Below are 72,089 nucleotides of genomic sequence, written 5' to 3'. Positions count from 1 at the left end.
TAAACTTACAATTGACTCTTCATTCACATAGCTATATTGTGTTCTCTAAGGTAATCAAATACTTCTGAGGTTTTCTTCAATTCATGTTGTCTAACTAATGCTATTTTTGTAACTGATTTTTTTGCCCAATGTGCTGAATAATTTCCTGTAATTAAGCATTTTAGAGTTAGGTTGTGGCTTTCAATTTGCTTTTTTTTATTTCTTCTTAATCAGAAATGATAGTAATTTCACTTAAGCACTCTTGAAAAAAAATATTATATATTGACAAAAATACCCTCTTTGGGAAAATGAATTTAAATATATCTAAATGGTTTTGAATGTTCATAGCCATTCTACTTGTTAAACTCTACAAGTTCTGAGTGGAATTTTTATTCTATAATTGAATAATCTTGTAACAAAGAAAGTAGTTATCTGACTTATGATTGCACTTATGAAGCAAACCACACAAATAAATATAAGTGGGAAATGATTTTCAGGTAAATTATAATCTCCTTGATGGTGTTTTCTTATTTTTCTTAAATCTCAGAGTAATGACACAGACAGGTTATTAACAAATTATTGTATACCAATTAAAGGTGATTATCACAACTACTCATGCTAATAAACATTAAAGGTGAGATAAATCAAAGAGTCAAAAGAAAGGTTAAATGCCTTTTGAAATACAAAATACATTTATCTGCATAGCTTTGTAAATGTTCTTTCCTTTCTTCTCTGACAAAACAATAAACTATCAAATTAAAATAAATCCCTCAAAAATGGCATTCAAGACCCTACTCTTTTTAAGTTATCTGAACCCAACTGTATAAACTCAGTTTGGGAGGTAACAGGTACATATTTGTTAATGGAAATGGCTACACACACACATGAACCTTGATAATATCTTACAAATATATGTTCCAGACATGGTCTTAAGTATTCTATATGTTTTTCCTCATTTAATTCACATTGTAAATTTCTAAATTAGGTATATTAACATATTTTGATTTTCATATAAAGAAACTGAGACACTGAGGGTAATTTAACATAGGTCACACAACTAAAAATAAATTTTAAAAAGAGGTTGTAATCCACCTAATCTGGGTCTCTTTTCAAGCTCTAAATTACTTTCAATGCTCCTTGGAGGCCAAAGGAATCTCCATGAGGTATGTTTTGTGCCCCTTTTTCTTCACCATAGCTCATTTATAAGAAAGATGATATGAAATAGATGTGAGCTAGAATTTTACTAATTAAATGAATAACTGTTCATTAAACCAAAATGTTATACATGAATAATACGTTCATTCAATGCATAAGTGAAAATGCTAGTACATTTGTTTCTGTGGCAGAGTACTCTTATTCTATTTTGTTTCAATTCATTTCTTAGTGTCACAGTGGACTTTGTTAAAGAAACCTTTAATTTGTTCTTTAAGGGAAAATGAATATTCCCAAGTAAAATAGTAAAATTTAAACTATAATAGTTAGTAGTAGTAAAAACAGCAATGATGATAACTTGCTAACCCTATAGTTGGTAAGATCTTAATCAGTATAGCAGATGATGGTAGTGTCCAATAAATCTCTTTGTTTTTACCACTTTGAAGCACATAGCCCAAAATTCTTCCACAAGGACACATTTCTTTCCCTACCGTCTTTTTCTACCATTGAAACATGTTTTTCCTTCTGTTCTCGAGGCCAGGGAATTGGGGAACCAATGCTATCTGAGACTAGACCTCATCCAATTGATGGAAACTGGTATACAAACTCCAACTCTCTCAGTGTGCAGACAGGATAGACCTTAGATGCATGTCTTACACAAGCATTCCTTCACCACAGGAATACTTAGCTCAATAATGAACTCAACATTGCCCCCTTCAATCCCATTTGTCTTATTTCTCACTCCCTTATACTCTACCTTTCTCCATCCAAGTTAATTGTTTGCACTTGAATCTTTGTCTCAGAAACAGCTTTTGAAGAAATCTCTATTACCATGTTTAGGTTAGTCTGAAAAGCTATGCAAATATTCACCTTAGATTTGGATTATGAGATTCACCCATTCCTATCTGTTTCTAACGGCCTGGGTAGATCGATAAATATATAAAATGAAACATATAAAAAATGAAACATATTTAATATACTAAATGACTCATTCAAAAACTTAATTTTCACAACACATTAAAATAAATTATTTTAATTTATTTCTATTAAAAGGAAATTTGGAAGTAGTCATTGCCTCTATTAAAAACTTGTCAACTTGCTTATATTATTGTTTCAAGCTTTTCTTGTGAGGAACTTAGTAACATCTGTATGTGTTCAGTGATATCTCATTCATGTCTATGGTTTATTGTTTTGTGACTTATAGCATTTTTAAGTTTTTATTTGCTAAAAAGGGTAAATATATGCCTTATTGGTAATCAGAGAAAGCCAAGGTACCCAATATTCTCCCTCTTAATTAATAACAATATCAATGGACAAGCCAGGAACTGAGGTTGCCTAGAAAGTTTAGTAAAAACAAGATTCAATGATTGCTTCACTATAGATATATGATTGCTCAGGTAATCAAAACGTTTCCATGATACTGGCATTAAATAGTAAGTGTTCAGATTCCTTAAATTGCACTCACTTCAATGACAAGATAAAAATATGTCAAGCATTCAGAAGAAATATATAATATATATTTATACATACACACGTGTATATTTTTAACATGCATTTTTGTTAGAATTTATTTTTTAAAGAAATTTTGCTTTTATTATTTTAAAATTGCTCAGAAGACCCTCTCCCCCTACTCCACATACATTTTTTCCTATTGACATCTTACATTAATATAGTATATTTGTTACAATTGATGAACCTCTATGAGGTTCTCTCTATGGTATCTCATAGAGAGGTATCTCTCTATGGTGATATTACTGATTTAGATGTATAGTTTACATTAAGATGAACTGTTTGTCTTATACACTTCTGTGGGTTCAAATAAATATATTATGTCACGTATCTACCATTATAGTATAACACAGAATACAATTACTGCCCTAAATATGTTCTGTGCTCCATCCATCCATTTTTAATCATTTTTAACAGTGGAAATTATAATTTAAGTTCTCTATGTCCAAGGAGTTTTGTTAGAGTGATCATAAATAGAGAACAGGTCAGGTGATCTAACAATGGTAAAGAAAAATTTACTGTTGCAAGGTCCTGTAACATCAAATCAACCTAGGGGTTTTCTAAAATAAAAGAAAATGAAACTGTGGCAATCTGCTCCATTTCAGGAAATAATTTCCAGAAGGAAGGAATATGTCGAACTTTCCAAAATAAATATAAATTTGGCTATCAGTAGAAGAGAAAAGCCCTCCTTTTCACTAAAAGAGTGAAATTACACCACGTTGAAGCATTACAAAGTATGTCTACACTATGAGATTTTATGACCAGATGCTCAAATACTTGTTGAGTCAGGAAAGGTTAGACAGGATATTTATTGCAGGTTTTCATAAGCTTTAACAAGACAATTTTCACCATCAATGCCCAATAGATGGGTGGTATGTGTAGCAATTCCCAAAGAAGATTTCCCTACTGGTCTTTGTTGCTTAACCATTTTTCTTTGGATTAGTGTTTCAGAGGACACACTTAGAAAACACTGCATTAGGGAATATTTAGTTCTGCTATGCATTTCAATAACTCCTACTCTTCTCCACACATAATACAACACAAGGACTATCATAAAATAAATATTTACCCTGTGACAGACGAGATGGATTATACAGATAATCTATTGAATCCTTACATAGAATTCAAAAATAAGTATAGTCATTTATTTTATAAGCCAGAATATAGAGGCTAAAAGTATTGCTTAATTTGTCCAACACACACACACACACACACACACACACACACACCTGCCTCTTTTTTTTATTGTGGTAAAATCAGTATAATATTAATTTACCATTCTAACCATTTTAAGTGTACTTTATACTGGTGTCAATACATTTACAATGTTGTACAAACATCATCACTATTTCCAGAATGTTTTCATCATTGCAAACAGAAACTCTGTCATTATTGAACAAGAGTCTCAATCCTTCCTTCCCACCAGCCCTAGTAATCTCTGTTTTACTTTGTCTCTATGAACTTGCAAATTCTAGATAATTCGTATAATTGAAAACATGCAATATTTGTCCTTTTGTGTCTAGTTTATGACACTCAGCATGAAGTTTTCAAAATTCATTCGTGTATCAGAATTTCACTTCTATCTCTGACCAAATAATATTCCATTATATGTATATACACAATGTGGAAAGCCCAAGGTGCTTTGCCCTATTTATTGCTTTCTGATTGGGTAATGTGTATAATAGAAATGAAGACACTATATGAACATTAGATAAAATAGAGAAAAGAGGATATCTATATTAATCCAAAGGATAAAAATGCATAATCTAAAATAGATGAATTTTTACAGCTATATATTAATTTAATTCTTCTTATAAAATTGCTTGTAAGTAAATACCTTGCAATTATAACATTTCATATTTTCCCTATTGGACCATCATGACTTTCATATTAAAAATTAAAATTAATAAGTAATAGTACAAAAGAGAGGTTGAAATCTAAATCATAAAATCTATAAGAAAATGGAATATATCTGACACACTATCATGTCACTGTTCATAGCAGAACTAGGCACACAACTGACTCAAAAAATATCTTGAATGGATAAGTGAATAAACAAATGCTCATTCAGCATATTTTTGTGAATTTAATAGAATTACAAATGTACAAAAAAGTTATGAGAATAGTACAAGTCTTATCTACACTTTAACTAGATCAGCAATGGGGTCACCCCATTTGTTTTGCAATCTTGCTGTTTTTGCTTTTCTCCTTTGTTCTCTCTCTCCATATTCTTTCTAAATCTATCGATCATATGTTGTAGACAACATTTTGTCCTTTTATTCCAAACACTTCAATGTGTATTTGAAGAACAAAGAGGTTCTCTTTCATAACTGCAGTACAATGTCTAAATCAGAGATTTATTATAAAGTACTCTTCTATAATCCACCTTGGAAAGTCAAATTTCACTATATTTTCCCAGTCCACAATCCAAGTTAGAATTCTACATTGCATTAAGATGTTGTGTCTTCTTAATGTCTTCCAATCTGGCACATTTTCTCAGCATATCTTTGTTTTCCATGACCTTTATATTTTGAAGAATATAAACCAAATGGCTTACCATATGCCTTTCAAATCTGACTGGCTTCATGTTTCATTACATTCAGAATGTATATTTTTGTCCATCATTCTATAGTCCATTATTATCACTACTGCCTACTTATGCACTCAAGTTCTTATATTCTCTTTTCTTCTCATTCTCCTGACAAAATCTCCATCTTAGGCCTTTTTGGCTATTCATGGCTTTATTTGTGCAGCTGAATGTGGCTTGGGAAAAATATTCACAAACTGTATTAAAATAGAGAAACAGATTTTCTAGACCTGCACCATCCAATATAATAGCCAGAGCTGCATATGGGACCTGATCACAAGAAATATGCCTGGATGGGCGAAGGAGCTATATTTTAAATTCTTATTTAATTTCAATTGCTTTAGATTTGAATTTTAAAATTGATTCTCAATTCAGTTACTTGAAATCTTTTAAGTATGCTTCAGAACTCAACTACATAAATCTACTTTTCAACAATATACTTTATTAAATATAAATTATTTTTTCTTATTAAAATTTAGCATTTGAATTGAAGTGTTCTATAAGAATAAAATATATATCAGATTTGGAAGACAATATAAAAAGCAAGGCCTGTACAATATCCCACTGATTTTTTTATACTGGTTACATGTTGAAATGAAAATATTTGGGTAAATCAGGATAAGTGAAATATACCAGAAATCTAATCACACTATTTTTTTTTTAATATTAGTTCCAGAAAATGTTAAATTGCCTATGTGGATTACATTGAATTTCCATTAGACAGCACTGCTCTAAATTCTCTAACCAAGCTTTTGGTGCACAGAAAATACTGGTGAGAATGATGATGGAAGTATGTACAGGATGCTGAGGACATGCACAAGGAAAAACTAACCTAGAGTAATGGCAAAGAAATTTCTACAATTGACAGTGACTTAAGAAACAATTAGAGACAACTAAAGATAAAAGGATTATCTGTTGCGGTCTTCATTCAGCAAATATTTTAGTTTATATTTCATAAGATACTGGCAACACACAATTGTATATTTGGCAGGGTGTGCTTTTATTATTTTTTAATAATAAATTTATTTTTTATTGGTGTTCAATTTGCCAACGTACAGAATAACACCCAGTGCTCATCCCGTCAAGTGCCCACCTCAGTACCCGTCGTCACCCATTCACCCCCACCCCCCGCCCTCCTCCCCTTCCACCACCCCTAGTTCGTTTCCCAGAGTTAGGAGTCTTTATGTTCTGTCTCCCTTTCTGATATTTCCCACACATTTCTTCTACCTTCTCTTTCCTTTCACTATTATTTATATTCCCCAAATGAATGAGAACATATAATGTTTGTCCTTCTCCGACTGACTTACTTCACTCAGCATAATACCCTCCAGTTCCATCCACGTCGAAACAAATGGTGGGTATTTGTCGTTTCTAATGGCTGAGGAATATTCCATTGTATACATAAACCACATCTTCTTTATCCATTCATCTTTCGTTGGACACCGAGGCTCCTTCCACTATTTGGCTATTGTGGACATTGCTGCTAGAAACATCGGGGTGCAGGTGTCCCGACGCTTCACTGCATCTGTATCTTTGGAGTAAATCCCCAGCAGTGCAATTGCTGGGTCGTAGGGCAGGTCTATTTTTAACTCTTTGAGGAACCTCCACACAGTTTTCCAGAGTGGCTGCACCAGTTCACATTCCCACCAACAGTGTAAGAGGGTTCCCTTTTCTCCACATCCTCTCCAACATTTGTTGTTTCCTGCCTTGTTAATGTTCCCCATTCTCACTGGTGTGAGGTGGGATCTCATTGTGGTTTTGACTTGTATTTCCCTGATGGCAAGTGATGCGGAGCATTTTCTAATGTGTGTGTTGGCCATGTCTATGTCTTCCTCTGTGAGATTTCTCTTCGTGTCTTTTGCCCGTTTCATGATTGGATTGTTTCTTTGCTGTTGAGTTTAAGAAGTTCTTTATAGATCTTGGAAACTAGCCCTTTATCTGATATGTCATTTGCAAATATCGTCTCCCATTCTGTAGGTTGTCTTTTAGTTTTGTTGACTGTATCCTTTGCTGTGCAAAAGCTTCTTATCTTGATGAAGTTCCAATAGTTCATTTTTGCTTTTGTTTCTTTTGCCTTCGTGGATGTATCTTGCAAGAAGTTACTGTGACCAAGTTCAAAAAGGGTGTTGCCTGTGTTCTCCTCTAGGATTTTGATGGACTCTTGTCTCACATTGAGATCTTTCATCCATTTTGAGTTTATCTTTGTGTCTGGTGCAAGAGAGTGGTCTAGTTTCATTCTTCTGCGTGTGGATGTCCAATTTTCCCAAGAGAGTTAATAAAGATTCAAGCAGAACTCAACGAAATCGAGACCAGAAGAACTGTGGAACAGATCAACAGAACCAGGAGTTGGTTCTTTGAAAGAATTAATTAGATAAAGCATTAGCCAGCCTTATTAAAAAGAAGAGAGAGAAGGGATCCCTGGGTGGTGCAGCGGTTTGGCGCCTGCCTTTGGCCCAGGGCGCGATCCTGGAGACCCGGGATCGAATCCCACGTCGGGATCCCGGTGCACGGAGCCTGCTTCTCCCTCTGCCTGTGTCTCTGCCTCTCTCTCTCTGTGAGACTATCATAAATAAATAAAAATTAAAAAAAATAAATTTAAAAAAAAAAGAAGAGAGAGAAGACTCAAATTAATAAAATCATGAATGAGAAAGGAGAGATCACCACCAACACCAAGGAAATACAAACGATTTAAAAAACATTATGAGCAATATACGCCAATAAATTAGGCAATCTAGAAGAAATGGACGCATTTCTGGAAAGCCACAAACTACCAAAACTGGAACAGGAAGAAATAGAAAACCCGAACAGGCCAATAACCAGGGAGGAAATTGAAGCAGTCATCAAAAACCTCCCAAGAAACAAAAGTCCAGGGCCAGATGGCTTCCCTGGGGAATTTTATCAAACGTTTAAAGAAGAAACCATACCTATTCTACTAAAGCTGTTTAGAAAGATAGAAAGAGATGGAGTACTTCCAAATTCGTTCTATGAGGCCAGCATCACCTTAATACCAAAACCAGACAAAGACCCCACCAAAAAGGAGATTTATAGACCAATATCCCTGATGAACATGGATGCAAAAATTCTCAACAAGATACTAACCAATAGGATCCAACAGTACATTAAGAAGATTATTCACCATGACCAAGTAGGATTTATCCCCAGGGTGCAAGGCTGGTTCAACACTCGTAAAACAATCAATCTGATTCATCATATCAGCAAGAGAAAAAACAAGAACCATATGATCCTCTCATTAGATGCAGAGAAAGCATTGGACAAAATACAGCATCCATTCCTGATCAAAACTCTTCAAAGCGTAGGGATAGAGGGAACATTCCTCAACATCTTAAAAGCCATCTATGAAAAGCCCACAGCAAATATCATTCTCAATGGGGAAGCACTGGGAGCCTTTCCCCTAAGATCAGGAACACGACAGCGATGTCCACTCTCACCACTGCTATTCAACATAGTACTGGAAGTCCTAGCCTCAGCAATCAGACAACAAAAAGACATTAAAGGCATTCGACTTGGCAAAGAAGAACTCAAACTCTCCCTCTTCGCCAATGACATGATACTCTACATAGAAAACCCAAAAGCCTCCACCCCAAGATTGCTAGAACTCATACAGCAATTTGGCAGCGTGGCAGGATACAAAATCAATGCCCAGAAGTCAGCAGCATTTCTATACACTAACAATGAGACTGAAGAAAGAGAAATTAAGGAGTCAATCCCATTTACAATTGCACCCAAAAGCATAAGATACCTAGGAATAAACCTAACCAAAGAGGTAAAGGATCTATACCCTAAAAACTACAGAACACTTCTGAAAGAAATTGAGGAAGACACAAAGAGATGGAAAAACATTCCATGCTCATGGATTGGCAGAATTAATATTGTGAAAATGTCAATGTTACCCAGGGCAATTTACACATTTAATGCAATCCCTATCAAAATACCATGGACTTTCTTCAGAGAGTTAAGGTGTGCTTTTAAAACACATTTGGAATCTGCTCCCTCCTCTTCCACCATTAAGACACAGGCCTAAGCCACTGCCACCTCTTCTCTATTGGATTATGTCAATGTCTTAATTTATCTCTATGCTTTGTCTCTACAATGTTTTTCCTACCATCACCATCACCAACACACATGTGCCTGCGTGTGCACATGTGTATACACACACACACACACACACTCACACAGGGTTTATTTTTAACAATGAAACTGTTGTAAGACTTCTAAAGCTAAATATAAAAAATCACCCCATACATCTCAAAACCTTCTAATGGCTTCCTATCTCCTTCAGAATAAAAAACAAATTCTTATCGTGGCCTACAAAATCATCCAAGATCTGAGTATCTGGCTATTTTAGTATATGAACTCAGATGCTAGCACTCTTCCCTACTGTCACTCACAACAAGAAGCCTTTGTCCTGTTCTTCCCTCTATCTGGATTGGTTTTCCTATAGATACCTGTTTTGCTCAGTCTTCACTTCCATCTGGTCTCTGTCATGATGTGGACCTTATTAAAAGAGCCTTTCTTGAACACTCTATTTAAATGAGCAACTCACAGTGTTCCTGGTGGCTCAGTCAACTAAACGTCTGCCTTCAGCTCAGGTCGTGATCTCAGGGTCTAGAATGAAGCCCTGCATCAGGTGCCCTGCTCAGTGGGGTGTTCCTCTTCTCTCTCTCCCTCTGCCTCTAACGTCTCTTCTGCCATACCCCCCTCAAATAAATTAAAAATACTTTAAAAATTGCAACTCATTCTTACCCCACTAGTACAAATTTCCAACTATCAATATCTCACATTTATTCCATATTTTATTGGATATGGTCCCCCACTTTTACAAGTATGCAAGGTCTTTGAGGGTAGTGACTGTTGCCTTTTATTTTCAGTGTTGTATTACCACTAATGAGAAGAGGACCTGTTATATAGTGTGCAGGCAGTAAACATTTTGAAATAAGAATTTTTCAAAAGCTGGAGAAAAGTCAGGTTTCATGATGAAAGTGCTTAAGTGATAGCAGTCAGTAGGCAAATTGGTACTGTCAACATTTTATCAATATGGTAAGATTACAAATATAATTACAGTATTTCTATTGTTTATGAGTATCAATGCTTATTTGTTTTTCAAGTTTCTTTGGTGCTCAGGTTCTCTTTATTATAAATTTCCAAAAGTTAAAATTGCATTTTGATGGTATCCTTAAAAGAATTAAAGGTCACAGAGTGAATGAAAATAAGTGAACTTTAATTTTGAAATGCAAACTGATGAAAGTGACTAAAATGTAAAGATGCTTTTGAAGCTCGGTTTAGGAACTTAAGCACCAATATTCAGACATAATGTTCATATATATATATATATATATATATATATATGTTTATATATATATTCAGATATAAATAAAAATGTTATCTATTTTAAAAATGGAATATTTTAAACATTTTATGCTAACAAAGGTTTTCCCAAAGTCTATAGTTATTTTCATGAGCAGAAGACATAATCTCTTTAAGAAACAGAAGACAAGCTGAAGATTATACCTAGCTTCAATAAAGAAAGAAGGGAATAGAATAAGTGGGCTATGAGGAGATAATGCTAGGAAAGTAAATCCAGAAAAAAGAAGCCCAATAATGTCAAACTAATATAAACCCATCATAGCATGATTTAACATTTTATTAGTGCTTTAAATATATATGTATATGTGTATACAGTTTTATGAATACTTACATGCTGAACATATTCATAAAACCACTACTCAAAAAAAAGAGCCACATTAGCATTCCACTACCTTCTCTGTGTGTTCCATTCTAACCAATTTTCCCACCTCAAAAAAGTAAACATTACGTAGACTTCTAATTGCATAGATCAGTTTGCCTACATTTATATTTCATAAAATTGGATTAGTACACACTTTATTGAGTCTTGCTTCTTTCATTTAACATTTTATTTTTGAGGTTTAATATAATGTTGCTGTATTGCAGCCTTTCAATATACCATAATTTATTTATCCATTCAACCACTGGTAAATATTTGGATAGTTTTCAGTTTTGAGCTATTGCAAATAGGGGTATTATAAACACTCTAGTACATATTTAAGTGTGTTCATGTAGTCTGTATGTGCATGTGTGTATACAGTTGATCCTTGAACAACGCAGACCTGAACTGTGTAAGTCCACTTACACGTTGAATTTTTTCCAGTAAATACAGTACAATGGTATAAATGTATTTTCTCTTTTTTATGATTTTCCTAATAATATTTTCTTTTCTCTAGATTAGTTTATTTTAAAAATAAAGTAAATAATACATAAAATGTATGTTAATTGACTATATCATTGGTAAGGCTTCTAGTCAATAGTAGGCTATTAGTAGTTCAGTTTTGGAGGAGTCAAAAGTTACACACTATTCTCAAATGCACTGGGCTCAAAGTCCCCAACCCACCTATTGTTCAATGGTTTATTGTCTATATATTGATATATATTATATATGTATATATAATATATGTAAATATACACACATACACATTTAGGCATATTACATAGGTTAAATATTTGATAAGAAAATAGATACCCTATTGATAGTTTGTCGCATAGGAGAGTCTATATAAGAATTAATGAGGCTCTGGGATCCCTGGCTGGCGCAGTGGTTTGGCGCCTGCCTTTGGCCCGGGGCGCGGTCCTGGAGACCCGGGATCGAATCCCACATCGGGCTCCCGGTGCATGAAGCCTGCTTCTCCCTCTGCCTGTGTCTCTGCCTCTCTCTCTCTCTCTCTCTCTCTCTCTCTCTCTCTCTGTGACTATCATAAATAAATAAAAATTAAAAAAAAAAGAATTAATGAGGCTCATTTAGAAGAGTGTCTGGCAAATGTGTAATAAGTGTTAGTTAATAGTGGTAGTTGTATTGTCAAATTACCAGAATAACTGTCAGTTAGTGTATAACAAAGACATTAAATATTTGAAACTCTAGGCATAAATAGGCCTACATCAGAATCTACTCATTTCCAAGATGAGTAGTGTTTAGGTACATTATTTAAAAATTGTCAATCTAATTTTCCTCATTATAAAATGTACAAAACATAGGTAATTGTGAATGCTTAAGAAGAAAATAAATATACGGGTGCCTGTGTAGCTCAGTAGGCTAATACACTCTTAATTTCAGTTCAGGTCGTTATCTCAAGGTCATGAGATCAGGTCCTATGACCCAGGCATGAGACCAGCTTAAGATACTCTCCTTTCTCTCTGTCCCTCCCCGCACACCCACTCCTGTGCTATCTAGCACTCTCTCTTTAAAAGAAGAAGTAAATATAGGCTTAGCACAGCACCAAGTATGTTCAATAACGTTTGTAGCTATTAGTATATTATGTAATTAACAGAGCTGCTACTACTATTGTCCTTTATTTACCACCATGTCTTTGTAATGCACTGTATACATTTAAACAAAGGCAATGCTTAATATCTTAGCTTTTTCCCTGGATACAGAGATGTGTTGCCCAAGAAACCACTATCTCCTAGCAACTTCATGTTCCAATTCCCTTTTAACTTGGAAGTTTTTCAGATGTAATCCTGGATCTTTCTGAACTTCAGGATCAGCTGATAATATCCAGGTAACAGAGAGTTAATATAAAATAACTAGATTAAACAACAATCTTATCTCTCTGACTTTAAGAAGCATGAAAAACAAGGTAGCTTATCACGCTAAAATTAATACTGAGTATGTCTGAAGGTAGAGACTCAAAACACTCAGCATTCCTGAGAAGTACATCCCAGGGCTTGTATGCTAATTAAAATTCTGCCTGAACTTATATTTCAAATACTATATTTAAACTGAATTTCTTTGAAATGAAGAGACATAATTCTTTGTTTAACCAAAGCTCACTGTTGTATTTTCTCAAAGAAAAATCCATAATGTGATGTTCTTTAAAATAAATCCCTAGATTTTATTAAGGTAGTAAAAATACCAATATATGTGACAGTGGATTTTCTAAGACAAAGGGATTTTTTCTCTTATACACTAATAAAAAGTGAGGTATACATATTTCTGGAAGGAATTTGTATGGGAAAAATACTTCTAGAATAGATCTTATTTATACAGCTGCCAAATCTTCCCACCAGCTTTCTGTCTGACAGAAATGCAGCTATGCCTGGATAGGTTGATTTTTAATTAAATAGTCTGTATCTTTCAGCAAGTGAAAAATGAGCTAATAGCAGCATATTCATATGAAGATATCAGAGTTTTATTTCTAAAGTCTGCTACTAATAATGGGTTTATTTGTGTTAATCATGTCCACAGAGGTTAAGAAACAGATATTAAAGTACATGTAGGCACAGATATTCTGTATTAATAATGGCTTTCAAAAATGCATAGAACATTTTAAAATGTCATATTTAAGCCATCATCTCAAGTATGGATTTCCAAGTCCTTGCATATTAGTTTTACTTTAATTGATTTAACCCTATTTATTTTTTTTTATTTAACCCTATTTAAAGACAATTATACAGAATGAAAAGATACTTCCATGTTTTAGGAGACATACATTATATGTGTCATAATCTATTCTTAATTAATCCCTTGAGAATAGATCTATTTTTAAAAGTGTAGTGCCTATCTATAAATCAGTTTTTCCAATGTTAATGAAAAAAATTTACAAAGTATATTTTCCTCTTACAATAGTAATACCCAATGACAACCATGTTTCTTTGTTTAATAATAAAACCTAAAAGTTCTTTTAATTCAGTTCATTACTACAAAAAAATCACAAAATAAAATATTTTCTATTTCATTAAGAATGATAATAAGGCTTACCAACAACTTTAACAAACAGATCTGCAAGTTAAATGAATATAACAAGCAACCACATGCAGAAGAATACAACTGGACAATTCTCTTATATTGTACACAAAGATAAATTCAAAATGGATGAAAGATCTAAGTGTAGACAAGAATCCATAAAAATCCTAGAGGAGAACACAGGCAACAACCTTTTTGAACTTGGCCACAGCAACTTCTTGCAAGATACATCCACGAAGGTAAAAGAAACAAAAGCAAAAATGAACTATTGGGACTTCATCAAGATAAGAAGCTTTTGCACAACAAAGGATACAGTCAACAAAACTAAAAGACAACCTACAGAATGGGAGAAGATATTTGCAAATGACATATCAGATAAAGGGCTAGTTTCCAAGATCTATAAAGAACTTATTAAACTCAACAGCAAAGAAACAAACAATCCAATAATGAAATGGACAAAAAGACATGAAGAGAAATCTCACAGAGGAAGACATAGACATGGCCAACACGCACATGAGAAAATGCTCCTCATCACTTGCCATCAGGGAAATTCAAATCAAAACCACAATGAGATACCACCTCACGCCAGTGAGAATGGGGAAAATTAACAAGACAGGAAACAACAAATGTTGGAGAGGATGTGGAGAAAGTGGGAACCCTCTTGCACCGTTGGTGGGAATGTGAGCTGGCTCAGCCACTCTGGAAAACTTTGTGGAGGTTCCTCAAAGAGTTAAAAATAGAGCTACCCTAGGACCCAGCAATTGCACTGCTGGGGATTTACCCCAAAGATACAGATGCAGTGAAAAGCTGAGACACCTGCCCTCCAATGTTTATGGCAGCAATGTCCACAATAGCCAAACTGTGGAAAGAGCCTTGGTGTCCATCGACAGATGACTGGATAAAGAAGATGTGTCTATATATACAATGGAATATTACTCAGCCATTAGAAAGGAGGAATATGCACCATTTGCTCCTGCATGGAGGCTATTTCTCCCTCTGCCTGTGTCTCTGCCTCTCTCTCTGTGTGTCTCTCATGAATAAATAAATAAAATCTTAAAAATAAATAAAAGATAAAATATATGTTGAAAATCTTATATTAGGAATGCATTTTGTGTATATTGAAAATATTAGATATATATGTTGTAATGAATCCTTTAGCATTAGAATAATGTTTCAGATATTTTAGAAATGTAATATCAAAAATGGATTTATGTAAGCCAAAGGTATTCATCAAATAATGCCCTAGTCATTTCCTGTTCTGAGGAAATATTCATGAGATTAGAAAGTAGATTAACTTCTTATCTATCTTGTCCTGAACTAAATTGTGTGTGGTAATTTTTATCTGTAGGATCAACAAGTGTTCTCTGGATATCCTACAAGAGCAAATATTTGTTTATTTTAATTACAGATTTAGAATGTTCTTTCCATCACAAAATCTGAAATATGTAGGTTTAAAAAAATCATATCCTTAGAATTCAAGAAATGCTTTTAAGTTGAAAGGATATGATCCATTATCACACTCAGGTGTTAATTTTTGCCTCATCTGATACAGTCTTTAGTTGAAGGCCATCTGTCTGAGCCTTTACTCCTTCCCTCACTACCATGGCAATGTGTTTGTAGCTTCCCTTCATAGCACTCTGAATCTCAGCCATTAGAAATGACAAATACCCGCCATTTGCTTCGACATGGATGGAACTGGAGGGTATTATGCTGAGTGAAGTAAGTCAATCGGAGAAGGACAAACATTATATGGTCTCATTCATTTGGGGAATATAAATAATAGTGAAAGGGAATAGAGGGGAAGGGAGAAGAAATGGGTAGGAAATATCAGAAAGGGAGACAGAACATGAGAGACTCCTAACTCTGGGAAACGAACTAGGGGTGGTGGAAGGGGAGGAGGACGGGGGGTGGGGGTGACTGGGTGACGGGCACTGAGGGGGGCACTTGACGGGATGAGCACTGGCTGTTATTCTGTATGTTGGCAAATTGAACACCAATAAAAAATAAATTTATTATTAAAAAAATCTTGGTGTTATTATGAGACATTAAGAATTCATGGATTTCTAAGAATTATTTCTTGATATTTGCCTTTCAGAATATCTTTTTTATGCTTTATTTTTTAAATTTGAATACAGTTGACACACAATGTTACATTAATTTCAAGTGTACAACATGGTGATTCAACTTTTCTATATGATGTACTATGCTCACCACAAGTGTGGTTACCATTTGTTACCATACAATGCTATTATAATATGATTAACTATATTCCATATGCTGTGTTTTTATTCCTTTAACTTATTCATTCTATAACTAGACGTCTATATCTCCCGCTCCCCTTCAACGATTTTGCCCATCCACATGCTCCCCCACTTTTGGCAACCATCAGTTTGTTCTCTGTATTTATAGCTCTGATTCTGCTTTTCCTTTGTTTGTTTATTTAGATTCCACATATGAATGAAATCATAAAGCATTTGTCTGTCTCAGTCTGACTTAGTTCACATAATACCCTGTAGGTTAATCCATTTTGTCATAAATGTCATGGTGTCATCTTTTTGTAAGGCTGCATAATATCCAATTGTGTGTATATACCATGCCTTTCTTATCCATTTGTCTATCAATGGATACTTGTGTTGCTTCCATATCTTGGCTATTGTAAATAATGCTGGAATAAATGTAAGTGTTCATGTGTCCTTTTAAATCAGTGTTTTTGCTTTCTTTGGGTAAATGCCCAGTACTGGTATTGTTGGATCATGTTATATTTCTATTTTTAATTTTCTGAAGACTGTTCGTACTTTTTTTTCACAGTGGCTATATCAATTTACATTTCCACCAGCAATGTGTAAGGATTTGTTTTTCTCCACATCCTCTCCAACATTTGTTATTTCTTGTTTTTTATTTTTTTTATTCTAACCACTTTGACAAGTGTCTACCATATTAAAAAAGTGAAGGATAAAAATCATAATCATCTCAATAGATTCAGCAAAAGCACAGGACATAATTCAACATCTGTAAATGATTAGAGACTCTTAATAAAGTGGATTTCAAAGAAACATACCTCAACATATACATAAAAAAACCAAAGATAACATAATATTCAATGGTGGAAAACTGAGATATTTTCCCCTAAGATCAGAAACAAGATTAGGATTTCCATTCTACAACCTTTTTTCAACATAGTACAACTGGAAGTTGTAGCTAGAGGAATCACACAAGGAAAATAAATGAGGTATTCATATTGATAATGAAGAAGTTAAATTGTCACTATTTGCAGATGGCATTAAAATCTACAAGCCACACCAAAAAACTATCAGGATTGATAAATAAAATCAGTAAATTTTGTAATTCAGGAAACAAAGCTAATACTCAGAAATTGGTAGCATTGTATATACTAATAAAAACATAGCAGAAAGAGAAGTTAAGAAGACAACCCATTTACAGTATCACTAAACATAATAAAATACCTAAGAATATACTTAACCAATGAGGTGAAAGACCTATAATCTGAAAAATATAAAATGTCAGTCAGAGAAGGACAAACATTATATGTTCTCATTCATTTGGGGAATGAAAGGGAATATAAGGGAAGGGAGAAGAAATGTGTGGGAAATATCAGAAAGGGAGACAGAACATAAAGACTGCTAACTCTGGGAAACGAACTAGGGGTGGTAGAAGGGGAGGAGGGCGGGGGGTGGGAGTGAATGGGTGACGGGCACTGGGGGTTATTCTGTATGTTAGTAAATTGAACACCAATAAAAAATAAATTAAAAAAAATAAAATGTTAATGAAAGAAATTGAAAACAACACAAACAAATGGAAAGGCACTCCATGTTCATGGAATGCAAGAACAAATATTGTTAAAATGTCCATACTACCCAAAGCAATCTACAGATTCAGTGTAATCCTTATCAAAATACCAACAGCAATGTTTACAGAACTAAAACAAATATTCCTAGTTTGTATGGAACCAGAAAAGACTGAATAGCCAAAGCAATCTTGAGGAAAAACATACAAACAAAAACAACAAAAAACCTTGAGGTATCACAATTCCAGATTTCAAGATATACTACAAAAATATAATAATTAAAACAGGGTGATTCTGGTACAAAAATAGATCAATAGAATAGGATAGAGAGCCCAGAAACAAACCCACATTTATATGGTTAGTTAATCCTCAACAAAACAGGAAGGAATATCCAGTGGGAAAAACATCTTCAACAAATGGTGTTGAGAAAACTGGATGGCAACATGCAAATGAAAGAAAGTGGACCACTTTCTTAAACCATGCACAAAAACAAACTCAAAATTGATTAAAGATCTATATGTGAGACCTGAATCCATAAAAATTCTAGAAGAAAGTATAGGCAGTAATTTTCTTGACGTTAGCTATAGCAACATTTTTCTGGATATGTCTCCCAAGGAAGGAAAGGAAACAAAAGTAGAAATAATCTATTAGGAATAGATTCCTAAATGGTTGTGCATGGATGGCTCAGTCGGTTAATTGTCTGCTTTCAGTGTAGTCATGATCCCGAGGTCCTGGGATCGAGTTCTGTCTGTATTAGGGTCCCTGTTCAGCAGGGAGCCTTTTTCATCCTTTCCTCTGCTGCTGCCCTTGCTTATGTTCTCTTACTCTCTCTCTTTTTAAGATTTTATTTTATTTATTCATGAGAGAGAGAGAGAGGCAGAGACACAGGCAGAGGGAGAAGCAGGCTCCATGCAGGGAGCCTGGTGTGGGACTCGATTCTGGTACTCTGGGATCCTGTCCCAAGCAGAAGGCAGACACGCAACTGCTGAATCACCCAGGCATTCCTCTTTCTCTCTCAAATGAATAAATAAATAAAAATTTTTGAAAGAAATACATCAAAATAGATAGCTTCTGCACAGCAAAGGAAACCATTAACAAAATAAAAAGGCAACCTACTGAAGGGGAGGAATTTGAAAATTATATACTCAATAAAGGGTTGCTATGTGAAATAAATAAGGAAATTGTACATATCAATACCAAAAGCACCCAAACATACAATTAAAAATGGGCAGAAGACTTATTAGACATTTTTCAAAGACATGCAGATGACCAAGAGACACATGAAAAGATGGTCAGTATCGCTAATCAGAATCTCTTCTTCTTTTATTTAATGTCTGTTTTGTCTCTAAGCAAAGGGAATATCACAGATATTATTGAACTTACAATAAAAATATTCATCAATAGTGAAAAGCAGAGCAAGATGAGGTTCTGGAATATTACGGAATTTTCTGTGTCAGAATTATTCAGATCAATATCAGTTTTATCTAATGGCCATATATTTAAAAACAAGATAACAAATACTTTTGCATGCTATGTCTATATAACTAGCAAATAAGACAAAGTAAATACACAGGGATAATTGAGTAAAAGAAAAATGAAACAAAAAAAAACCCACCAAATTTATCGGATGATAGTGAAACCCACAAATAGAATGAGGAAAGTTGATAAAAAGTGATAGGAGAAAAAATTAAGACATATATTAAAAATAGTTTTAAATTATCTAAATCCTATGTATAGAAGGTGTTCTTCAGAAGCACTTCAATTAGAGATAACACAAAAGTCATTTGTGATGCTTCCTGATCCAGAAGAGTTTCCGAGTATTTCTCAATAGGTAAAAGTATGTGAACTATGTCTGTAAGAGAAGTTACTAGAGTGTTTGAATGAGTTTTGATGGAATGAAGGAAATATTTAGTCACCATGTTCTTTGATTCTTTGCCTTTTTAAAATGCATGCAAGTTTAGAAGTAAAGGATCAGTCTGTTTCTGACGATGGGTGGTTTTGGTTTGGGTTTGGGTTTGTAGCTAAGTATAAATTCAAGAAGGGTAGAAAGTCAGATACTAGAATTCGTATCAGAGTTCTCAAAATAATAGTCCTATGACTAAAGAGTCAGAATTTTAGAAAGTCTATTACAGAGTCCTTTATTATAAATACAGAAATGACATCAGAGAAAAACACATGAGACTATATTTGCTAATGTGTCTTGCCTTTGACATGTAAGTACATACATCACAGCAGTAACAGCTATAACAAAACCACTACTAACACCCGAGTATTCTGATTCTGTCTCAAGAAGGGCTCTTCTCTTTCCACCAAGGCAGAGAGGGAGTAGAAAGAGTGTAACATGAAGTAGATTTGAACATTCTGACTTGCTATATGGTATTAAAACATTCAAAGGGTAGATCAAGGCCCAATTAAACACTCCTAAAACAAAGATCTTTACCTTCATTTTAATTACCTTGAAGAAAAAATGGAAAGAAATTGACTCTTGCAGCATCAGAAGCATATGATGCTACTTGGGAAGAAAATGGAGAAATTGTTGCATATTGGGCATAAACTCATTAGTTTTAAAAATTTAGAAAGCAGAGGGAAAGAGTGATACATTCATCCTGTATTTCCTATATAAGTTATAATGACTATTAAAGAGTAGATAAAGGGAAATTTTCTTTATAGAAATATTTTACCATTTGTTTTGCGGTCTGTTCTCCTGGTTCTCCCACTGTCTTTTCTTTTTCATGAAGGGCAACAATCACAAGTTGACAATAAAAATGAGTAGTTTTTTGTTTGCTTCTTGCTGATAAAGCTTTGGCATTGGAATAGACTCTTTTTTTTTTTTATTGACTTATTCATGAGAGACAGAGGGAGAGGGGAAGACAGAGGGAGAGGGGCTCCACCTCAGGAGCCTGGGATCACGACCTGAGCCAAAGGCAAACACTCAATGGACTGAGCCACCCAGGTGTTCCAGCATTGGAATAGACTTCATGTTATATTCATTTTCTATTTCAGACCAGGATGACAGTGCTTCCAATATAACTCTAAAAATATTTTGGATATCCTCTAGTGCATTTTAGGTGTTAGTTCATTTGACAAAGGATAAACCACAACTCTCTTCAAGATTCAGCTCTTCTGTACCTTGGGCTACCACTGTGACAATTGAGATAGAATACCCTGGAGCTTCTTAGGGGCACTATTATTTGATTGAGAGGATTTATGAGGTATATCCTTAATTTCCTTAGAGGGGCTTTTGTTTTATGGAAAGGTACTCAAAGATACTATCTTGAATTTTTTTTTTGTAAGTTTAATAAAATATTTTGTAGTTACACTCTAAGCTTCATCTTTAAGCCCTAGTTGTCTTGCCATACCCTAGATGTAATCTTTGCTCTAAGATAATTTCTTAATTTTAGTATCATCTGCCTGCTAAAGAGGCTGAGAAACTTCAAAATTGTGTTTTGACCCCTTTTTGTGTAACAGTTTTCCTTTGTTCTTTCTAAACAGTTTTTCACGTGTCCTCTTGCATTTCCCTCTAAAGAGCAAGAAGAAAAAAGGACTACAGCAAGAGCTGACACTTCTCTAGTTGTAAATCTTACCTGGACCATCCACTTTATAGTTATATTTTCCACTTTCCATTTAGATGTAGGCAACAGAGTTGTTAAACCTTCTGCAACTATCTAACAAAGATCTCCTTTTCTCCAGTTTCCAATAATATACTCTTCACCTGGAGAGTTCTTATCTACAGCATGCTCAAAGTCCAAACCTCCACAGGTGGTATGTTTGAGCTACTCTAAGCTTTCACTATACTCTCCTCAAAGCCCATTGTCCATTCTAAGACCATTCTCCCATTTTAGATTGTAGTTTTGGCAGCGCTCAACTTCCAGATACAAACATTGATACTAGACAAATATTGCTGCATTAAAATCTATCCCATACTTTTTCATATTAAAACAACAAACATTTATTCATTCACCTTCTAAGGGTCAATATTCTAGGAGTGGGGACTTAGTGGAGTGGTTCTGTTCCAGGGTCTTTTATGGAGTTGCAATCAAGCTGTCAGGGCAGACAGCAGTCTTTGCATTTAAGGACTGGTGGATCTTCTTCCAAGTTCATTAGTGTGTTTCATGGCCAGAGGTTTCATTCTCTCATTATGCAGGCTTTTCAATAGGGCTAGTAATGACACAGTTTCTCCATATTGAAAGATTAGATATAAGAGAAAGGTAGAGAAACTCCAAGATGGGAAGCCTCATTTTTTTTTTTTTAATAACCTAATCTTGGAGTGACATGCCTTTGTTTCCATTGTATTCTATTCATTAGAAGTGAGTCATCAAGTGTAGTCCATATTCAAGGGAAGGGAATGTGGAGCATAATTTGCTATTGTCTTTCTTTGGAATTTAAATATTGTTAAAGCAATTGCAAGTGGATTCCACATTGATGAGGATTTGATGGTGGTAATTGATTAGCCAATTGGTAATTTGTAGCCAATTTGTAACAAATTGGTAATTTGTTAGCCAAGCTGGAACTAAATGTTCCAGCATGCACTGGTGATGTTGAGATAATGTTGAGCCCAAATAAAATGGCAAAAGATTTATAAGGTGTAAGTAAAGTGTTAAATATTTTAATCGTCACTGATTGGCTATCTCAACTTGGTGCGTGGCAGATTTCAGGCCTGAAATTCCTCTACTGAATTTCCTTCATTTTGTTCTCCAAGTCTTGGGCCAGGTATATGTAGAGTTCAGCAGGAAAGATTGCTAGCTTTCTCTATCATTCATCTAACGTTGTCAAGGTCATAGGCAGTGGGACCCTGGCACATGTCCAGTTTATCCTCCTCACTCTCTCCTCCTCCACACCAACCTTTTCTTCTTAACTAGCGGTCCTGTTGATTTAAAGCAATTACAGACTCATTAGCTGATACACAGTAGTATATTTTCATAGTTTTCTTTACCAGCTCCCACAATCATATAAAGTCCTATTCTTATAATAGTTCCTACCATTAGGGGTTCCACTTTCTAAATACAAGGGGTTCAACTTTCTGAATAAAACCTAAAATTTAGAGCAGGTTACTATTGCAATCTAATTACTCAAAAGTATTAGAAGATAGTTTCTAGGCATATAATGCTGTGCAGTGTTACAAATGAAGAAAATGCTATTTACCCAGGGTGCCTGGGTGGCTCAGATGGTTAAGTGTCTATCTCCAGCTCAGGTCATGAACTCCAGTCCTGGGATGGAGCCAAGCTCCAGGTCGGGCTCCCTGCTCAGCGAGGAGTCTGCTTCTTCCTCTCTCTCTCTCTGCCTCTCCCCCTGCTTGTGCTCTCTCTGTCTCTCTCAAATGAATAAATCTTTTTTTTTTTTTTAAAGAAAATGCTATTAACCCTCCAGACATAGGGACTCACATGTGGTTCCTTTTTCCTACACTAGTAAAAAATAGCTATGAGTCACTTGTACAGTGTTGTCTGTTTTGGGAGCAACAATTTGAAAAAAAATGACATAAATTATATTATTTGGTCGCTTCACATGTAAGAGAAAAATCTCAAGGTGCCCATTCTTTTTTTTTTTAAGATTTTACTTATTTATTCATGAGAGACACAGAGAGAGGGGCAGAGAGAGAAACAGGCTCCATGCAGGTAGCCCAATGTGGGACTCGATCCTGAGACTCCAGGATCACACCCTGAGCCAAAGGCAAATGCTCAACCACTGAGCCACCCAGGTGTCCCAAGGTATGCACTCTTAGTTACACAAAATGAAATACTAAATGAAATCTAAATGATAAACCAAAAAGTCTCATCTCTCATCAGTACCATCCACTGTGTGTATTCAAACTCATCCAAACTGCCTCCTTTTTGTCATGTTTGTTAAACACATTGCCCTCATATATGTTATTTCTTTTGCCTGAAAAAATCTTTGATTGGCCTTTTCATGGATACTACCTTCCAATATTTACCTTTGATTGGCCTTTTTATGGATACTACCTTCCAATATTTTAAGAAAACTATCATGAGGCTTTACTACCTGGGTTGGATTCCCTTCCTTTTTTCCATTCTCTAAAGTACACTCTCACAAGTATTTATTGCTTGTCTTTTATCTATTTGTCTTCCTTATTACATTGTTTGCTAAATTGAATGAATAAATTGAGTAATTTATGTGAAATTAACTATAAGGATGAAATATTAATTAACAGTATGACCCTGGAGTTCAGGCACCATAACTTACATAGTTAGAGACCACTGTGTTCATTTACTTCCTCTCTAAGAAAGTTACCACCACTCTAACGACAGCAGCTGAGCATTGTATGAATGATTCTCTCGGATGCTTAGAACATTTCAGTCATTCAGTAAGTATAAAAAGCAGAAAGCAATTTCAATATCAACTGCAATGACAATGGACAAATAGACAATAAACCAGTAACACTGCAAATGAAATAAAGTAAAATGTTCTTTAGGACATGAAATGTGACAGTTTCCTTTATTATCTCAAATGTATTGTGAAAGCTGTTGATATTTTTGTTTTGGTAAAATAGAAAGGTAGAGAAAGACACTAAAGGTAAAGAGAACCAAGAAATGTGTTTTGCTATAAATACTTAATAATTATTATGTGCAATTCTCCTTCTAATGCCAGACATTTTGTGATGTAGAGTTAGTTGCTGAGAATGGGTCTATGAGTAAGCACATAATATGGATTTTTCCTTTACAGAGTTACACTTGTGAAAAGGTGCATCTTTATACAATAAAAGGTTCTATTTTTTTCAGACACCATAGATACTAGAACAGAAACAAGTGCAGCCTAATGAGGCAGTTGCTTACAGAGGATTTGGAGAAGCTATAGCCTAATTTTCTGTGCCTATTATTTGTCAAGGAGGTTATGAATGCAATTACTAAAAAAGTAATCATGTAGTAATTACATTTGGTATTAAGGATGGAATGAATAAGAGTTTTGTTTATTGTACTTAAAGACATGCCTTACTGGCAATTTTATACTCACTCTAAATCTACATTTACAAGTGTGTAAGAAATGATAATATTTGAGGGTACTAGAAGACCCCCAAATCCTCAGATAATTTATTATATGTTCACTGATGACTGATATTCTTTAATTATGCACAAAAAATTAATATTTCATAATTTCACGTATGGAAATAAATGCTTTCTATTAGCTTATTGTTGTTGATGAATTGGCAGCATAGCCAATGATTCTGGGTTTCAGTTTTTTATAAAAAAAAAAAAACAGATAAAGCTTAATAAAGTTACTTTCAAATGGTAGGAGAGGGGATTGTGTGGCATGCATAGAGGTGCATTAAAGGTTGAATAAATGGATCCTAGCACCAGACACAAAGTATGAGAACATCAGAATCAGTTTGGGACTGCCAGGACCCAGATGATTTTAGCTTGTTTCGCAGCGTTATTTTCCAAATCACATTAAGCACATAGAAGCTCAATTTTATCATCTTGTGAAATGGAATGAAAATATACATTTCATTAACTGATATGATGTGTTCTGAAGTCCCCATCATAAATCACATTTCATTGAATTGCTGTCATAATGAAGATGAAATTATTATCAAAGAATCAGGGTCAAAACTAAAGAAAAAATTAACAGATAAATTATATGTTTATTATTGTTTTTAAGATGAAGAAGCTTGCTCAGAAAATTGATATGTTGATAGTATATTGTATGTTTAAGGCAGAAATAGTGATTAGCAATTCTCTATGTACTATAATCTTCAAACACAGTGACTGATACATAGACTGGAGTTTGTAAGTATTGAATAAGTTGATGAAAAATAAGTGATTTACATGCAGTCAGAGGAAAACTGGGCTGCTAAGCAAATATTCAAAATCATGACTTTATGGCATCAGTGCACCCCTCCCGTGTTGTTAATTCTTCCTCCCCCAAGTTTCCACACCTCCTCCTCCTCTTCTCTCTCATTCACTTCTCTCATCTCACCCTGTCTCTGTTTCTCCTCTTTCAAAGAGAGCATATTGAGTGATGCACTATTGACATCTAAGGGTGGTACAGAATTTGGTTACCTGTGAAAATGCAAAGAGATGCCATGTAACCAGTACCAGTATGTACTTCACTGACTTTAAGCCCATTCTAGAATAGAAAAACAGTAGTATAACACAAAAGAATTTCTTTTTTCTTTAAAGGTCAGGTTCAACACCTTTAAGGTGTAATTAGAAAATAAGATAAAATAAATGTTTTTCAGTAAATATTTAATAAAATAAGAAACAGTAGATTAAGAAATTCCATTTAGCAAAATGTTTCACTTCAGCAATATTCCATATCTGTTTATAACCAGATGCTCTTTACTTAAGGAAGTATTTCTCCAACTTTCTATGTTTCTCCCTAAATTTTCAAAAATCAATTTTTTAAAAACCTAACATTTTCAAGGAATAACAAACTATTTTTAGGAGTTAACACACTTTTCTTGGGGCCTAGGGAAACTAACTATAACTGCACTATGAACTTTTATGGATTTATGCCTCTATTTCAAACAGAAGCTCAAGAATATGCTTATTTTCTACTCAGAATGTGGAACTCTGAAAAGAATGGTTAGGCTGATACAGCTCTACACTAAATCTGGAAATAAATATACACACATTTTAGTGTACCCTCTTTAACAGGATGGCAATTCTGCTTTAGCTCAAGGACTTGAAATGCATTTTATAGCACAGGCTTTTGGAGAGATAATCAATCCATTGTCAGGCAAATAAATGTTTTTAATAGTGCTAACTGATATGGCATTTGCATTTTACTTCAGATTTCTAGATTCATGTATTCGTTGCATAAATATAGAAACAATGTAATACAGTATATTCAACTAATAATATGCTCTTAGGGGAAACTTGATGCCAATCTGTCAGAAATATTTTCCAAATTTTATCACATATTTCAACTTAATAACCATCATATATATACTGAATATATATATATTCAGTAGTTAAGATGATTTTGCCTAAGCTGGGAAATTAAATTTTCTTCTATTTGCTTAATTTTGTCATTTTTCTCTTATAATTATATAATTCTAATATTCCAAAAATAATTTCCCTTTGTCTTAACTTAAGATTTTGTAATCACAATATCAAATCATAATATTAAAGTCTCTTCCAATCCCCCTCCCCCCTTAAATGTCCCCGGTATCTTTGAACTAGAATAGTTTTCTTGGACCATTTTAAGAATAAATAGCTCATAGGGCAGCCCAGGTGGCTCAGCGTTTTAGCACTGCCTTCAGCCCAGGGCGTGATCCTGGAGACCCAGAATCGAGTCCCATGTTGGGCTCCCTACATGGAGCCTGGCTCTCCCTTGCCTGTGTCTCTGCCTCTCTCTCTCTCTCTCTCTTTCTGTGTGTGTGTGTTTCTCATGAATAAATAAATAAAATCGTTAAAAAATAATAAGTAGCTCACTATAATATTGACTTGCCTGTAATAATCCAAAATTGACTATAATGGCTATAAAGAAATAATTTTCATCATTTTTTTCTGGTAACATTAAGTTCAGGTGACTATATTTTTATTTTATTCTGTTATGTCAGTTCATGTCAAAAAAAAAAAACCTACTTTGTCCATATGTAGCGTTTTTAAGAAGTTCTATTAAGTTTCTTTTAAAAATTTTAACAAAATAACCTACATACATGGTCTTAAAAGCATCTAATAGTACAGAGAAGCTGTAATAAAACAATCTTAAGCCAATATCTAAAGACAAATACTATTTTTTCTTTTACTTCTTAAAATATCAACTCTATTTTACTATGTAATACAGTTGAATCAGTTTTTGATTTATTATCAAAACATTATCTTCTCGTTCTCTCATATAAAAGATATAGCTCTAGCTCCTTTGCTATATAATACCACTTCCCTTTTTATGTCTCTCAATCCAGTGGGACAATTATTCTCAGTCTCTCTTTCCATTTGTCAAATCTGCATTTTCAGTGTACCAAACCTTCCATTCCTGTTCCAAACGTAAAGGTATTATATCTTGACTTCCCATTTTGTCAGATGCAGATAGCAGTACTTAATTTTCCCTCATCTTCTCTCTTGCACTGTTTTTTATTTCCATCCCCCAGTCTCAGTGTTGTAAATATGTTTTGTATTTCCATCATATTTTAATTCATAGTTGAGTTTTCTAAGATTGGTCTGTGGTTTTTGTTTATCTATTTCTTTGGGTTTTTGTTTTATTGTTGTTACTCTTTGTAAGTAAAAAGCCAGTAGAAAACATCTAATTGTCATAACTCTCTAATTATTTCAATAAGAAGTTAATACACAGTAACCTTACTCAGAGAGAGGTCTGGTCTTTGCCTTTGGCCACAGGGTGATAATCTCATGCTTATAGGAGTGTCTTGGTTTGCCCGGAAGCTTTGTCCACTGCAAAGTCTAACAGTGTGATATATGATGGAGGCTTTGGGATATGTAATATAAATTCCTACCTCTCAAGAACCTAAAGACTAAAGCCATTAGCCTGAACCCCAGCTAACAGCTTTAGCTTTAGGTCAGTCACACAAGCAATATGTAATGAAGTCCTAATAAACTGTAGAAACCAAAGGTTCCAGAGGCCTAGTGAGCTTCACTGTTTAGTAATACAGGTACTGTCACCATCATGGCCTGGAACAGTTTATGCTGCCCCTAACCCCACAGACAGAAGGCAGTCAGAAGCTCCGTGTTTGCACTGCCCTAACTCTGTCCTTTTTTCACCCTTCCTTTGATAGATTTTAATTGTATACATTCACTATTCTAAAAAACAGTAATAGTAAATATAGCACTTTCCTGAGTTCTATGAGTCACTCTAATAAACTATTTAAGCTGAGGGTGGTTGTAGAGAACCCCAAAATTCTAGACAGCTGGTATGAAGTAAGAAGGTACCAGGGCTCCCAAACTTTCTCTCTTTTTTTTAAAGAATTTATTTATTTATTTATTTATTTATTTATTTATTTATTTATTTATGAGAGACACAGAGAGAGAGAGGCAGAGACACAGGCAGAGGGAGAAGCAGGCTCCATCCAGTAAGCCCAATGTGGGACTCAATCCTGGGTCTCTGGGATCACGCCCTGAGCTGAAGGCAGATGCTCAAACACTGAGAAACCCAGGCATCCCCAGAGCTCCCAAGCTTTTGACTAGTGTCTGAAACAAGGGCAATCTTATAAGGACTGTTCCTTCAGACTTTGCCGTTTGACTAATACATTTCATGTACTGTAATAATGGTTCCTTCTCTAGGATTCCAGATGTTGCTATTATGCCAATGAAAGGTGATGGTTTCAGTTTTAAATGGCTTTTTTCCTCCTCCCTACACTCCACAAAATGCTCAAAATCATAAGACGTTATGGTTTATTTTTCCTGTATTGAAATCACCATTTTTATATTTGCTTTTTATGAAATTTCTAGTTTTTGTCTAGATCTTATCTACTATTTAGGTTTTGTCTGGAGCTAGTTTTATTTAGATCTTGATTTAATTTGCCCAGCATTGGACTTGAATTTAATAACTTTCTTTTCTTATTTTAACTACTCATTTTGCTAAAATACATCCTCAAAGTGGATCCTAAAAAATATTTTGTTGGGATAAACTTTGAGTCCTTGCAAATATGGAAATAGTTTTATGTTGCCCTCATCATTTTTGGATAATTTAAGTGTATATATTATAGATAGGAAACTATTATTCCATAACATTTTGAAGACTTTGATCTATTATCTTACAGTTATGTCCCATCTTTCTCTTAAACTTCTTATCTTGTTAACATTTGTGTGTTTATTTGGGAGATTTCTTTATCTTATCTTCAGCCCACTGTAGTATACTTTCTTGCTCACTGTTTGATCACCAGCATGTAGAACAATGTCTGATGTAAATAGTCCATCAATAAATATTTATTAATCTTTAAAAGACTGGATGCTCTTTTAATATATCTTCATTATTAAGTTAACTTTATTAGGCACATAAGATTTTTTTAATTAGAAAAAATTAGATTTCTTATAAAAATAATTAGTAAAATACTTGTACTTTCCTTCATTTTGCTTATTTACTTAATTCATTACAACATCTATTTGCAGTTATTCTCCTAGAACTACATCCTTCTGTTTGGCCATACTGCTTGAGAAGATTATTTTCAGAGTTTTAGGCAATTTAATTCCTCATTTTTAGTTATGGTGATTAACCACAGTCTTACAGTCAGAAGTTATATTATGTAGAGCATGGAAGTTTCTATAGTAAACTGTTCTTAGATTTTTCTTTTTTTAAAAAAGATTTATTTATTTATTTATTTATTTATTTATTTATTTATTTATTTATTCATGAGAGACACAGAGGGTGGCAGAGACACAGGCAGAGGGAGAAGGAGGTGCCTCGCAAGGAGCTTGATGTGGGACTCGATCCCGGGACTCCAGAATCATACGATTTGCTGAAGGCAGATGCTCAACCCCTGAGCCACCAAGGAGTCCCTGTTTTTAGATTTTTCTTATTATTATGTTGTTAAGTAAAATGTGTGTCTTAAACTAGAACTGAAAAATCTAAATTCTACATGTATACTCTCAAATAGATAAAATTAATGTATTTATTAATTTAAAAATAGTCAACACTTCATGAGTAAGGATAATATATGATACTAGGGGTATAGAAATGAATAAAATATAATGATTAGTTATATTATTAACTATAAGTATATTAAGTTATGTAACTATACATGGACATTCTTATATAAGTATATAGATAACTTATATCAGCATATAAATGTTATTAACTACAGTATAAAAATATCCTGAAAATATTTAGTTTTAACATAGTCTTTGTAATTTTCTCAAAGGAGGAGATTTCAATGACTTTTGAAGACTACACCAAAACAAAAAGTATGATGGTAAAAATGTCAGCAGCATAAAATTTGAAATATTTTATCACATTATTTGGACGGCCTATTTAAGATGCTATATTCTTTAGAATCTATCATCTAAGGTGGTGAAAGTGTTCAGAAAGATAACCATTTGAATTTCATTACTTCAGATAAGAACTTGGTATTGCAGACTCAGTCTTATGTCTTTTTTATGGTTAAAATTTATAACCAAATAAAAATTGAACAAAAGAAAACCTTCTTGTCTATAAATATATTGTATCATTTAAATAGATGCTATACACAGTAGGCTCTCTATAAATAGGCAATGAATTATTAAATTCAAAAGTTAGATGTAAAAAAGAAATTACATTGCATAGAAAAAATGTCTCAGAATTAAAAGTAATCACCATACATAAATACTCACATTAGGCTTTTGTATTTCAAATCCAAATTTTCAATAGCAAATTAAAATCTCTTGCCACTGAAAAGGTGATACTTCGTGTGTGTAGCTATACATAATACCCAAATAAGTTTTTAAATTAAATACTTGTGATTACAAAATAATGCTTACTTGTGGCCAATTAGTGGTATATTGAGTGGTATATTAGTGGTATATTAATATTGTTATTAGTTGCTATGAAGATCTGTTGAAAATCTCATGTGTTTAGATTTAGTAGGAACCATGCCATGGTTATAATGAATTCTATGTCTCCAATGTGGTTATAGAGGATTGCTTGTAAGGCATCTGTGTTTGCGTCTGCTAGGCCATATCATCATCCAGTGAGTAGAAAGGATATAATACCTACTCCTTCTCAACTGATAAATACTTGGAATATATTGTTTGTGGTGACTAGAATTATTATGGTGATGAGGAACATAAGAAGGTATTTAAAAAATCTGTTGATGTAAGGGTCTGAGTGTATATATCATATAGAGAATTCTATAATGGATCATGTGATGAAGAGTGCTACAGGTATGGAAATTATTGAAAATTTAGGGCATTTTCTAGCACCATGAACTATTTAATTCAGGAGAATAAGAATCTAGTCATTTCCAATAATCAGGTAAAGTAGGGTTTATAAAAGAAAAATTTTCTAGCTTAAGAATGTATTTTCTAATGTGTTATTCCACAGCTTAGTCCCAGCAGAGTGGATTGCTAAATGTCATTTTTATTTTTAGTAAATGTATATTTTCTAATTGTAAAAATAATAATTACATGATACTTTTTGAAATGTATTTAAAATCATATCATCCCAATTTTCTATCTGAAAATCAAAATGAAAAAAAAAAACAAGCTAATTACATTTATGATGGTCCAATTATAGCTATGATGGATACAGAATAACAAAACTCCCACTTAAAAAAAAAAAAGCAAAAAAACCTGAAAATGTAAAAAACAAAAACAAACAAACAAAACTCCAAAAAACTAGCTAAAGAATTGGAAAGAATATGAGGCAACCAAACCTATCAGAGACAAAATCAAGAAGAAACAACTACAGCGAAGAGTTGACGGGAGGTCTGGGAATGGGCCTAGGCAACAGTTGGTACTAAGAGACAGAAAAATCAACAGAGAAATGCCATCTCTCTGGGCTTCGGAGTAAATAGCTGACAAGAGATTTCTAGGATTTTTTAAAGAAGGGTGGGGTATTGAATTCACTTCCATATCAGTTTTTACATCAGAGCATTCACTTCTGAAAAATAAAACTCTGAACTTTCCTAGTGTTGGATGTTAAGACACTAAGTCTTAGTTAAGACACTACGATTGCCCTGAAAAATAAAGGCAAGTCTCAACAATCTTGTGATTCTTAGGAGAAAAAGATTCATTTTTGAGGACGACCAGTGGAAGAGAGCTCATTGGTGATCATCTCAGATTCACAGTTGGTACCTGAAAAGTCTACACCCCGGGAGGAACAGTAGCTCCAGAAACAGAAGTTTTTGCTATTTTCAAATGAATTTAAAGTCATTTCATTTCTTGATGGAAAAAAGTGATCTAACCTTGCTCTAGCTGCCTGAGCAGAGGAAAGGTTAAATGTTTCTAGAGAATGATATGATGAGGCAACTCCATAATTTTTCACATAGAATGCTCAGAATTTATTATATAAATACATTATGCAAAGAGACAAAGACTAAAATTCAACAGAATAAAAGGTATAAGTGGAATTAGTGGCAAACTTGACATTGTAGTTATAAGAACATCTTTAAACAAGATATAATGAGAATATGTTAAAAATACAGAAAATATATATTATGGAAATCCTTTCCTGACAAATGGCTCTGACAGTAGAATGGACACAGCATAAAAAGTAATTATGTTTGGAGGAAACTAAAAGGCAGAGTAATAGAAAGAGCATTCATATTGAAGCACATAAAAAAGAGTAAAAATTAGCAAGAGATTATAATGATATATTGAAATAAAATTTAAAAGTCTAGCTTACTTTTAACTGGAGACCCAGAAGAAAAGAAGAGAATAACAAAAGCACTATTTTAAGAAATACAGGCCATGAATTCTCCAAAGCCAAGTACTAACATCAAACCACAGGTGTAATAAATTCTGTGTACTCTAAGAAGTATGAATACAAAGAAATCTACATCTTGGTATATCACAGTAAAATCAATGAAAACCAAAAAGAAAGACAAAAACAGCTGATAAAACTACACATTATCATTGCAGGAGAAACAGTATAATTGATGGCTTGACTGTTTATAGAGCTCTGGAAAACAGAAAACCATGAAAAATTATTTCCAAACACAGACAAAACAAAATTATGAGAGTTCTACAATCAGCAAAAATATTATAAGCTGAGACAAAATAAAGATTATTTCAGAAATGCTAAAATTAAGGAACATATCATTATCATATGCAGAAGTACTAAAGAATGGTTTGGGAAGGATAAAGAAAGTCATTCTAAATAGAGGCACCAGAAACAGGAAGAAAAGATTATACTCAAAAAGGTAAATGTTTGGATTAAATATATTTGATATGGCTAAACAAAACAATAATTATAATGCAAATAGTAAATACATTAAAATTAAATACACAAAGAAACAAAGGGAAAATTTTAACATCACTGACATAGCTTGAAGTAATAATTTATATTAGATGAAATAAGCTCAGAATCCATGCTTAATTTCTATTGCAACCACCTAACAAAACAATGTACATAAAATAAGCTTATGATATAATTTCAAATCTAATTCAAAAGAAGGCCTTAAAGGGGGAGTATATACCAGAACAAATAGCAAGATGGTAGATATTAACATTATATATGTGTGTATACATAAATGTATACTTGTAACTATTAAATGTCCAAAAACTAAATACTAAACAAAAAGCAAAGATTTTCATACTAGAATTATCTTAAAAGTGGGTTATATATTCCTTACCAGAAACACACCTTAAATGTTGGTGGACATATAGAGCTTGTGAATTAAAGGATAGAAGGGGCCTAAGATAGTGGTGTAGGAAGATCTTGAACTCACCAAATGTATAGCTACATATGATTCATTTCTCTCTGAAAAATATCCGAAAACTAGAAGAACTGCTCTTCCACACACACAAAAAAATAATAATAATAATAAAAGGACCATCGTGATACAATTAGGAGAAGCAGAGGAAGAAGCAGAGACACAGTCTTGGTCTTGGCAAAAAACCCTATGACACAACAACACACTACAAGGAAGGATCTCACTAATCTGGTGTTTCTAGCGAAGTGACAGGTTGGGTCCAACATCAGACATTCAAACCTTTGGGATCTGCACAGGAAAGACAAGCTCCAGAAAATGCCTGGCTTAGAAAACCAATGGGAATAGCATCCAAGGAACCCAAAGTGGTATAGGAAATTGGATTTTTCTTTTAAAGATCTAGCAGGATTGCTTCTCGGCCTTTTGGCTAATATCAAGTGTAAAGGTCTAGCAGGTGGGGTTACTCACTCCTGGACCCAGTAGAAAATACCAATTTGAAAAGTACCTAGACAATAGGTGAAGGCGTTAATCTGCTGGTCTGGAGGCATATACTCAAGAAGCAGAGGGCAGCTGGACCTATCCGTGGAGATGGAGGTGTTTGTATATGCCATTAGTGTGCTCTCCAACTTATACTGCTAGCATTGGAAGATATGCTTGTAAGAGGCATCATGCTGCTGCTTCACTTGGATGGGGAAGGGAAAGAGTCCTGGAACTGTCCCACTGTCTTGCTGAGGCTAGAGAGATTGATAGGCATTGTGATCTTCTGCTCTCTGACTGCAACAGTTGAGTGCAAATAGTTGCAGCATTCCACGGCTCCCTTGCTAAAGGTGGCAAGCACAGGTAGTTGTCATGCTCCCCCAAACCTTGGCTGGGGCTGGCAGGTAGAGTGATAACAGTATTACCATGCATCCAATCTGGGCCCAAAATAGGCATTCAGATAAGGCCTTTATGGGACCCTTACAGCACTGATGAAGCCCATGCACACATTTTCTCGCTGCTCCTCTGAAGTGAATGAGTACACCTCACCTCCTATACTTTCCAGATGCCCTACTAAACCCAGCAGGTGCACACAAACCATACTAGGATCAATCCACACAAGGGATAGATTATCTTGTGTTGGTGTTGGCATTCCTGAACTCAATGGAATTATAATGATCAGAAAGACAGTTTCTGGCAAGCCAACACCTCGAGATCACTGCATAGACAGCAGACTGAAACATATCTTAGTCTTCCTCTGAAAAAGTACTATTTACTTGTACTAGAGATTCAGCCTGAGGGCATCTGTGCCATCATTTTCATGAGCTAATACAGTTGCTGTAATAAGAGCCATGGTTTGGGATGGGGGCTAGTGGAGGTTCCTGGAGAAGTTTGGCAGAAAAGGGACCATGAGCATATGTTCTAGTTGAATAAAAAGAGCTGTTCCCATTTCATTTGCAAGAAGGAATAGGACCCTTCCATCCACAATTGCTACAGCAATTAGGCAAGAAAAAAGAAATAAAATGCATGTAAATGAAAAAGGAAGATGAAAAACTATATAGAAACTTAGATAACACATTAAACTTGAAGTACACAGTCGATATACACAGAATCATCTATCCAGAAGCAAAAAAAAAAAAAAAAAAACTTTCTTCTCAAGCATACATGAAACATAATTACATGTTAGACCAGAAGACAAGTCTCAATATAGTCAACAAGGTTAAAATCTTATCAAGCATCTTCTCTACAACAATCGTATAAAACTAGAACTCAATTAGGAGAAAATTGGAAAAAATACAAATTTGTGGATATTAAAATGCTATTAAATAACAGCTAGGTCATCAAGTAAACCAAAAGGGAAATTTAAAACTAGCCCTTCATCTGATACGTCATTTGCAAATATCTTCTCCCATTCTGTAGGTGTCTTTTAGTTTTGTTGGCTCTTTCCTTTGCTGTGCAAAAGCTTCTTATCTTGATGAAGTCCCAATAGTTCATTTTTGCTTTTGTTTCTTTTGCCTTCGTGGATGTATCTTGCAAGAAGTTACTGTGGCCGAGTTCAAAAAGGGTGTTGCCTGTGTTCTTCTCTAGGATTTTGATGGAATCTTGCCTCACATTTAGATCTTTCATCCATTTTGAGTTTATCTTTGTGTATGGTGAAAGAGAGTGGTCTAGTTTCATTCTTCTGCATGTGGATGTCCCATTTTCCCAGCACCATTTATTGAAGAGACTGTCTTTCTTCCAGTGGATAGTCTTTCCTCCTTTATCCAATATTAGTTGACCATAAAGTTCAGGGTCCACTTCTGGGTTCTCTATTCTGTTCCATTGATCTATGTGTCTGTTTTTGTGCCAGTACCACAATGTCTTGATGACCACAGCTTTGTAGTACAACCTGAAATCTGGCATTGTGATGCCCCCAGATATGGTTTTCTTTTTTAAAATTCCCCTGGCTATTCGGGGTCTTTTCTGATTCCACACAAATCTTAAAATAATTTGTTCTAACTCTCTGAAGAAAGTCCATGGTATTTTGATAGGGATTGCATTAAACGTGTATATTGCCCTGGGTAACATTGACATTTTCACAATATTAATTCTGCCAATCCATGAGCATGGAATATTTTTCCATCTCTTTGTGTCTTCCTCAATTTCTTTCAGAAGTGTTCTGTAGTTTTTAGGATATAGATCCTTTACCTCCTTGGTTAGGTTTATTCCTAGGTATCTTATGCTTTTGGGTGCAATTGTAAATGGGATTGACTCCTTAGTTTCTCTTTCTTCAGTCTCATTGTTAGTGTATAGAAATGCCACTGACTTCTGGGCATTGATTTTGTATCCTGCCACGCTGCCAAATTGCTGTATGAGTTCTAGCAATCTTGGGGTGGAGGATTTTGGGTTTTCTACGTAGAGTATCATGTCATCAGCAAAGAGGGAGAGTTTGACTTCTTTGCCAAGTCGAATGCCTTTAATGTCTTTTTGTTGTCTGATTGCCGAGGCTAGGACTTCCAGTACTATGTTGAACAGCAGTGGTGAGAGGAGAGCCGACATTCCAGTCAACAAAACTAAAAGACAACCTACAGAATGGGAGAAGATATTTGCAAATGACTTATCAGATAAAGGGCTAGTTTCCAAGATATAAAGAACTTATTAAACTCAACACCAAAGAAACAAACAATCCAATCATGAAATGGGCAAAAGACATGAAGAGAAATCTCACAGAGGAAGATATAGACATGGCCAACATGCACATGAGAAAATGCTCCGCATCACTTGCCATCAGGGAAACCACAATGAGATACCACCTCACACCAGTGAGAATGGGAAGAATAACAAGGCAGGAAACCACAAATGTTGGAGAGGATGTGGAGAAAAGGGAACCCTCTTACACTGTTGGTGGGAATGTGAACTGGTGCAGCCACTCTGGAAAACTTTGTGGAGGTTCCTCAAAGAGTTAAAAATAGACCTGCCCTACGACCCAGCAATGGCACTGTTAGGGATTTACCCCAAAGATACAGATGCAATGAATGCCGGGACACCTGCACCCCGATGTTTATAGCAGCAATGGCCACAATAGCCAAACTATGGAAGGAGCCTCGGTGTCCATCGAAAGATGAATGGATAAAAAAGCTGTGGTCTATGTATACAATGGAATATTACTCAGCCATTAGATACCACAAATACCCACCATTTGCTTCAACGTGGATGGAACTGGAGGGTATTATGCTGAGTGAAGTAAGTCAATTGGAGAAGGACAAATATTATATGTTCTCATTCATTTGGGGAATATAAATAATAGTGAAAGGGAATATAAGGGATGGGAGAAGAAATGTGTGGGAAATATCAGAAAGGGGACAGAACATAAAGACTGCTAACTGGGAAACAAACTAGGGGTGGTGGAAGGGGAGGAGGGCAGGGGGTGGGGGTGAATGGGTGACGGGAACTGAGGGGGGCACTTGACGGGATGAGCACTGGGTGTTATTCTGTATGTTGGTAAATTGAACACCAATAAAAAATAAATTTATTAAATAAGGAGAAATTTTAAAATACTTAGAGACAATTGAAAACAGAAATATAAAAACAAAATTGTTGAGATGCAGCAAAAACACTATTAAAAGGGAAGTCTTAGCAATGGAGGCCTATCTTAAGAAATAAGAGAAATCTCAAATAAACAATCTAACTTTACATCTATGAGAACAAGAAAAAGGAGACTTCAGGGGCACCTGGGTGGCTCAGTCAGTTAAGTGTCTGCCTTCACCTCAGGTCATGATCCCAGGTCTTCAGATCAGGCCCCACATCAGGCTCCCTGGTAGTGGAGTCTTCTTCTGTCTATGCTTCTCCCTTCAGCTTGTATTTTTTCCTTTGGTTCTCTCTCTTTGTCTCTCATAATAAAATCTTAAAAAAAGAGAAGCGTTTAAAGTTTGTCAAAGGAAGGAAATAATAAAGATCAGCAGAGCAGAAAAAAGTGAAATAGAGAATAAAAGCACAATAGAAAAGATCAGTGAAACTAAGAGATGGTTCTTTGAAAAGATAAAATTGACTAACCTTTAGCCATGTTCACCAAGGAAAAAAGAGAGTTTAAATAAGCAAAATGATAAACAAAAAAGGAAAAGTTACAACTGATACCATGGAAATACAAAGGATTATAAAAAAACTACTACAAATATACACATACAAATTCACAAATTGAGAAGAAATGGATACATTCCTAGAAACATAGGGATTTCTTACAAGACTAAATCAGGAAGAAATAGAAAATCTGAATAGAGTAATTACCAGTAAGATAGAATCAGTAACAAAAAGCCTCCCAACAAACAGAATTCGAGGAACAAATGGCTTCACTGGTGAATTCTACCAAATATTCAAAGAATTAATACCAATTCTCAAATTATTCCCCAAAAAAGAAGAGGGAGGAACTCTTCCGAATTCATTTAATAATGCTAGTATTACCTTGATACCAAAAGCAGATAAGGATCTCCTAAAAAGAAAATTACAGGATAATATCCTTGATGAACATGAATGCAAACATACTTAATAAAATGTTAGCAAACTGAATTCTATAATACATTAAGGAAATTATACATCATGATCAAGTGGATTTACTCCAAGGCTGCAAAAATGCTTCAACATCTATGATCAAGCAATTCGAAACACATTAACAAAATACAGGATTAAAATTATATGATCATCTCAATATATACCTAAAAGGCATTTGACAAAATTCAATACCCATTTATGATAAAGGCTCTAAGCAAAATAGGCATAAAGTGAATGTACCTCAACAAAATAAAACCCACAGCAAACATCATACTCAAATGATGATCAGTGATCCAAAGCTATAAGTTTTCCCTCTGAGATCAGATCATAAAACAAAGAGCCTCACTATTCTACTTTCAACACAGTATTAAAATCCTCAACACAGGGCAGTCCTGGTGGCTCAGTGGTGTAGCACCACCTTCGGTCCAGGGTGTGATCCTAGAGACCCAGAATCAAGTCCCATGTTTGGGCTCCCTGCATGGAGCCTGCTTCTCCCTCTGCCTGTGTCTGTGCCTCTCTCTCTCTCTGTGTGCCTCTCATGAATAAATAAATAAAATCTTTGAAAAAAATAAAATAAAATCCTCAACACAGCAATTAGGCAAGAAAAGGAAGAGAAGTCATCAAAATTGGAAAGGAAAAAGTAAAACAGTATTTGCAGATGATATGATACTCTCTATAGAAAACTGTAAAGACTCAAAAAAAAAAAAAGCCTTGTTGGAACAAATACATTTATTCAGTAAAGATACAGGATATAAAATTAATATATAAAATCTATTGGATGCCTATACATTAATAATGAAATATCAGAAAAAGGAGTCAAGAATACTATTCAACCACAAAAATATAGAAAATCTTGCCATTTGCGACAACATGGATGGACCTGTGGGGGTTATAAGTGAACTAAGTCAGACAAAGAAGGACAAATACTGCATGTTTTCATTTATATGTAAAATCTAAAATAAATAAGATAAAGACAAAAGAAAAATAATTTTTCTTCTTACAAATCCAATGTATAAGGAGAAAATACTTTTGAACTAATTTTATGATAATATAACATCAAACAGGACAATAAAATAAAAAAAAAGAATTTGCAGGCAAATATTTTCTTTATAATATATGCATAGTTTCTAGGCCTAATATTAGTAAGTAAAACAGTGATATGCAAAAAAGAATATGCTTCCTGACCAAGTTGTGTTAATTCCAGAATGAAGGTTTGGTACAAAGGTCATCGTCAGGAAATGGAACTGACAAAATCAGTAGGAAAAAAAAAGGAGAAAATAGAGTAAATATATAAAGTTAAAACAGGCAGATAGAAGATAACATTCACAATACAGAAATTTGACAAAGTATTGATATACAGAATATACAAAGAACATTTACATACCTAGGAGAAAACAAACGGCTTCAAAACGAGATATCCAAACGAGAAGATGGAACCACTGATACATGCGACAAAGTGGATGAACCTAATAAACTTCGCAAACTTGAAAATGCCAACTTGAAAAATGCAAATATAAGATTCTATTTATAGAAAGTTTGATAGCACAGAGAACTAACTTATGGTGTTGGAAATTGGGGGAATCATTATCCTTGGTGTGTTGATTAGTAACTGGAAGGAAGCACAATGAGGATTCAGTAATATTAATAATATTCTATTATTTAGCTTTCCACTGATTACATGAGTATGTTCAACTTATAAAACTTGTAAAATTATAACTTGTAATAATATACAATAATGTTATAATAATAGCATAAAATTCAGCGAACTGTACACTTATCCTTTGAATTTTTAAAAAATAAATCCTCTTTGAATGGTATACTTCATAATGGATTAGTGGTCTAGGTATCTGTGTTCTAAACATCATGCCAAGGCATTCCACTGAAAATAACACATATCCAAGATTTCCATTCACTACAGCTTCTGGTGAAGCTGAGCCAAATTAGACAAGGCTTATACTTTTTTTTTTATTTTATTTTTTTTAGGAACACGTTGCCTCTGCATAAATTTATATAGAGGATAATTTTATATTATCCTCACACACACACACACACACACACACACACACCTGTAAATGGAAGTTTAATGATGTAGTCAACATTTCTCCAGGACTTACAAATTTAGAAAATAGGGATGGGTTAAAATACAAATTACAAAAGCAATAACTTTTCTGACTCTCAAGTCTCCGACTTGTACTTTAAGAGTCCCAGCCCTGTGCAATACTGTCCTCATTAATCCCTCCAAGTCATATCCTGTGGTCCCCAGGAGTTCTTGTCATCTTACAAAAGCTTCATCAGCTCATTTCCCATCTATTATTTTTTTCTTGTCTCTTCCCTTAGCAGGGCCTGTTGCAGAGGCCTGTGCTGCCCATTAAATTTCATAAGGTCAACCACAGCAGCTACTGGTCCAGCTAGCACTCATTCTAAAAGTGCTCTAAAGCTTCCCCACTGTGTGAAACCACCATACTGTGACAAACCAGCCATGCCTGACTCTCCTCTGATATACTAGGTTCCAGAGTATATCTATGTCATTTTTGCAGATACTCAGTGTTGGATTATGCCACGATTCAGAAATGTACCATCCGGAATTAAGTACAATAATAAAAATGTACATAGAAGCTGCAATATTTAAGAATAAAGCAAATATACCAAACAATTCTAACACATATCACATATAATAAACTCCATGGATACATGATATATATTTCGCGAAAAATATGCATTGAAAAAATTTATATTTTGAAATGTTTAAGTTCAGTGCACTGACATTTCAGGAGCACAGTGGAAAGACTGCATTTGTCAATTCTATATGCAAATTTTTATAGAAATTTTGCAGTGCCTCTTTGTTCTTGTGCTTCTTCATTTTTCCATTTTAAATGTATTTCATATTCATACACAAAAGTCAAGACTAAAAAGAAACAAAAAGTAACTAAAGATGTATCTTGCAAGAAGTTACTGTGGTCGAGTTCAGAAAGGGTGTTGCCAGTGTTCTCCTCTAGGATTTTGATGGAATCTTGTCTCACATTTAGATCTTTCATCCATTTTGAGTTTATCTTTGTGTCTGGTGCAAGAGAGTGGTCTGGTTTCATTCTTCTGCATGTGGATGTCCAATTTTCCCAGCACCATTTATTGAAGAGACTGTCTTTCTTCCAATGGATAGTCTTTCCTCCTTTATCCAATATTAGTTGACCATAAAGTTCAGGGTCCACTTCTGGGTTCTCTATTCTGTTCCATTGATCTATGTGTCTGTTTTTGTGCCAGTACCACACTGTCTTGATGACCACAGCTTTGTAGTACAACCGGAAATCTGGCATTGTGATGCCTCCAGCTATGGTTTCCTTTTTTAAAATCCCCCTGGCTATTCGGGGTCTTTTCTGATTCCACACAAATCTTAAAATAATTTGTTCTAACTCTCTGAAGAAAGACCATTTGCTTCAATGAGGATGGAACTGAAGGGTATTATGCCTAATGAAATAAGTCAATTGGAGAAGGACAAACACTATATGGTCTCATTCATTTGGGGAATATAAAAAATAGTTAAAGGGAATAAAGGGGAAAGGAGAAAAAATGAGTGGGAAATATCAGAAAGGGAGACAGACTTGAGAGACTCCTAACTCTGGGAAAGGAAGTAGGGAGGGGTGTGGAAAGGGAGGTGGGCGGGGGGTGGGGGTGACTGGGTGATGGGCATTGAGGGGGGCACTTGATGGGATGAGCACCGGGTGTTATTCTATATGTTGGCAAATTGAACACCAATAAAAAATAAATTTATATAAAAAAGTAACTAAAGAAAGAGATTATTAACTCTAATATTTGAAATCAAAATGTAAAAGCAATAAATATTCCAAATTTTCCATTCTGAAACAAATACAATAATATCAATCTTGGAAATGCCATGAACATAAAAGTAATTCATTATTACTATATTAATTATTGTTTTAAATCATATTTGAAATAAGAAGGAAATCATAATAATGTGAGAAAAAAAGAATAAAAGTAAACTCTAAGAATAAATGTTATTTACTGGTGAATTAACTTATTTTTATAATACATACTTAGTGAAAAATAAAATTGTTGAGCTTATGAAAATATGCATGACTGGAGAAGGTTAACAAAGAGCAGGTAGGCTAAAGAAGAATTTCACAAAACTGACGATCCTGAGGAGCTCTTCCAGAATTTCTCACTTGTCAAATTGCTGGAAAATAACAAGATTGACGGGCAAGACTCTTTATAAACCAAAGGTACAAATTTACAAGTTATGAAGTTTTTCTAAGAGGCTAAAATAGCCAAAGACCTGTGTAATAGCCAGCTAATACTAATGTTGAAGCAAGACAAGGCTACCAAGAAAGGAGAGGTTGTAACAGGCTATAGAAATAAAACCAAATAAAAGGAATCACTGAAGATGAAACTTTCTGAGGATATTTCATTGCCATTACAAGTTCATCATTTATACTTCCAGTAAAGCTAAATATTCCACTAAACTCCCCAACTAATATAGTTTTATAGCTAGGGGACTATGTCAGAACCACCATTAAGGACTGTGCTAGGTGTGCCATTGATGAGGGAGACTCAGGAAGAATGTGAATGGACTGAAAACAAACCTCCACATCTCTCACACAGCTCTATGAGTAGGCATGCTCTTGTAGGAAGGGAGACATCCTTAGAATTGGCCAAAAGGTAGGTAGGAGTGACTATGAGAGGTATCATGGTGTGTGTGTATGTGTGTTATGGATGATTAGGAATGAATTCAGTAAATTATGAGTTCCATTTCAAATATCTGCATATACATAAAAATAGTAAAGAATCTCTAAGCATCTAATAAACTAGGGAAAAATGTCTTGATGAATTCCACTTATGAGAGATAGAGGGAAAATGTTTCATCAATGATAATTCACAGTTGTATAATTCACTTTCCACTTCCCATTCTCTCCCAAGTGTGCTTGTGATACCTACAAGGCTTACAAACGGCATGAGCATAGTTAAAATATTCCCTACTGTCCAACAAATTGCTAGTTTAACCTCTCTCTCCTGTTTTCTAGATGAACTGATAGGATTCTTATTCAATTATTTATAGCAAATGTAACCTACTCCATGGCATATTCTATGGGGCTAGGAGAAGTACAATAATTATTGCATCCTTATATTTAGGCCCAGTAAAGGTACTCAGAAGCCTCCCACAATTAAATCTCTCTGGCCTTCTACCCACATTGATCATACTGTTACATGCATTGTCCATACTGCCATGATTTCTGAAAGGCAGATAGATATGTCTACAGCTGTCTGACTGTGTCAGTCTTTGCCAAGTCAGAGGTTCCTTGTCCATATAGCCATGCTTATTTGAGACCCTATCATATCACTAAGGACCTTCATATTAGTAGGATATAGCTATTTCTGGATCCAGTGAATCCCCACCAATCCTTTCCAGATCAGAGAATGTATTTCTTCCCCAAGTCCAGTCACACTTTCTTGTATTTTCAAATTGTTTTTTAAATAATAAATTTATTTTTTATTGGTGTTCAATTTGCCAACATACAGAATAACACCCAGTGCTTATCCCGTCAAGTGCCCCCCTCAGTGCCCGTCACCCATTCCCCCCCACCCCCCCGCCCTCCTCCCCTTCCACCACCCCTAGTTTGTTTCCCAAAGTTAGGAGTCTTCATGTTCTGTCTCCCTTTCTGATATTTCCTAATTGTTATTCATCTCCCTTTCCTTTCTGAGATATTTTTTTTCTTAAACTTCCCAATAAGGAGTTAGGTAAAGAAATATTAAAAAAGAAACTTCTTCAGGAAGGCTAACTTTTTAAGTAAAGATGTCCCATAGCAAAGAAGCATGATATAATTTGCTGTCTTCTTGAAACAAGGGAAAAAAGACAAAATAAACTAAAAACACAAAATAATATTTTAATTATCATTCTTCTACAATAAACCTTACTGCAAAGACAATTCATTTCTCATTTGAGATACTTCTATTATTATTTTTTTAAGCAGGGAATAAGGTAGACTTCTCAGGGCAATGCATCTTTCACATAGTTGCTAACCACTTCAGAGTTGTTTTTCATGAATTTTCCTGGTTTCACTGAGTATAAGCCTTCAAGGGTAAGCAAAGATACTTGGCTCCTAGTTCAATGCTTCCAATCAATCCCTTTGTTACAGAACTCCTTTAAGTTTTTGAGCCTACAAAGTTGGAAGAGGATTTTGTATTGTTTAAATTAGAAGATCCCTTTCCAATCTTTCCTTGAAAACCACCCTATGGTTAGAAGACAGAGAAAGAAAAGTCCTACTATAATCATGACCAGTTTCTCCCAGTGAAAGCATCTATTGTTCAATAAGTATTCCAGCCTTTTTTCTCTCCCTGCTGATGACTGAACTTGGTGAATTTGGAGCTCCACAAAGGTAATGGCACCTTGATTCTTTTGGTGTGTGATGAAGCTGTTCCTTGTTGTAGACCTATTACAGAGATTCAATATATAGTTAATAATGAATGGATAGATGGATGAATGGATGGATGGACGGATGGATGGATGAATGGATGATCCAGGATGGAGAATATTTGGTGGTTATTTATGGAAAAAATTCTCATCTAAATGAATGTGCTGTAAAATGTGTAAGCATCCTTTGGAGAAAATAACTAAAATCCAATATTCAGCAAGTAATATATAGCTTTTGTTAGAGTTATTTTTCAAGCATATATAAAATACAAATAGAAACTGATTTATTACTGAAGGATAACAGATTATGATACCCCAAATATGTCCCTTTGGTATTGGTTATTCTGAATTGTTGGCATGTGAAAAACAGTAACTGAAGAGAAGGGCTTTCTCTGAACTCCCTTTATCTGGCTGAAGATAGATCCTCCAAAAGGAATTCAATTGTCATATATCCTCTCCCAGAGTTTCGTCAACCAGGGAAGATTGATGAGGAGTCTAAAGGTCTATACCACACCCAGACAAATGTCACAAACTATCAAACCTACCATTTATTCTTATAAGAATCCATTCATCTTTCCTAAAAAAAATCATTTGCTTTTCCCTAAGATACCTGCACTTCCCCTCTACCTTCCAAATTAAGATAATATTTAACCCTGAATTTTAAAGCCATCTTTTTAGTTACTTGTTGTTCTCTGGGTATCTCCATGTATACATGAAATATATATGTTAATAAACTTTTGTTTGTTTTTCTCTTATTTATTATTATAGGAGTCTCAGTTAAGAACTGAAAAGGGGAGGGGAAAAATATTTTTCCTCCCCTACACTGCTTTAAATTCATCCAGAAGAGGGGTTTACCTGGGGGACTCAGTGGTTGAGCATCTGCTTTTGGCTCAGGGCGTGATCCCACGGTACTGGGATCCAGTCTCACATCCGGCTCCCTACAAGGATCCTGCTTTTCCCTCTGCCTATGTCTCTGCCTCTCTCTGTGTCTCTCCTGAGTAAATAAATAAAATCTTTTTTAAAAATTCAACCAGAAGAAAAATGGTCTCTTCCACAACATCAATTGAGCATCTATCCATGTTTTGTTGACCAGGAATTTTTCTTAGGTACCCATATGGCACAGACTGGAAGGGTGAAAGTATTATAAGTTAAAAAGTATGTGTAACGTGATACTGTGACACAAACAACACATAGATCTCAATGGCTTAATGTAATATATGTCTCTCTTAACTACACAGCCAAAGCTAATCAGGCAGGGGTTCTGCTTTATGTAAACATTGAAGATCTCTGTGTGACAGTGATGCCACCATCCTGTGGCTGCAAACGTGAAGCATTCTCTGACAGCATGGTGGAGGATAATGCATCCACACTTGGAATGATGCACATCATTTCCCCTCACATCATTTTCCAGAACCTGTCATATGACCCCAACTAATCAAGAGGAGGCAGTGAAGTGGACTCTTCCTTCTTCCCAGAAGGAGAAGGGAATTGGATATAAATGGGCTCTAGAAGTGAAGTAGATCATTATTAACACCATGTGTTATATGCAATAATAAAATTATGTTCACAGACCTGAATACACATCTCAGCATTAACTTTTAGATGCTATATAATTTGTAAAAATTACTTTATCCTTTGACTCTGCTTCCCTATCTAAAAGTGAGAATAATGAATTTATATGGTATTTGTAAAGATTATAGAATGTGATGGAATATATAAAAACCAGACACATAGAAGCTTTTCAACAAAAGGGGCAGTTTTATAGTTTTTCTTAAAATATACAGCACAACAGAGGTAATTACTGTCTAGAGCAGTAATATTCCTTAAATACATATTAGATTTATCTGAAAAGCTGGGATCCCTGGGTGGCGTAGCGGTTTAGCGCCTGCCTTTGGCCCAGGGCGCGGTCCTGGAGACCCGGGATCGAATCCCACGTCGGGCTCCCGGTGCATGGAGCCTGCTTCTCCCTCTGCCTGTGTCTCTGCCTCTCTCTCTCTCACTGTGTGCCTATCATAAGTAAATAAAAATTAAAAAAAAAAAGAATTAGATTTATCTGAAAAGCTTAAAAAATAATGCCTGGAGCCTACCCTCGTTTGTATGCAGTAGAGCCAAAGCATTGGTGTCTTTAAAGATTACCAATTTCTTTCGGCATAAAAGCAAGGTTAAAATCTCTCTAGTAAGATGAAAAGTTAAGTAGACACATATGGTCAATATTAATTTGTTGTCTTTCTCAGAGTTTCTTTCCTTTTTAAAAATATATAACTCAACAAACTACATTGTTTGAAGACAGAAAAATCATATTTTCTACAGTGAAATACATTGCTATTACATTTTAACAATCATTCATTTTACAGCAAACAAGAACATAGATGCTATATAAGTAATTGTTTTTTCCATGGTAGAGACGAACAAAAATAATCCATATAAATATAACGTCTAGGTGTACAGTAGCTGAGTAAAACAGGGGAATCACTTTGAACTGCAATATGTATTTTGAACTAAAACCAGAGATCTAGGTTATGCTTCACGTGTACCCTTAATTTAAAAATCTCTCAGAATGCTTTATTAATATAGGTACACTAATGAGAAAAAAAATTTACCTGAAAGTCTACAGTGACACAAAAATAATACAGAATATTGCAAAGAAGAGTTGAGGACATAAATATACACCTTGAATACTCATTCACAAACTAAAAACACTACTATATAGTTTGTTAAAGAGGAAGAAACAGCACTGTTGACAAAAGCACAACTTACAAATTAATGTAGCAGTTTGGGAAGTCACATTAAAATTTAATTTTGCAGATAATGATAACATGATTGATGAGACTCCAATTCCATTGTTTCTTCTTCTTCTTCTTCTTCTTCTTCTTCTTCTTCTTCTTCTTCTTCTTCTTCTTCTTCTTCTTCTTCCTTCCTCCTCCTCCTCCTCCTCCTCCTCCTCTTCCTTTTCCTCCTCCTCCCTCTCCTCCTCCTCTTTTCTTCTTCTTTTTCTTCTTCTTTTTCTTCTTCTTCTTCTTCGTCTTCATCTTCCTCTTTGTCTTCATCTTCATCTTCTAATATACCACTAAAAACTGTAAAGCATATACCTGCACTCTATAGTTGGCATTTTTATACAAACCCACTGCATCATCCATGCAACCGTTTCACGTTTGCTTCTAGTCATCATTAATACAAGGCGAATGAACAAGCTATTTAGAGTATGAAAGTATTTACCCTGAAGTATTTACATCAGAATATAATCTCCTGGCCTCATGGAAACCATGACAGAAAAGAACACCATATATTATTCTTTTCTTTCATTAGTTAATTGATTTGGATTTTTTTTTAAATTTTTATTTATTTATGATAGTCACAGAGTGAGAAAGAGAGAGAGGCAGAGACATAGGCAGAGGGAGAAGCAGGCTCCATGCACCGGGAGCCCGACGTGGGCTTCGATCCTGGGTCTCCAGGATTGCGCCCTGGGCCAAAGGCAGGCGCCAAACCGCTGCGCCACCCAGGGATCCCTGATTTGGAATTTAAATCAACAAATGTACTTAGCATTTATTATATATAAAGCACTGTGATAACAATGATATTGTTCTTAAATATTTATTGAAAACCTCTTAAAATGTTAATTTGTATTTTGTATATAAAGTACATTAATGTCTATGTATTTATAAACTTATACAATTTATATATTTAAAGTTTTACATATATCTAAAACATCTTAAATACACAAACAACATCTCATTTAGCATTAAGTATTTTTTTAAAGATTTTATTCATTTATTCATGAGAGACACACACAGAGAGAGAGAGAGAGAGGCACAGAGACACAGGCAGAGGGGGAAGCAGGCTCCATGCAGGGAACCTGATGCGGGACTCCATCCTGGGACTCCAGGATCACGCTGTGGGCCAAAGACAGGTGCTAAACCACTGAGCCACCCAGGGATCCCAGTATTAAGCATTTATTGAAGTCCTGGTATATCCAAAGCATTATCCTAGTTTCCTAGATACTGTGTCTTTTGCTATTTTTGACATTTTATTTTTGTTTTGTTACCTTTCACTTCTTACCTAAATTATGAGAGTAGCCACCAAAAAGGGAAATATTAATTTAAATAAAGGTGAAGTAAGTATACATTAAACATTTTACAGGAATAAAATTGTTTGGATATGTAGAGAAGAGCAAATGTAGAAGCCACATAATTCTTAAATTTGTGAATCAATTTATAAAGTAATGGCAAGTAGTTTTTACTATTATTATTATTATTATTTTATTATTATTATTTATATGAAGAAATGCTATACACACTTGTGAAGGAACAAAATATATAAAGCGAAGTAGTGAATATGCATATTATATCTAATTCAATTTAAGTGTAGTGAAGGAAAAAGATAGGAAAATAATTATGAATGGAAGTAATAAATACCAGCATTACAAATGACATATTACAATGATGTGATAGTTTGTTTATTTAATTGTAATTTAAATAAAGGAGGGAGTAGGGTGAAACTTAAAAGAGAAACATTTTCAAGACCATTTAGATATGACTTACAATTCAGTGGCTGACACTTGAAACTCTGTAGCTTTGGACAGTTTTTGAAATCCTCAGGTCTCGAGGTTAATTACACAATGATGATCAAGTCCCATCTATTTCATAACATTGTGAGGATTAAAGCATGCAAGTGTTTGGACTATAGTATATGGTAAATAAACTATTATGGATAATGATACAATAGAATAATAAATAGAGGTAAATTTAAAGCTAATAAATATAAAGAAAATAAGGGAAAATGTTACAAATAGTTAAGTATTCATAACTTAAAATACTGAAAGTATCAGTTTATTGCCTTGGAACTCCTAAAGTGTGAAGTCTTGAAGTTTAGGAAGTCCAATTAAAGAAGATAAATAATGATTATAACAAAGGAGTTGGATTGAAGATAGCATTATTTAAATCCCCATCTTAATGAAACACTCATGAATAGAAGTTAACCAATATTAACACATTTGCACTACTTTTACATATTTTAAGATGAACTGAAATTTTAAAATATTTTGCAAGACTGTATTTTCACTCTCTTCCACTTTGCATATGCTATTGTTAAAAAAACAAAACAAAACATTGTTTACTAAGGAACAGAACACTGAAAGTTAAAAACATGATTTTTGGTAAAATGAACAGTATATGTATTTTTTCTGTCTTCAACCTTGACAATAATTAATGCTCATAGCTGGAGTAGAAAAAGTTATTTTTCAGTGGAACCATTATTGATTTTTCTAGGGGATTCAGAGTGTTATTTTCAAGGGCTCATTGTCTTTTTTTTTTTCCAAAAATCATACATAGATATATTCTAAATTTATGTTCCTTAACCTCTGTTTCTCTTTTACTGTTTAATGATTATTTGGTAACTCAGGTTGAAGTTCATGTCAGTGAGAAAACTACTCTTCAGATTTACATTGCAGCTACTTTTAACAATGTGTGACTCCAGAGTAGTACCAAACTAAATAATAGTATTTGCACTTGAAGATTTTTTAATATAGTACAAAAATAGTGTTTTATTGAAATAATAGATCACATTTGTGTCTCATTTTTTAAAATTTATTCATGAGAGAAACAGAGAGAGAGAGAGAGAGGCAGAGACACAGGCAGAAGGAGAAGCAGGCTCCACGCAGGAAGCCCAACGTGGGACTTGATCCTGGGCCTCCAGGATTATGCCCTGGGCTGAAGGCAGCGCTAAAGTGCTGAGCCACCCGGGCTGCCCTGTGTCTTAATTTTTAAAGACTATTTGGTAGAATTGTGGTCAGTATGTTAGACCAAGACAGTTGTTTTCTAAATCTCCATTTTACACACAGAAATTGACAAAATATAACAAACACTATGTTTAAAATAAGAATCAAGAGAAAACAGAAACAAGAAAGAGAAATCTCAGGTTCTAAGCATGAAGAGGAACATGTTTGTTGCAAACAACCAAACTATTGATATATAATAAATAATATCAATCAGTGTATAATAAAGAAACTAGATTGGGAAACAGATACATAGCTCTTCTACAGTGTAGACTGGAACTAAACCTCAGAAACCTAGAAAACTGTAAAGGCTGACCCACTACAAAAGGAAAAACAAAAGGATTAAAAATTTTTGGCACACTGGTATAGGGATATTCAATAGACATAGTCAACTGATCTAGGGCTGTGCATGAAATAAGAGACACCTAAGAACAAAGAGTATCCTATTACCATTTCCTATAGTATACAAAAAATCTAAGCCAATAAATCAAAACAAAACTGGAGTGGGACATGCACAATAATTCAACCTGAAAAGTAATGTATTTACTACTTCAAATTGTATTCTTACAAGATGAACATGTCTTCATTTGTGGATACAACACTTTTTCATGTTAAAAACAACAATGGCAACAACAATAACATATATAGCTTTAGAAGCCTGCACACTTGCATAAGTCATGTATGAGAACATGTATGATAACATTTTTATTTTGATCAATGGTAACAACTAGAAGTAGTTCAAAATAAATCAAAAGTAAAATGTATATGCAAATTATCATTTATTCATCAAGAGATTACTGTGGAAAAACAAAAATATAAGCAATAATTTCAAGTAAAAACTCAGATTAATATTAAAAACATAATATTGAGGAAAAAAACCCATAATACAGAGAAAGACTACATACTATGAGAATCTAATTATATAAAGCTTTTTTTAATGGCAAAAGTAAATAATAGAGATTTATAATTGTGGGATACAATAGGGATGCATAGTTATGAGGTAAATTTTAAAGGGAATAAAGAAAATGGTTGCCACACAAGTGAGCTTGTGGTAACTCAGGAGAAAAAGATGTCACGATTGGGTTTGTAATAAAAAAATAAATATGAAAGGAAGTAACCTAGAGCTTATAAAGAGCAATGATGAAGCTTCTAAATAGGCACAATTTTACTGATTTCTTCTGCTGAGTACTACCAAAAGTTCTGAACATTATATAAGAAAAAAAATATAAGAAGATTCTTCAAAGGTGGAAAAAAGAAAGTATAGATGCTAGAGACATGGGGATGGGAGGAAAAGAAACAGATCACTGGGATGCCTGGGTAGCTCAGCGGTTGGGATGCCTGGGTAGCTCAGTGGTTGAGCATCTGCCTTTGGCTCAGGGCCTGATCCCAGGGTCCTGAGATCAAGTCCCATATTGGGCTCACTGCATGGACCCTGCTTCTTCTCCCTCTTCCTACATCTCTGCCTCTCTCTGTGTGTCTCTTGTGAATAAATAAATATATATTTTTTAAAAAGCAGATTACTTCTCTGGGTTTTATTTTTGTCTCATATATCCCAGACTTGTAGTTAAAGATATCTGCTACCTGGAAATGCCAACAAGCATAGATGAAAATATTGTCCAAAAAGAACTGTTCTCTTTAACCAAAGGAGCAGGTTACAAAAGGAGCTTGGCAGATCAGAAAAATTTTAGACAACTACCACAGAAAAATCTCTGGCCCCATTCCCACTTACCCAGCAAGTGAAGAACTTAGACTTTTGCCCTTGTAAGGCTATAAAGAGACGCTCAACCTCTGTGTGGGTGATGTTAGAGAAAGTCAGGTAGAAGCAGGAAATTTCATCCTTGTGGCTGATAACAAGCCCTTCCACCTACACTGGAGTCCCTGGATACCACGTCAGGAGACTAGACTTCTCCTCTCAGCAGCAATGAGGACCTTTCCACCTTTGATATCAATAAAAATTGAATGGGGAACTTGAACTTCTATTTATATCTGGCAGTAACAGGGTGATTCCTCCTTTTCTCTTGACAGACTATTGTCAGAGAAAGCCAGCTTAAAAAAAAAAAAGTTTAAGTAAATTCAAGAATCTCATAACATAGAAGAATATGCCCAAGTGTCAATAAAAAAAATCATTCATCATACCAAGAACCAGAAAAGATCTAAAATTGAATGAAAAAAGAAAAGAAAGAGATGTCAACATTTAGATGACAGATTATGTTAGAACCATCAAATTAATATTTTAAAGGATCAGCAATAATAATTTTCCACCAGTCCATTATGAACATGCTTAAAACAAATGAAACAAAAATAACAACAAAAGTCTCACCAAAAAATGAAAGTCTCAGATAAAAATAGAAGACATAAAGAAGAACCAACTGGGGCTAAAAACAAGAATATATGGGTCAGTCTAGTTCACTGTGAGAATAGAAGCTAGAAAAAATAATTAATGAACTGGTAGAGAAAACAATAAGAAGATAAAACAAGAAGAGAAAACCTATTAAAAAAACAAAACAAGAAGTTAACAGAGTCTGAGGAACCTTTGGCACTATAAAAAATTATCTAATATTTGTATCACTGGAGTCCCAAATGATGAAGGGAAAGAATGTCAAGGTGAAAAATACTCAAAGAAATGATGGCTTAAAAAAAAAAAAAAAAGACAAAACTATCACGAGACAGAAATGTACAAATGAAAAAAAACTGAGAAAATCCTAATCTGAATAAACCTTATGAAACCCAAACCAAGAAACAGCATAATCAAATGTGTGTGTATGTTTGTGTTGTGTGTTTCTAAACAACAACAACAAAAAAGCATCCTGAAAACAAGAGACCTATGAGATCTTAGGAGAAAAATAATTTGGAAGACAGTGGATTTCTTACCAGAGATCATGGAACTCAGAAGTGGCACAATATCTTTCAAGTGCTAAAGGAAAAGAATTGTCAAGCAGAACTGATTTATTTTCTACAAAAAATATACTTCATCAGTGAAGGAGAAATTAAAACATTCTAGGTGAAGGAAAACAGACATAGGAAAACTTTTTATCACTTCCTGTTTGGAAAATTTTCCTTAGCCTACCTTTTAGCAAGGTCAGTTTATTTTGGGAAACCAGAAAGAAAAAAGAATACAATAAGCAAAACTGTCGATAAAATACAATAGGTTTTCTTTTTCAATTTCCTAATTTGTGTTTTTGAATAGTGAATTTATATTTTTATAGTTGGAGCAAAAAATGCAGCACTGTGTGAGGTGGTTTTATACAGAGAGGAAATATTTTAAAATTATATTATAAATGTGGTAAGGTAAAAGTATGTAGAAAAAGGTAAGGATTTTATAGTTCACTCAAATTGGTAAAGTGATGATGTTAGTAGACTGTGATAAGTTTTGTGTATATAATGAAATATTCAGAATAACCATTAAATATATATAATAAGAGATACACTAAAAGAAGTTAGATAAATTAAGATGGAATTCTAAAAAAAGTTCACATATGAAAGTAGATGAAAACAATCACAGTAAAAAATCAGAAAAAATATAAAATGACGGGCCTAATCTTCATATCAAAAATTGCATTAAATACAAATAGTATAGCTACACTAATTAATAGGTAGGAGTTCCAAGACGCCTGGGTGGCTGCGAAGTTTGAGCGTCTGCCTTTGGCTCAGGGCGTCATCCCGGGGTCCCAGGATCAAGTGCCGCATCAGGCTCCCTGCGAGGAGCCTGCTTCTCTCTCTGCCTGTGTCTCTGCCTCATTCTCTGCCTCTAATGAATAAATAAATAAATAAATAAATAAATAAATAAATAAATAAATAAATAAAATATTTAAAAAATAATAGACAGGAATTAGTAGAATATTTTTTAAATGACCCAGTTAGTAGCTGGAGCACCTAGGTGGTTCATAGGTCATAATCCCAGGGTCCTGTGACCCAGCTCCAGTCCTGTTCCCTACTTGTTGGGATGTCTGCTTCTCCTTTTTCCCCTTCCAGCACTCATGCTCTGTCTCTCAAATAAATAAATAAAATCTTTAACAAATAAACAAATAAACAAATGACCCAATTATATGCTCTATACAAAATACTAATTTCAATGATAAATTATAGGCACTTCATAGTTTACAACAGAAAAATATATCATGCAAATATTAATCAAATGAAAGTAGGAATGGCTACATTAATACCAAAAAAAAAGACTTTACTTAATACCAAAAAAAAAAGATTTACTTTATTACAAAAAGTAATAATAATGAGATAGAGAAAAACATTGTATAATGTTAAAAGGGTCAGCCTTGCCAGAAGACATAGAACTTCTAAAAATGTATGAACCAACCAATGCAACTGCAAAATGTATGAAGTAAAAGCTGATGGCACTAAAGGAAGAAATAGATACTTTTACAATTGGGGATATCAAGACTCTTCTCTCAATAACTGATAAAACAAATGGAAAATTTGCAAGTCTATTGAATAATTCAATATTACAATCAACCAATAGAATAAAATAGACCTTTATAGAACTCTCCACCTAGCCAACAGTAGAACACATATTTGTAGCACATATAATTGACAGATAATCTGGATATAGAAAATGTAAAGAATGCCTATGAAGGGCAAAAATTAAAAATGGATAGACATGATCAGCTTCCTCTGCAGTGAGATGTTATTTCATATTTGATAGATCCTTCTTGTTTTTTTAAAGCAAGAGTGCCATGTTTAGCAAAAATGTGGAACAAAGAATCACTTTTAAGTATAAGAATTCTAGAGGTACCATTTATTGAGTGTGAACAGAGGATGGAGTTGAAAGAAGACTGGAAAAGAGAGGTCGTGGTCAAATCACAAATGGCTTTAAATTATACTGGATTATATCCAAAGGCAATAAGAGGCAATGTGAGTATTTTAAGTAGGAAAATGGCATATTAGTTTTATGTTTGTAAAGAAAACAGGAGATGACTTAAAGGATAAATTAGACAAGGGCGGGAGAGGAGGCCAATGGTCAGCATTATAGTAAACAGGAGATATTTAAAAATGGAGAATAAGTTGTTATTACAAAAGCAATATTATTTTTAACACTTAAAGTTTTGAAACAGTTATAAAAATTTTATTACTAATTATAAATTTACATTACTATGTAAAAGGAGTAATGAAAAATCCCTAAAGCAATTTTAATCATGCTTATTTTCCAAAAATAAATTATTTGATTAGGACCTTGTTACTAATTTAATAATCTTCAATTGATGACTTATGGCCTAAAGGATTCTCTACCCAAGTACATAAAACACCAATTGTGAAATTAGTAATAACTTGATGATCAAGCAACAATTGTCTAAATTATAACATATAATAAATTTCCTAGATTAAGCCTATTATACTTTACATTATTTGTAAATTTTATTTTGAAACTATGAGTCATCTGCTTTAAACTATAAATCTTTTTAAGATGAATCCCCCCTCCAGATAGAATCTATGAATATAGGAGATAATATGAGAATTGGCTCCTTCTATTTTTATGAATAATAAAATTCAAAGTTAATTCCTTTAATTACCCAATATCCATGTGCTTTTCTTGTTCATGGAATCCTATTTGATGATAAGATTTTAGCAATATTTTAGAGGCTGCATGAAAAAAATAACTGAATAAAGCAGCAAAGAGAGCAAACAATGAGGAATTCTTATCTCCATATTCCTATTTTTCCATGTCACCATGTTAAGCATTTCGCCATCCTAAGCAGTTTGGTGTAGTTCTTTCTCTGCCTTATCATTTGACAAGCACGAGATGACTGTTACAGTTAGAGAAAACACATTTTCACTGACTGTGTTCAAAGCGTGGGTAAGCATGAGGAGGAACAAAAAAAGCATTCTCCTGCCATTCTTGTCTGCATTAGGGAAGAAAAGCATCTCTAAAGTTTTTGAGGCAGACTTTATTTACGTGTCATTGTCCATCCCTTGACCAATCTCTAGTGGAGGCATAAGGTCCATGATTGACTGAGGTTAATCATGATGTATCCCTTGACGCTGAACACCTACTTCTCAAACAAAATGAAAAGCATTTAGTTATCTACAATAGAAATGATATTGGCATGGAACAGGGAGGTTAACTAACATGTCCCAAAGGCCCATCTGTGTTACTTACTGGGCTATAAACTTTCTGTAGATTAAAGAGGGCAAATCTGGTACTTAAAAAAATTAGTATTGCTGCTATATATTGCTTCTTCTATTATCTTTAAGTGTTAACACCTTAACAATTCTGATATATTTAAATGTTCAAATGTTAATATTTTTAAAAACCTGAATTTAATAAACACAACATTTGTAAAGGGATGTTGAAAGAGCAGCAATATTTCAAAAGTTTCTGCATCTTAAATTAATTTAATCATTGTTTTAGAATTCATAGGTATTTGCAAGATATGAATTCAGGTACAGGTAAAAATTTTCAAGAAAATATGCCTAAGAGATGCATATTTATTGAGAACCAAATTTTCAAAATCTAAATTTCAGTACAAAGTTGTATAATGAAAAATAAATTTGAGGATAATATCATGAACTTAGGTGAAACAACCCTGACTAAAGCTTTTTTGTGTGTCCTATTTCTTCTTTCCTTTCTGATCTTTAGCTGTAGAGAATTTTATTCCTTTGTATTCCATAGCTCATAGCACTCTGTATTCATATGTCCACTGAAAGTTATCCCTTTTGTATTTTATTTACTTAGTTTTATACTGTTCCATTTCATTTTATTGCGTTTTAATTTCCCTTTTCTTCTGGTCTTCTTCTCTGTACTCTTCCATTCCCACATGGATCTATTCTCCTTGCCTAAGTTAAATGGAAAATATGATGAAAGTGTATGAAATATAGACTGGTGTTGAGTAAAATGTGTTTTGATTTGCAGACATGATACTTAAATATGAATCATATTATTTTATTACCCTTTTGTTCTCAGCACCAATGTTTCAAGATAGAGCCATGATTCTTTATGCTTCTAAGTTGTTGCTTCTTCCTGCTCAGGAGTATTCCACTCACATTCTACTTAAGCATTCTTCATGTGATGTTCAGTTTTGAAATCTGTGATTACTCATTGTTATAAAGAGTAATGATGTGATGTGCCTTTACACAAGTAAGTTTTTTTTTTTCATTTATTCTCACCACCAATATATTGTGAGATATCTTTCTAGGGGTTTAGAAGATGGAATTTAATACAGAAAATTAGGTTAACAAAACTCTTGGAAGGTCTTGAGTAATCATATAAGGAAAGACTGCTGTTACTCTCAGATTCTCTCTTGGCTTCCATGGCATCAAGAAAATGAAGATCTGAAAAAGAAGAAGAGGAGAAGGAGAAGGAGAAGGAGGAGGAGGAGGAGGAGGAGGAGGAGGAGGAGGAGGAGGAGAGAAAAAGAGCTGAGGATCTGAAACTACCTCTAATGATCATGGGTAGGTGACTCACAGAAGGACATCTCAATCTGCTGAAAAACCTCATATCTGCTGAGTCCAATACCATTGTCTATTGTCACAATAGCTGTTTCTACCTTCCAAATCTCATGCTACTGCTTCTTGTTGGAGGAAACATATATGGGACAATACAGAAGAGATTGGAGATTACAATTTATTTCCAAATATGAGTATCGAGCATATCAGGTTTCAGCATCCATAGTTTAGATAAATATTGCTTTACTGAAGTCTACAAATGGTTGGTCATCTTATATGATAATCTTAGTAAAAGCCTGAAGTTCATCTCACTATATCCTTGTCTTTTACTTGAAATGACACACATTTCTGTGTACATGAAACTAGGATCTCACAAATGTTTTTCATCTTTATTTCTCTAATTTCTAGAAGTTAAGAGTATCTATTCAAATGCTTATTAGCCACCCAGGCTTATATTTTTAACTACTCATTAATATGTATTGGTTATCTTCTCTTGGTTTTCCTAGTTATTTTTATTTAATTTAGATATTCTTAGTATTTTTTAGATATCCACCCTTGGTCATTTTGGATGTCATAAAGATCTTATCTCGTCACATTTGATTCTTAATATCAATTAACACCTATGTTATAGAAATCATCATTAATCTTAAGATTTATAACTTTCATGTCTTTAAAAAAATTACTTCCCTAGCCTTTTATATATAGACCCTCACATTTTATTCAATTAATTATGTTTACCTTTAAGGAACTTTCATTACTATGTTGCTTGATATTGTGAATTTGAATAAATATACATTAAAACTGGTTTCTTACTCTGTCCAGCAATAATATCTTTTATGTAACTGAATCAGTAGACATTGCTTATATTGTCATGGTAGAGTTTTACTGTATTTTCTGAAATTTCTGATCTTTGTTTATAAATTCATTTAAGCTTGTTTAATGCTTCTTGGCATATTTCTAAATAATAATCTAGAAACAGATATGCTGGGCTACAGATTGATCTGCTGAGCTCAAAACTGAGGGTCCTTTCTCTGCATTCTGTATGTTTCATTAATCCATAAAATAAGGAAATGCCCACCAATCTTCTTTTGTATGGAGAGGAGTAAGTTTATAAGGGAGGTATGAGCTAAAAAATAAACTCTCCCCGGGGGGACAGAGATAGAGATGTCATGTTATTTCTTGATAATGTCAATAGTAAACTACTCCTCTACTCACCACTCCTTCATAAAATACAGCATCTTGGGGCTGAAAGATTTAGTTACTGTTTAAAGTATCTGCAATCTCAGTTGTACGCTGATCAATCTTTCAGAATAGCTATGAATCTAGAATAAAATAAAATATTTCTATAAAAAAGTTGAAATAACCATGAATTCAGGGACAGAAGTAAAGTTGAAATAGTGTTTTTTTATTTTATTTTATATTATATTTTAGAATTCTTTAAATTGCTTTTACAACAGAGAAGAAAAAATATATGTATTTTCTACCCTTTCCACCTCTCCACCCTATTCACTACAGATATTATCTCTGTAATGAAATCATCTGGTATTTGTCTTTCTCTGACTGACTTATTTCACTTCTACTGTCTAGCTCCAACCACGTCACAGCAAATGGCAAGATTTCAATCTCTTAGTGGCTAAACAATATTCCATTGTATATATACACCACATCTTCTTTATCCATTCATCTATTGATGGACACTTGGGCTGCTTCCATAATTTGGTTATTGTAAATAATGCTGCAATAAACATTGGGGCGCATGTATCCCTTTGAATTAGTGTTTTTGTATCCTTTGGGTAAATACCTAGTAGTGTGAATATTGGATCATTGGGTAATACTATTTTTAACTTTTTGAGGAATCTCCATATTGTTTTCCATAGTGGCTGCAAAGCACACAGCACTTCTACTTCATGATATTTTCAAGATCTTTATTAATAAAAAATAAATGCATGAAAATAATTAATTAAAAACCTTAAAAATCACAGTGATTTTAAGAGTATGATATAGAGACATGGTACCTATGGCAGAGTAAGCATGTTTTTGTCCTTTGAAAATGTATAAAATGAAATGTTGCAAAACAAACTTTCCCCAAAGTATACATAACTCAGAAAATATTAATAAGCTCATCACTGTGCCAATCTGATACCAAATCACTAAGTTTATTTAGTGCTTATAATATAGTGTTACATTGATTTAATGATGCTATTAGTGATATTTGCAGTGATTGGACTGGCATAAACAATTAGTACTTAGGATACTGTTTCTCGATAGAAAAAAACACGCAATTCTACTAATTGCCTCTAGTTCTGCTTTTATTGACTGCACACTTTGTACATGCTAATAATCTTATTATCAGCTGTTGCTGAGTTAATTAAAAGTCATGTCTACAAGCTTAAATCAAAATAAAAATACTGCTCAGCTTTTTATATATTAAATACAAATTTTGGAGACCATATTTAAATATTCATCTTCAGAAAATGCAAGAGAATTAAAAGATGCATATGCCAGATTAATTTATGACAAGCTCAAAAGTTGTAAAAATACATTTGCATTCATATCATAATAGTTAAGAATCATACCAGTCCTTTGGTTAGTAAAAATCTGCTAAGATTTCAGAAAAGCATTGTTCATTCTTTGAATAAAGGAATGTATCCCAAAAAGACTTTCTGTTTGCCTTTTTTTCTGAAAACAGCTGCTACATTTTCATTTGTTCTTCAAGTCTCAAAATTAACCTGAAATACATTTTCTTTTTTGTTGGTATTTTACTATTTCAGATTCTAATAAATAATTTCTAAGTAAATGGTACAGACTGAGTGGAGAACTCTTGCTTTTCTTTTGTTCATTCCTTAGAGAGGAATTATATAAGACATCATATGTGTATCTAGGAACAGTGACTTGAATTTTTATCCTTTATTATTATAATCCATAATTAGTGACAATGTTCATATACTGGATGTTATTTTATAATTATGAATGTCACAATGTATTTCAGTTACTTTCATTTGTGTTATTCATAAATAAATAAAGATATTAGGTATTCACTAATCTTAACTGAAATTTTTAAAATTTTATTTATTTATTCATGAGAGACACACACACACACAGAGAGAGAGAGAGAGAGAGAGAGAGGCAGAGACATAGGCAGAGGAGGGAGAAGCAGGCTCCATGCAGGGGGCCCAATGTGGGACTCCATCCCGGGACTCTAGGATCACACCCTGGGCGGAAGGCAGACAGTCAACTCAACCCTTGAGCCACCCCCGCATCCCTTAACTGTTTTTTTTTTTTTTTTTTTTAAGGAGAATCACTTAATTGGGACCAATCTAAATGAGCAAGTTTTCCAATGCTTTTAATTTATTCCGTAAGCATAGAAGCTATTTACATTTTTTCAATTGGGAATTGATATGTTATATTACTGTAAAATATTGCACACATTGCAGTACTCTCCATGTTATTGTGTGCTTTTTGTTTAAGAATAAAATAGTTCTGGGACACCTGGGTGACTCAGCGGTTGGGTGCCTGCCTTCAGCTCAGGTTGTGATCCCGGGATCCGGGATCGAGTCCCACAACGGGTTCCCTGTAAGACACCTGTTTCTCCCTCTGCCTATGTCTCTGCCTCTCTACCTTGTTCTCTCAGTCTGTGTCTATCATTAATAAATAAATAAATAAAATCTTAAAAAATAAGAATAAATTGTCCTTAAAATTCAAGAGTAAAATGTTATTATACATGTATATGGGTATATACAAAATATTTATATCTAAATTATATACGGATTAGATACCAGTGATTGAATTCCTAAAATCTAATTTTCTTTCTAACAACAATAGCAACTACAGCAGAAAAGAATAAGATTATATGTTTGAGAAATATCTCTGCAGGAAAAAAAATAATATTGACAAACAAAAACCTTAACTAAAACAAAAACAAATTAGGACTATTGTCTTCAAATTAAATTCAGCCAAATAAGGAAAGTTATACCAGGTGAAACTTTTTAAAATCTTTCTCTATGCTTGTATTTCACTAAAACAAACATCTTCTTGATTCCTTATCCTAGAAGTCTCTGGATGTACCTTGCCACATTTCTAGTCTCTATTTTTATGATTCATGGATACAAATATCATAATAGTTCCCTAACTGATTTCACTGATTCAAGCATATTCATCTACAGAATTATCTTCTCCTGATCAAACCTTTTCAATGATTCCAGTTCCTTAAGATGATATGTAAGTATTTTCCTAATGGAACTGCTACTAACCCCGACATCTCCTGCTCTGTACTTTCTAGGGGTTGCAGGATCTATCCATACTCATGAATTTTAATGAATTTCTGCAAAACATGAAACAGCACACTGTGCTGCTGTCACAGGGCTATACAGGTATAGATATTGATATAAATATCAATATAGATGTCATATAAATACAGACAGATACTGAAAGATATGGATATGTGTATAGATATAGATATAGGTGTTGAAAGGAAGCAGACACGCACATGAGAAAATGCTCCGCATCACTTGCCATCGGGGAAATACAAATCAAAACCACAATGAGATCCCACCTCACACCAGTGAGAATGGGAAAATTAAGAAGGCAGGAAACCACAAATGTTGGAGAGGATGCGGAGAAAAGGGAACCCTCTTGCACTGTTGGTGGGAATGTGAACTGGTGCAGCCACTCTGGAAAACTGTGTGGAGGTTCCTCAAAGAGTTAAAAATAGACCTGCCCTACGACCCAGCAATTGCACTGTTGGGGATTTACCCCAAAGATACAGATGCAGTGAAACGCCGGGACACCTGCACCCCGATGTTTCTAGCAGCAATGTCCGCAATAGCCAAACTGTGGAAGGAGCCTCGGTGTCCATCGAAAGATGAATGGATAAAGAAGATGTGGTCTCTGTATACAATGGAATATTCCTCAGCCATTAGAAATGACAAATACCCACCAGTTGCTTCCACGTGGATGGAACTGGAGGGTATTATGCTGAGTGAAATGAGTCAATTGGAGAAGGACAAACATTATATGTTCTCATTCATTTGGGGAATATGAATAATAGTGAAAAGGAATAGAAGGGAAGGGAGAAGAAATGGGTAGGAAATATCAGAAAGGGAGACAGAACATAAAGACTCCTAACTCTGGGAAACGAACTAGGGGTGGTGGAAGGGGAGGAGGGCAGGGAGTGGGGGTGAATGGGTGACGGGCACTGAGGGGGGCACTTGACGGGATGAGCACTGGGTGTTATTCTGTATGTTGGCAAATTGAACACCAATAAAAATAAATTTATTATTAAAAAAATAAAAAAGAAAAAAAGAAAGGAAGCAGAATTTTGGATGCAAAATATGTATCTTTGGCATAAAGATTATCCTGACCTGGTTATTTTTAAGAAATTGTAGACACAGCAGAAGTTCTGGAAACTGAGCAGAAGTTACCCTTTTGCAAAACATTTACATTTATAGGGACGTCTCTATTTGTAAGAGTGCCTCTCTCACCAGGAAGAGGAGGATATCCAATTCTCTGAAAACTGTTATCAATGGTGAAGACATGGACTTCAATCTGCTTCACCATTTTACTCTAGTTTACTGTGTTTTTCCTCCTATAAGTTACCTTCTTTTGCCTTTAGCAGAAAATGGTATTTCATGTGATGGCTTCAACCATTTTGGGGAGTTACTCAGTTTTCCTAGGTATTTCCAAAGTGTACAGGAGATATATAGGTTATCAAATTTCTGTTTTTTTCCCCCTCTTAATCTGTCCTTTTATTACACGGTGTCTCAGCCAAAACCTAGAAGGGTAGAGAGAGAATGATTTTTCCTCCTTCACAATATGTGGATGTGGATATAGATATAGTTGTAGACATAGATGTTTTTAATCACCTCTGGCCAATTCTCCCACTCACTCTTCTCAACCGTTTCAGATGCATGTCCTTGGTGAAGGACTCCCATCAAGACACAGAGACATGTTCTCTCATGCTTTTCTACAGAATCCTGGATATATCTCTGTTAAAGCACTATGGACATTGCATTTGTAACCTAGGTTCCTTGGCAATTACAGGCTCCTTGGGAGTAGAGATGGTACCCCTTGGTATACTACACAGTGTCACATACTCAGCAATGAAAACATTTATTAAAACAATGCGTAAATAAAAACAATTACAATTTGTATTTATTATCACATCAATCTACCAGGTGAAGAGAAAGAAATTTAATTTTAAATACACTTATATAGGTAGCAGTAGCACAAAACAACTTCAAATTAGGAACCCTGTAAATAAAAATGCATTTCAGAACTCTTTCCTTAAAGAATACTTAACACGCAAAAAAAATCAATCCCCAAGAAGGATATAGAAAGAGTAAATATTTACTCATACAAAGTATAATTCAAGCAACACTTGGAACACTCCTCTTTCCCCTTATTTTTAATCTATTAACTAATAAGTCTGTTACATATTAAGAAGGCTTTATAAGTGAAAATTTAATTGTTGTTAAAAATCCAAATTGCTCTGAGGTTTTAACAATAACCTGTTTTGAGTTTGTTTGAACTTCTTCATATGAACTGAAGATCCTTATTTGGAAGCATGATTTTTTTTACAGGAAATAATCATAACACTGGTTTATGATGGGAGCAAACCAATGAAACTTCAAATTTAGGTATGTAGGGAAACATAAACTTGAAATACTTGGCCGTTCTACTAGAGTCAGTTCCACCCTCAGTAAGCAGGACAGTAGCCCCACTAAAAAGACAAACCCAGCTATGGTATCAGAAAGAACGTGTCCTGATATTGTATGGCATGTTAACTGTTTTCAAAAAATATTTCCTGTGCTTCATTTAAAAAAAAAAAAAACACTTGTGTACACAATTTACAGTAAAGATTTAGTGAGAAAATGTACAAATGTGTTTTATTCAATATAGAATATATCAAAGTCAATAATTTAGACTTTAAAAAGAAAATGCATTTCCATTCTGTCACAAAGAGCATATTTTCATTTTGAAGTAACTAACAATGAGAACAAATCAGAATAAGATATGTGTTTATATCAATCAGTATAAGAGAATCAGAGGAGTTGGAAATCTAATTCAGGTCATATGGGAATACAGGTAAAGAAAAGTAAAACAGGGAAGGAGAAATAAGCAATCCCGTGTGGTGTGGAGAAGATGAGAACACAGCAGCTTGCTCAACTTAGAGACCCATCATGTGTGCCCTCTGCTTTCCCAGGAGAACACGTTTAAGGGCAAAGACCATCCTGGAAGCAGACATGGTGGTCTAGAGTGGAAACCGCTCTACTGTTTCAATCCTCCCAATGAATTCTCCACAAATCTGGGAATCATATTCTTTTTGCCCTTATTAAGAGAGTAATTCTTTGGTCAGCAAACAAGACTTTTCCCATTATTCATCTAATATTGTAAAAGTTCTAATTTAATGATTTGTCTATTAAAGTTTTTTAAATAATAAACTTATTTTTATTGGTGTTCAATTTGCCAACATACAGAATAACACCCATTGCGCATCCGTCAAGTGCCCCCCTCAGTGCCCATCACACATTCACCCCCACTCCCTGCCCTCCTCCCCTTCCACCACCCCTAGTTCGTTTCCCAGAGTCAGGAGTCTCTAATGTTCTGTCTCCCTTTCTGATATTTCCTACCCATTTCTTCTCCCTTCCCTTCTATTCCCTTTCACTATTATTTATATTCCCCAAATGAATGAGAACATATAATGTTTTTCCTTCTCCAATTGACTCATTTCACTCAGCATAATACCCTCCAGTTCCATCCACGTTGAAGCAACTGGTGGGTATTTGTCATTTCTAATGGCTGAGTAATATTCCATTGTATACATAAACCACATCTTCTTTATCCATTCATCTTTCGATGGACACCGAGGCTCCTTCCACAGTTTGGCTATTGTGGACATTGCTGCTAGAAATATCGGGGTGCAGGTGTCCTGGCGTTTCATTGCATCTGTATCTTTGGGGTAAATCCCCAGCAGTGCAATTTCTGGGTCGTAGGGCAGGTCTATTTTTAACTCTTTGAGGAACCTCTACACAGTTTTCCAGAGTGGCTGCACCAGTTCACATTCCCACCAACAGTGCAAGAGGGTTCCCTTTTCTCCGCATCCTCTCCAACATTTATGGTTTCCTGCCTTCTTAATTTTCCCATTCTCACTGGTGTGAGGTGGGATCTCATTGTGGTTTTGATTTGTATTTCCCAGATGGCAAGTGATGCAGAGCATTTTCTCATGTGCGTGTTGGCCATGTCTATGTCTTCCTTTGTGAGATTTCTGTTCATGTCTTTTGCCCATTTCATGATTGGATTCTTTGTTTCTTTGGTGTTGAGTTTAATAAGTTCCTTATAGATCTTGGAAACTAGCCCTTTATCTGATACGTCATTTGCAATTATCTTCTCCCATTCTGTAGGTTGTCTTTTAGTTTTGTTGACTGGGATGTCCACTCTCACCACTGCTGTTCAACATAGTACTGGAAGTCCTAGCCTCAGCAATCAGACAACAAAAAGACATTAAAGGCATTCAAATTGGCAAAGAAGAACTCAAACTCTCCCTCTTCACCGATGACATGATACTCTACATAGAAAACCCAAAAGCCTCCACCCCAAGATTGCTAGAACTCATACAGCAATTTGGCAGCATGGCAGGATACAAAATCAATGCCCAGAAGTCAGTGGCATGTCTATACACTAACAATGAGACTGAAGAAAGAGAAATTAAGGAGTCAATCCCATTTACAATTGCACCCCAAAGCATAAGATACCTAGGAATAAACCTAACCAAAGAGGTAAAGGATCTATACCCTAAAAACTAAAGAACACTTCTGAAAGAAATTGAGGAAGACGCAAAGAGATGGACAAATATTCCATGCTCATGGATTGGCAGAATTAATATTGTGAAAATGTCAATGTTACCCAGGGCAATTTACACGTTTAATGCAATCCCTATCAAAATACCATGGACTTTCTTCAGAGTTAGAACAAATTATTTTAAGATTTGTGTGGAACCAGAAAAGACCCCGAATAGTCAGGGGAATTTTAAAAAAGAAAACCATAGCTGGGGGCATCACAATGCCAGATCTCAGGTTGTACTACAAAGCTGTGGTCATCAAGACAGTGTGGTTGTGGTAGTGGCACAAAAACAGACACATAGATCAATGGAACAGAATAGAGAACCCAGAAGTGGACCCTGAACTTTATGGTCAACTAATATTCGATAAAGGAGGAAAGACTATCCATTGGAAGAAAGACAGTCTCTTCAATAAATGGTGCTGGGAAAATGGGACATCCACATGCAGAAGAATGAAACTAGACCACTCTCTTTCACCATACACAAAGATAAACTCAAAATGGATGAAAGATCTAAATGTGAGACAAGATTCCATCAAAATCCTAGAGGAGAACACAGGCAACACCCTTTATGAACTCGGCCACTGTAACTTCTTACAAGATACATCCACGAAGGCAAAAGAAACAAAAGCAAAATTGAACTATTGGGACTTCATCAAGATAAGAAGCTTTGCACATATTAAAGTTTTTAAACTTGTAGTCAAACATGCAATTTTCAGTAATACTAATAGCTCCTTATACACAAATTGTGCTGATCCCACTGTAAAATGACCGTACTCCCTACCATTCCGGGCTCGTCCTTATTGTCAGCATTATCCTAAGGCTTGCTATGAGTACAGAGCACTACTGCTGTCATTTTTCAGCAAACACTGTCAATTTTTTTGTATTGTCTCATATTGTTTTCCAGTGAGTTTTTATATGATTTCTTCTGCTGCTGGTTTCTTATCAGTATTTGCTACCTACTCAGCAGCTATCATCTAGCACAAGCCTCAGCTAACATGATGCCACCCTGTTCAACCTTTTAGCTTTCCCTGGAACTTTCCAACATAGACTCCTTTTACTTTACTACAAAACTGTCAGCCCTTTGTAAGCTAATAATTAATAACCAATTAATATTTGATAATAAAGTTGCCTTATATTATAGTTTGCCAACTGAAGTAATTTATTTTCGCCTCTTTAGGAAGATCTCTTCACCAATTGAAAACTGACAACAACTTCACACAGTGTATGATTTTCTCCTTTCACGTAAAGTATGTGCATGTACGCAAATGATGTGGCACAGGAAATAATGAAAAGGTATACAAAAGTGGTGACATGTTGCTATTCTACGCCTATTAACGTTTCCATGTTAAGCGAGCCTGGGAGCCTTATGAGAAAGGTGCTATTTTTTAAAAGTTTATTTATTTATTTATTCATGAGAGACACAGAGAGAGAGAGAGACAGAGAGAGGCAGAGACACAACACAGGCAGAGGGATAAGCAGGCTCCATGCAGAGAGCCCAATATGGGATTCGATCCTGGGTCTCCAGGATTACGCCCTGGGCTGAAGGCAGGCGCTGAACAGCTGAGCCACTCGGGCTGCCCAGAAAGGTGCTATTTGCATAAAATATTGTTGTTGTATCTATACTTGCATAGCTTATAAATTAGATCTTAAAATTTCAGAGACACAAAGCAAGTGTTTACCATTGTCAGCAGCGAAGTCAGCGTAGCTATTTCAATGGGGGCCTCCTCTCTTACCATAACAGTTTCCAGCAGAGTCCTGAGCCCTTCATTATTACCAGTTAGGAGGGGCAGAGCAATGGATGGTGGTAGGTCAGATAGAAAGAATACAACCCCATTTCCGGATGCCAGACTAAGCCCCACATGGTGACAGGAAAATTAAAAAAAATTTTTTTTAATTTATGAAGAGAGAAAGCCAGATATAAATAGGATTAATGGCAAAAAGAAAAAAAATGAACCTTAAAATATAACCTCTTCTGAACAAAACACATTTATTGTTAAGACTATGTATTTTCCTCCAAAATCACGGGTTGTTAATATGTCATTTAGCATCTTGAATCTGGTATTGTCCAGGCAAAATGTTAGAATTAGAGAATATATAGTTCTACTTTTTTGAAGTATATGAAAAACGTTTTGTTAAAACCTCATATTTAAATTTACTCATCTCATACAATGCTAGACTAGTGATTTCTTAATAAATATTACTTGAATGAATCATATGTCCCAGAGAATATACAAAATGCCATAAACTGTCAATGAATAGCTTGAATACGGTATTTTATCTTGCTGTATACTTGTGCTAAAATTATTTTCCGACTCTGTATATGAGATCTGTTCTCTGCATCTGGTACCCAACACTTTGTTTTGTAATGATTTGATTGATTTACTCTAATCAAAACAGGGATTGGTTTAGTGAACTGGTTAAGAACAGTCACTGGAGGCAGAACTCTTGAATTTGAGTTTCAGCTAGACCATTAGGATAAAATGGAACAATTCATCTAAAGTATACCCATTTCAATGTCTAGTGTATATTTCATCCTCAACAACTGTTAATAGCTCTTATTTTGCCTCATAGTGCAAGATCACCTATTAAACATTTGACATTTTACAACTTGCTGATGTGTTTATTATATGTTTATGTTAAATTGTATATACAACTCTTCTTAGAGCGCCAATCGCTAATTTGGGAGTTCCTCTCTGTTCCTAAGAAAAGGAAATCCCTGGGACAGAACCTAAATGACATTCCTAATTGGAACATGAGTACCATCTACTGGTCACATTTGCTAACAACAGGCTTGTTGGTGAACAGAAAAGTGAAAATACTCTGTGTCTGCTTCACCACCGCGCAGTGTCTTGGAATGAATCTCAGATAAGCAAATGAGGTTTCCTGTAAGTACACTACTCAACCAATAAAAAATTTAAACACAGAATTTCAACAGACTTTGTAGACAATTTAGTTCCTGGTCCACAGGAAGCATACAGTCTAGCTCTCTATATAAAGACCTACATAAACTTCTTAAGCTGGGTTATAAATAAGAATTAGGAAAAAAATGAGTACAGTTGTAAATGAGACCATGGAGGACTGAAATAGAAAGATTTTACTTTGGATAGTAAAATTATTTTGAAGAAAGATTATTCTGATTTAGCAAAAAGTCAAATAAAGGTCAAATTAATGTACCTGTAAGACTAGAAAGAGATGGAAAATGATCAAAATACAATTCCTTTAAAATAAGATAACAAATTCAAACATAAGAAGTCATTTGAGATTTTTTATTCCAGGTTGAAAAGGTTGGTGTATGAAGAGAGAATACTTGGAGACATACCTGCTCATGAACAAATGAATCTTAGGTTTTGTTTCTTTACAGAAAGTAAGTATTTAGATATCTATAAAAGTAAGTCTATTAAAACTCATAGGCATCCTTATATTGACGATATATCCAGGGAAAAATGCAAGTGCTTATCTGACAAGCTACTGGATAGTAATAAATAAACTTTACTTTTAAATTAGTAAGATTTCAACTCTTACTCTTGTTTTGTAAAATTTTAGTTTAACTAATAGTGTTTTTTGTTCTTTCCTAAGGAAAAACACTTTTTGTTAGAACAAGATATCACAGAGGATGAACACCAAGAGGAGGCCAGTCATATGCTTGGCTTCCTTAGGCAAACGTTGGCTCAAACACCAAAATAGTCAAATCAGAGCTCTTCTTTCAGACCTCTTAACGCTTTGGTTGCAGATGTTATCAAGACATCCACAAAGTAGGCTATGTTCTTTAGTATTGGTTACAGAAGCAGATGTTAAATTAATTAAGTCAGTATATTTTCCAAGTCTGATTAAGATATGTTTATTTCTGCTTTCACAAAACAGCTGTGATGTAAGTACTAAAACTGGTGTTGTAAGAAACCCAAAATAAAATTAAAATCATTGTATGTTGTCCAGTTCAAGTAAAAGTTTACTTTTGGATTTTCATGTTTTAGCTATATTTACAGGGAATACAGGTTTATATTGACAGTGAAGATTAATTTCTAAGTACTTTCATGTTCACTTTTTTTAAACATATAATGTAGAGAATTAAAACATCAAAACAGAAAAATACAAATGCTGAAAGTGGCTACAATAAGCAAAGCAGGTTACTCAAGAAAACATTGTACTTGATTGGACTTGAGTATTGCTTTCTGTTTCCCTACATGCTATGGAACCATTTGTTGACATATAATGGTAGTAATGGTCTCTTACCTAGAACCTAGAACCTTGTTGGAGGCAAATGAAAGGAGAGGAAAAGGAGGGCATGATTTAGGGAGAAAAGATCTGTAACACAAATTAGAGAAAAGCTTAGAGGCAACTCAACTGCTACAGATGTGCTGCATCTGCTCACTTGCCCACTGGGGACCAGGAGATAAAGAGATTAAGACATTTACACAAAGATGGTTAGACAACAGGATCAGATAAGCAACATGACAGCTAGGTCAAGGCACTGTAACCATAGCATGGAGAAAATGATTCACTAAACCACTTAACCCACTTACAAACTATATTTTTAATTTATTTAATGTTCAAATTATATTTTATCAAGGTAGACAATGAGCTGGTTATTTTTAAAATGTCACTAA

At 34.4% G+C, this 72,089-nt stretch overlaps 1 long non-coding RNA gene across 1 annotated transcript; it reads left to right on the top strand.

Moving 5' to 3' along the window:
• Nucleotides 1-12,740: 12,740 nt before the first annotated feature.
• Nucleotides 12,741-71,411, top strand: LOC111091474. Its single transcript, XR_005375340.1, has 4 exons — nt 12,741-12,816; nt 68,663-68,778; nt 70,761-70,849; nt 71,062-71,411. It is a non-coding gene; the product is annotated as an uncharacterized LOC111091474 (long non-coding RNA).
• The last annotated feature ends 678 nt before the right edge of the window (nt 71,412-72,089 follow it).

Source organism: Canis lupus, chromosome 21 (assembly GCF_011100685.1).
Source record: "Canis lupus familiaris isolate Mischka breed German Shepherd chromosome 21, alternate assembly UU_Cfam_GSD_1.0, whole genome shotgun sequence".
Lineage (NCBI taxonomy): Eukaryota > Metazoa > Chordata > Mammalia > Carnivora > Canidae > Canis > Canis lupus.
The sequence above is the reverse complement of the archived record's forward strand: the minus strand, read 5'-3'. Positions and strand labels throughout refer to the sequence as shown.